Source organism: Gymnoscopelus braueri, assembly GCF_963280865.1.
Source record: "Gymnoscopelus braueri genome assembly, chromosome: 11".
NCBI lineage: Eukaryota > Metazoa > Chordata > Actinopteri > Myctophiformes > Myctophidae > Gymnoscopelus > Gymnoscopelus braueri.
In genome coordinates, this window is record NC_137613.1 from 25687982 (window position 1) to 25754231 (window position 66250).

Consider the following 66250-nt stretch of genomic DNA (forward strand, 5'->3'; position numbering starts at 1 on the left):
AAGCTCTCTTTTACTCTTTGTAGTTCATTATATAAAGAGGTGCCTTTGATTCTGCGCTCCCTCTCTTCTCCTGTCACCCATCTCGTCTCCTTTAGAGCACTCCTCCAGATGTCACACCTTTGAAACATAGCTCCTCTATTATTTCAATAAGCTATCTTCAACCCCCTTTCCTTGCCTTTTCACAGATTCCGCTTAATTCGGTTCTATTCAAGCTTTCTCTGTAGTTCTGAACTTTGTAGAGGGTTAATCAGGAGCCCTGGCCAGAAGATAATGGCAGTGAGAGCAGAAGTGTGACAACCAGACAAAAGGTGTCTGGAAAATATGGCATTCACCGTTATACAATACATTTTACCACTTTCAACCTGGCATCTCTTGGGCATGTCATTATATGCAAAGATTTTCTATGTCGATAAAAAAAAGAAGTGAAAATAGCCAATCTAGCATAAGCTCACAATACGTTTCTATGCAACGCTTTGATGAAGTATAGGGCTTAAGTAGTTAATTCAGAGATGGCCACACATGGACACAAATATTACATAAAGCTCTGGGAGCTCAACTGATGCTTGTGAGAATGTCAGCAAAGAAAAAAGTAATTTAGGGGCTTAAAAGCTTTGGAAGCTGGAAAAAGGCAACATTTACAAAGAAGCTACAGGTGAGTCTAGGAAGTGTTACTGAAAGTCTATTTGCATGGTCCGTGGAGGGGGTTCTGGTTGCTGAGGAGGATTCCAGGGGCCAGGGGTATTGTGTCCAAGCAGGGCCGTACACAGACATGTTTGGGGGCACGGGCTCAAGCAGAAAATATGAAGGAAAAAAAAGGGGGCGCTCACCCCAACAATGTGATGCGAGGGTGCGGACTATTAGCCGACACCAACTCAGGACCCCTGGATCACTGCCCTCCACTCCCATCCCTCCTATACAGAATCAGTGTCCAGAACTCCGCCATCACACCAGTGTGCCCATGTAGGTGGTGCACCCACTTTCCTTCCTAGTTGTGTCTTGGGTTGGCTCCCACAGTGTCAATTTGCTCACCATCAGTTCCAGGCGCCTGACAGTGCCCAGCCAGCCTCTACCTTCTCTCCCTGACCCTGTCTGTGACCTTCAGGAGGCTGTCGTAGAGCTCCACATTTCTGATGTGGTCCTCCTATGTGACATCAAATGCTATTTGTACCATTCTTGTGTTGCAGCTGTTCTATGAGGGTCCATGTCTCGGCCCCTGTACTGATTCTACTGTAGCCACTAACAGCCGCCTATTAAAGTTATCTCCCATCTCAGATTTCCACACTTTCCTCATCCCGTACAAGGCATTCCAGACAAGTACCCTCTGGACCTTCAGATCAGAAGAATCAGAATAAACTTTATTGTCACATCACTGGTTTACAGGAGTAAAGCTTTTTTGCGTAAGCTCCAGCATTTTTGTTGTTTTCCAGAAAAGGACAAGAAGAGAAGGGGGGGGGGGGGGGGGGGGGGCACCAAGATATTTGAAGTCACCCCATCTCTCACTATGATGTCACTATGTTCATGACATGGGACCCGTTTTACCTTTAAAGGTTATATAGATTTACAAATGATGGTACGTACTATATACAGAAGGCAAACCTCAGGTTGGGAGACCGTTCAGCCTGGAGAAACGGACCCATTCATCCATGTGTCATTCCAAACAAAGACTAAATTCATTTTAAATTAAACTAATGACTTTGATACACCTGCAGAAAGGACACCGTGGTCTGTCACTCTGAGGGACAGAAAGACTATTATCTTGCTGTGGGGGAACACACACGTGCACACACGTGTGCGCGCACACACACACACACACACACACACACACACACACACACGATGGGGAAAATCAAGTTGGAAGGGAGTAACTCTAATTAGCGAGACATGTCTTCATGTGTTACAGCTCACAGAGAATCTGACATATTGATCACAAAGATGGGAGCTAAAAAAAGATTATGAAAAGGAATAATAAAAAATAATATCCACAAGAGCTTTTAAAAATCTTGAAAGCATTGCTTTTCCACACTATATTTTTTAATTGTGAAATAATTATAATTAAAATGGAATCATTCATGGACTGTAAATGTTTACATTCTACGTTTGAAAACAGTACAGTGGTAAAGTAACAAAACTGTGCAAAAAATATAACAAAAAACCCTGGGGAGCTGGTTTGCATCGTGGTCCATTAAACTGATGTTTGATTCATAGTTTGTCAGCCAATAGCATCATGAGGTTGGTGTCACGTGGCGTCTCGTTGCATGAGGTATTGGGTGTTGCCAAACTTGCCACTAACCATGTCAACCAATATCACCCTACTTACACTTGTGAGTCTAGCTTTTCGCATACACATCAATGCCATCAAAGGGCACGTTATTACATGCTAAATAAGTTGCATGAGTGTCTCAGTCAGGATTTCTCTTACTACTGATGAGCCAAACTACTGCATGCTGAAACAGCTAAATCAGGGCAGTGTAATATCTGACTCAGTCTCCAAATGACATAAGTCTGATATGTATTGTAGTTTTGCTAGCTTAGTGAAAATTCAAAGACTACAGTTCTGTTACATTCAAACAGCCTATTGTTGATCTAGATACATTTGTAATATTTTCACCTTTACTATGTGTAATATGGATTTGCTAAGCACCTTATGTTTGCTTGTAAATGGTTTGCCTTTATTTTTATGGACATCAACCGGTTTTAAAAGGGCCTGAAGTATGCTTTTAAGTGTTGTTGGTGGTACCTTATGAGTATGCTCTTCTGTATCAAGCCTTGTACGCATAGCTTTCCTACTTTTGTATATGGACTGTTGTCTGGAATTGATATAAGGATACCAGTCATTTATTCCATGTAGTACTATGTCTATTAACATTAAGAGTTATATGTAGTATTCTGCACGGCCTTCAACCCCACAGTGATTTTCCTAAATATATTTGACCCACTTGTTACAATGTTGAATTGCCTTGGTGTAGGCCAGGGAATACAACACAGCACAGACCTGCAAGTTCCATAATTAATACAGGTACTTTTCTATGCTCAAGTACAAATAACATTAGACAGACTACAACCTATATAGTCACAAATGCTTTCGTTTTTGATCACATTATTAGTATTTTCATTTCCTGCATGACATAATAAATGAATTGAATACCAAGGACCTCATTGGAAACAAGTCCGCAAGGACTTTTATGAACGGACCTGTTAGACAAAGTATTTTTAAATGTAACTGTGCTGTTTTACATTTTTTGCCTAATAAAATATTCAATCAATCAATGAAGGAAGCCCACTATTTTGATAATGAGCAAAACACTGTCAGTACAGAATTGTCTATTAGTCATAATGTTCTGATCTCAGGCTTGTCGTGTTACTCATAGTAAACCAATGCTTTGTGAATGTGTCACTCACATGGACACAACCGTCATTTTTTCCCCAGCGACAAATAATTGACAAAGACAAATTAAGAAACACATTGCCACCATTTGAAAAATATGCATTATATTTTTGTAGTAGAAAAAAATAGCATAGTAACAAATTACTAACAAACTGAACATATGGGGTTCCAAGGGGGTCCCCAGCAAAATTTGTAAAAAAATAGTTTAACCACTTAACATATATACATTTGAAAATAGCCGATCTACATTTTTTTAAACACAATATTCTTGAACATATAATAGCTGTCTTGATGCCCTGATGATGCAACATGTGTACATTAGGGAATTGTACAGGGTCAGCTTAGCGGTGAGGAACATATGCAGGGTACTGTCCCCAGGGGTCAGGGAAATGGTCCCTCACTGCCCACACACAGCAGCTCGGAACAGCAACGCGGTTTCTCCGACTATCTAAAGAGGAAAACACAAATTACTCAAGGTTGCAAATAATAATTAAAAAAAAAAAAGATTTTGTGCTACCATTTTCACACAAACCTAAAGAGCCATCTTGCCAAAGGATGTAGTTTCTGTAGGCAGCATCGCGGTACTCCCGGTTGTCTTCCCCAAGCTCTCTAGCTGGCTTGGTCGCCAGCAAGTCCTCCCTTTGCCGCCTATGGAGCCGTAGGGCGCCTGGATCCATGCAGTACAAATAGAATCGTGGCAGCCGACTAGTGCATGGCTCCTGACCGCAGCATATCCTCTCCTGGTCTGTGGGCAGGTCCTTACAATTCCCACATGTACACCATGGGACCGCAGGCAGTCCAGCAGATGGTAGGGGATCATTGCGGTGCTGGACCATATACAGGGCATCATAGACGATCCCTGGCTCCTTGGCAAAAACCTTCAGTGTCATGTCCCTCAACTGCTCCAGTGACATCGACTGAAGTATCTCCTGGAAAAAGCAGATGGAATAGGAAAAACAAGTCTTTCAATACAAATGAGCAAATTGCTTTCAAAGCACAATCAGAACCTACTACATCCTTGTCTTGGTTAGGGGCTGTCACTCATGAAATTTAACTTTATGATTAATTGTCACACGAATAATTGCGTTTAACAAATTAATTGTGTTTTTCGCATTCAACATTGTAACATAAATACAAATTAAATTTCTGCTTTGCTTTTAGTCACTCTTTGTAAACAAAAATTGCACAGGGCAGATATGACAAATAACTGAAATGTACCAAGAAAGGACTGACATATCTAATGACTTACTTTAAAACTTTAACAAAAATATTTATACTGTAGTTATATAGAGCACCGAAGTCCTGACGTCACTGCCAGTAGAGGGCGATTTTCCGCAGATCGGTGGCTTTACTTTTTGTGTCGATATCCTCATTGGGGAATCTTAGATCACGTCATATAAGAACTGTGTTCCAAAAATAAACACACCACCCTGGCGATTTTACTCATATGGATATGAAGTATCGACTGAAGGTGTACAAGCTCACGACGCGACTTGATGTGACGCAATGTTAGCTTGTAGATCTGCTATTTCCACTATTTTTTAACTATCCACTATCAACATGGAAACAATGTCAAGTATGGAAAATAATTGCGATTATTTCAAATAATTGCGATTAGGTGATTATGTAATAACTGTGACAGGCCTAGTCTTGGTCAAATGTGACTGTATTCATTAGTACTGAAACATGAACAAGATGTACAGACCTCTTCCTCGATCCTCTTTTGCTCCAGCAAAGCCAATGCTCTCTCATCCTCTCCATCTCCACCATGTGGAAACGCCTGGTGGCGCGAGGTTCCTCCATCTCTCCTCGTCTCTGCCTCTTCCTCCTCTGTGTGTGTCTTCTTCCTCCTCCTCCTCCTCCGTCTCGTCCTCTTCTAGGGATAGGACGAAAATCGTTAATATCGTTTATCGCGGGAAAAAATGCTCACAATAATCATATCAGATATTTTAATTTAGCGTTAATTTGTCCTTCGCCATACACTGGACCTGAGTTGGCGCTGTACTTGGACCGCTTTTTTCCTTCTACACCAAATCTTAGCTAAAAATAGCAGATCTACAAGCTCAGAGCTGTTATTTTTGGCCAATGTTCCCTCCAGAATATGGATGCTGGGAGTTATTTTGGACAGAATATCTGTGACATGAAATGTTCATATTGTCCCATCCTTACCTCTTCCTCAGCCTCTGGTCTGAGGAGCTCTGGCAGGACCTCTTGCTTTCTCTCCTCTTCCTGCATTCGCTCCATCAGGCTACAGAAATAAGGCAGAATTCTTGTGTTCACACTATGTCATGGTTAGGCTGGGGAAGTTTCCATTACAGTGCACCAGTGGCTCTCAAACTTTTTCATTATTTTAATTAATGTATTTGAAAACCAGAGAGAATGTATAGGTTATAATGCAACAGAGAATGCATAGACAAGCTAAACATTACCTAAAGCTAACTAGGCACATCCTAGGATTGTTGACATGTAAAGGCTACTGTAACGTACATTATATACTGAAACACAACCTCACAAATTAACCTAAATCTACAGCTCTGTAGCCAAGCCAATGCTTGAGCTCATGCTAATTAGCTAATGCATGTAGAAAAATTGATTAATGACTCTACCACGAAACTTCTCTCTCTAGTCTCTACACTTGTCCTGTTGTCCTCTCTCACTTCACTCGACCACAACATATGAGTGAAATAAATGATAAACCAACCTGGCAAACTCTTCAGATGAAGACCTCAGCGTGCTTCAAGATGCAGCCCAAGACAAAGAAAAAGCAAGACACGTCATTTCCAGCTTACTTCCGTATCTTTATGACGAAGGTACCCGCCTCTTTAGGCCGCAGACCAGAAGTCATGAGTATTTTCATTTCAATGGGAATTGTTTGACCATACAATTTTTTTTACCATCGTTACAATATATCGGAGAGGACTGACGAAGTAAACGTGAACAAAGAGCTTCTGAGCGATTCTTTAGACTGACTGATTGATTGATGTACTTGTATTTAGTAAGACATGAGAATCATAGTACATTGAAGTACAAAATTCACTCACGTTGTGTTTTTTAGACTGCCAAACATCCGGACACGTATGGCATTTTTCAGAGAGAAAATCAACTTTGTTATTGACCCTTTTCTGTCTCCGCAACGCACTTTCGCGAGACAGCAATCATACTCATACAAGTTGATACAACGTTCACAACCTCTGACATGAGACGGCACCGTGCCACTTTTCGCACAGAGGCAAAGCGTGGGAGATTGTATCTTGATAAAAAATAATTGAGCGTCTTTGACTTGGCTTTACGTCGAGGATAGTGCGACTGCGACATCTAGTGGCAGTGGCTGAATGTTGAATAGACATTCTAGACAGCAACTGAATTTCCAATTTTCATGTTCTGTAAATGTTGACATACGGTAGGCAATTCAGCTAGGCTGCTAAACTACAATTTGGTTTTAATAACATCAGACATACAGAGGAAAATAAACCACAGACAGTACCCCCCGGCCCCCGCCCTTTTCATTTCATTAGACAGGTGTATGCCATTTGTGTAGGGCAGGCCTATATGCTGCTTATTTCCCAATCAACATAGATTGATTCTTTAATTTTACCAAGGTCCAAGGATTATTGCCGTGAAATTATGACATTCCCAAACGAAAACAGGAAGGACTAGGGAAATTTGGGCACCATTTTTGGAGAAGAGTGGGCACCATGCATTGGAAGACTGGGCACAAGGGAAAGGTGGGCACCAATATAGAGTGGGCACCAGACCTCGGAAGACTGGTCACCTGGTGCCCACATTTCCCTAGTGCCCACTCTCCTGAGGTCTGGTGCCCCCATTTCCCTAGTGCCCACTCTTAAGGTGCCCAGTTGTTTAATGTTTTGGGCTGGCCTTCCTACCACCCAAACAATACACCTTTAAACATGTTTTCAGAAAACATGCCATCAAGAAAAGGCCTTTAAACTACCAAAACTATACACAAAAAAAAAGAGGCCCGAGTTCTGCAAGGTGTGGAGATAACGTAGTTATTATGACAATGAATTAGATAAGCCCGGAATGAGCGTAGCAAAGTCTAGTATTGACAAAGTTACAGCGTCTGGGAGCATATTACAGAACCGTAACTAGCTACTTGGCCTACTTTTTAATTTTTAAGCGGATAACATAAAAAAAGCTAATAAGTGTTTGGTTTCATAGTGAAAACAGAGCCTTACCTGAGTGATGTCATTCACAGTAGTCTAGGGATGTGGGCAGTGTTTTTCATGACAAGGTGCGTAATTAATGACTGATTGGGACAACCATTTTGGGCGGGTAGCGGGTACTCTCTTTACATTTGGTATATTTAAATAAAATGTCAGTTACCAGATGCAATTTAACACAGCCATAGCCTTGGACCAAGACTATCGTAGGTGTATTGTATAGATAAAATACAGCTAAATTATGATAGTCTTGATCCAAGGCTAACATACACACACAGCCAAAAAGTGAACAGTTGACTCGAGGGCAGGGGCATCCGTCTGCAGCAAGTTAAGTGAGTGGTGCGTGTGCAGCACCTAGTGGTAAGCAGGAGAATCACAGCCAGCCATTGTCTGGTACTGTATCACCCAGCAACTTGTAAGAAAAGGTCAACTTTATCAGGTTTTCAGTACTATCTACACCAAGTACAGTAGTACTTCCAAAAATGCATCACACTACCAGACTAACCTCACATTTGAAACACAAATGCTAAATAAAAACCCATACAGTGACTGGCAGTTTTAAAATGTTTATTAAAAAATAAAATAGAAAAAAATATACCGGTACATAAAAATGTTCAAAACAAAAGCTGGGCAGTGGAGTCCCTCCGGCCACCGCTAGCTAAGCAGCCATTTTGAGGGCTACTGCCCAGATGAATTGGCCAGGACACAGAGGGGGCTGCCACCTTTCACTAAATGGCAGCCACCAGTTTAAAATCCCTCATTGTATTGCAATGGGGGTGCGTTACATTGCATACATACGTACGCCAGAATCTCAGCGGTTCACTGTCACTCTCTTAACTGTGCTTCCCTTTCACTCACTTACACTAATGTGGATAGGTCAAAGCAATGTGTCAGAAGGTGACCAGGTATTTTGCTTTCACTTGTCCAATCACCCTACGATCAGAGAAAAAAAGTGAACAAAGGACAGCAAGCTACACAGGACCACTGAAATGTACAGACTTGTTAGTTTACCGCATGTCAGTCTCAGCTCTGCCGAATGGCAGGCAACTCGAACCTGGTCGACAAACCTCCACTAATGGTTGTTTTTTTGTTTTCATCTGTGCTGGCTCATTTATTTTTTCCAGACAGAGCTTGGGGGGATGGCAGCTTTAGGTTTCCAAACAAGCTGACACTGATCAGACATTTCATGGGACTTATGTTCTCCCAATATCTTCTGTGTGCGTGAGAAATACATGATCTAAAATGTGGAAAAGCAGTTTATGCAGTTTTTTTGCAGGCAATTAACGTCTCTGCACAGTGTTTAAGCACTCATTTGCATTGTAATACTTGATTTGGTGCGACTTTTATCAATCCATTAAATGAGAGATATCTCCAGTCTCCACCTAAGGGCCAAATTAGTCTATTCTATTAGTCTTGGGAGTCTTTAGCTTGGGAAAGGCAGCTCCACAATCTGCTTTTATGAGACTGAAGATGGAGAACGGGGCCTGGTGGAGGTTTGACCAACCAATCAAGTTACCGTGGTTTAAAGATAAAAACTAAAATAAAAATACAGAGTGTAAAGTTCAGAACTCAAGTCTCAGTAAATGTGGAGGAGTCAGAAGCCAGACACCTGTGTTCCCAGTTCCAATGGGGGCACTGCAGAGTGCAAGTCGCTCTCTGGGTGCAATGGTTCACAAGCTGCAGGGTGATGGATAAAACATTCTTTTAAAGAAAAACTGCAGCGGTTTGTTTGTGATTCTAGTTCCGTTTCTCACACGCTTCACTGAGACACACACACTACACAGACCCAAACATGAACATCCCCTATCCTTACATTGGACTGACAGATGTACAAAACCAGAATTTCAAACATATCAAGGCTTACATACAGATACATGGGGTGTTGTGATGGTCGGGAAAGGGGTCTGGGCTAGTTCACCAGTGAGTCGGCTGGCAGGTCCGCCCATCTGATGGTAGAAATGCCAAAACTCTAGTCTGACAAGTTGGTAACATTGCTCCAAGTCCCAACAAGCAGTGTTTGTCATCAAAAAAAAAAGAGCACTGAAACAGAAATATAGAGGTGACACGTTCATTAGAATAAATCCACTTGCATAGTAATAACACTGACATGTGCAGCATGTCACAGCCTCCGACAGTCCCATCTGTGAGTAATGTATGCGTGTGTTGTTAAAACTGTGCGCCCGCAAAAACGACGTACACACACCCCAAGTAAACACAAAGAAAGGCATTGCAAACAACTAGCGGAAGTACCTGGCAATCAAATATCCACAAGATTCCACAACGGAATCAAAATATAATTCCCTTTCTCTAGGGTCCTTGGTTTGGGGAAGAATCCCTCCCTCCTCTTGTCCTCTTGCTATGAAGGAGAGACCCTCATCATTAAGCACCTTAGTGTTGTTCTGCACTGATTTACAGCTACAGGCAAGAGCTGAACCTCAGGTAGTGACCTGGGACAAGACTTCCATGACCACGTCCCCCGGAAACATGGCACAAGTTCTTTTATCCCGGATCAGTGGGCTTGCGTCAACTGCCGGGTCTAACTCTTGCGCTTCAAGTTCAGGTGAGTTTTTTAAACTGTCTCTTCATCTAAAAGCCCAAGGCCTCATACATCACTTTAATACAAGGAGACAAACACACTTATGAAGACACACAAGCATACGACACGTTTGAGGAAGTTGGGCTCTCATGCTAAAAAAAAAACGAACAAAGAAAAATCCTGTGATCGGATTGCTTTCATTGTTAAAATCACCTCCAGTTTGGGACAGAATGCCAAGACAATGATGGCAGACTTTCTGCCACACCTCCCCTGACAAGGTATGTTAATAGTACAGTCTGACAGAAGGGGCGCACACACTGCAGTAGTGGTGCGACCATTCTCTGTTCACTCTGGAGTTTCTACACTAGCACGAGACCTCTCTCTTGTGGGATAAAGAAGATACATCTGCTCCGATATCCCACGGTTCATTTCAGCACTGCTCCTCCGTCCAGGCTCACCTTGGACTGTGTTTTTCAGAAGACCAAGAGAGGTGTGACAGGTGTGACTCCTCGCCACTGTCCTGTTTCCTATGACACCAAATACAACATCCGAGAGGGGTATGGGGGTGGTCCATGGGGTACATCTCAACCTCACTTTACACATTCAATACACACACAGACACACACACACTTCGCCATCCAATACACACTCTCCATAAATGCTGCCTGGAGAAGGGTTCTGTAAACTCTGCAAAATTAACAAAAAATAACTACAAAAATAAAATAAGCATATAAAAAAAAGTTTTTACATATGCACAAAAAGTTAAATAAACATTTACTGTACTTACAAAAAAGAAAAAAAATGAACACTATTGCACAAATCAAAAAACGTTTGACCTTAAGTGAGTACAATGGAAATACGTTATGAAGGTCAAGAACAGGCAGCTTGGCTGCGCGGGTTCGAGAACAGCGTAGAGACATGGTCGAGACAAGTTCACCAGAATAGGATCCTACGGGACACCAAACACGGATTTGTTGCTCCCCACCTTACAGTTAACAATCACTACCAGTCCCAAATGATAAGAACAGTGAAAAAACTAATTACAACGCAAACAAAAGAAGCGATGGTAAACTCAAAAGTGACACGAAACTGTAACAGACAAAACTCAAATCCGAGAAGGTATCCGTTGGGTGCGCCATGCTGTCAGGCAGAGTGCCGGTCTGCCCTGCTCCAGTAAACTAAATGCAAAAAAAAGGGCGTGGGGAAAAAAAAGAAGAAAAAAAACACATGCAGAGATGGACAGAATGAGTTAACGGAAAGGTGGAGACGAGGGAAGAGGAGAGAAATGCAACGGATGAAGGCCGTATTCTCACACGGAGGCAGCCTGCGAGAGATAAAGAGTGAGTTCACTGCTGGTCTCTGATAAGCCTGGGTTTATAGTATATACTTCGTCGTACGACAGTGTCGCACCTTGAGAACAGCAGATCTACAAGCTTGTACATCTGCTATTTTCAGTAATGGGCTCATCTGCGTCCGTTGTCCTCCCCCAGGATGAAGAGGTGCCGGGATGAGCAAACCGAGAGGAAGAGGGGGGGGGGATGTGGAGTGTTCTCTATCTGCTGAGGCTGACGGGCAGGCTGTCTCGCTTCCTGCGGCGCCAGGTGTTGCGGTTGTACTGCGTGTGCGTGTGGGCATGTGACGTGTGTCCGTTGCGGTTGTTGGCCAGAACGGCGCTGGCGGTGTTGACCAGAGCTGGATTGTGGAAGGCCTTCACGTTGAACTTGGCGGCTCCGTTCTGGAGGAGGAGGAGGACCGGAGAGGGAGAGACACGACAAGGAAGACATTTTTTTTAGTATGGATGACAACTACCGTGCAGACAATATTTTTGACTGGTTAGACCTATACATTGTTATACCTTTTAAGCCGGGAACGCCTCTGTATTATTTTAGTTGTTGAGTTTTATTTGTATTTATTTTTTTGAATAAGAATTTGAAGTTTTCAAAAAACTTGGTAAGGATTGAATGAATGAATGAATGAATTTAATGAATGAATTTATTTGGTGATAAAAGGAAAGAGCATATCAGCACTTCCACAACATTTAGAAGGCGTTTTTAGAATCTGCCTCAGGTCTGTGTCATTTTAGTTGTTGCTACAGTATGAATATATAACATTGTTTTATTGTCTCCGACAGGCCGAAGGCATGGCCGAGACGGTTTTGCACCCTGTCTGTCCGTCCGTCTGTGTGTGTGTGTGTCCGTCCGTCTGTGAACAGCTAATCTACGGTCCGATCGACGTGAAACTGTGTAAACAAACTCCCTGGATGTTTTTCATGTTCCATCCTGATTGCCTAACATTGGCGGCATTTAAAGTTTCCAGGAGTGGCCCGTTTTGAACAAAATGCCTCAAATCATGAACCGATTGCTGTGAAACTTTGCACGTACATTCCTACTAGGCCGAGGAACAAATGCCTCCCTTTTCACATTGTCCTGTTATAGTGCCACCAGGAGGCCAATTTTAGCAAAATAAATCTTTTATATATTACTGCTACAGATTTTGTCCAAACATCACTGAAATCGGTACACATCTATAGCCATGTGAAAAAGACGAATCTGTCCCATATTTCATTTTCCATCCAGATTGGCATCTAACGTTTGCAGGAGTGGCTTATTTTGAACAAAATGTCTAAAATCATGAACGCAGCGTCTGATTGCCGCAAAACGTTTTACACATTATCTCTATAGTCATGTGATTAAGACGGATCTGTCAGATTTTTCATATTCCATCAACATTGCTGGCCCACAATAACCTACCTGAACTGGCAGAGACCTGTGCTCCGATAAGCACTTTTTCTTGTTTGTTTTTTTAAAGAAAGAAGTTTTTCAGAAAATGTATATAAGGATTTTAAGAGGTTTTTTCCCCTGTTTTTAGAATGGGTCTCAGGTCCAAATGTTTTTTTTTGATTGATTGATTGAAATTTGTATTAGGCAAAAGAATGTAAAACAACACAGTTACATTTATAATACTTTTGTCTAAAAGGTCCGACCAAAAAAGTCCTTGCGGACTTGTTTCCGTTGGGGTCCTCTTTATATTTTTTTTACAGCATCTGACAATGTTTTTGACTTAGACAAAAACAAACAAAAGGCCTCCAGAATGAAAAATAAAATACAAAAAATATGATAAAAATCAATTAGAAAGTGATAAGACGTGTGCATGTGATTGGAGACAGATCAAATGTTTTCTATTGAATTCCTAAAGTGTGCTATTAATTCTTTGTTTGCACTCGTAACTTATTTTGAACGGTTCAGTTTTATGTAAATGTGTAAATGTTTTTTGTTGTGTACAGGGTTCCCACACATTTTTACCAATTCATTTCCAAACCTTTTTCAAAATATTTCACCTGATTTCCAGGCCTATATAGCAATCATTCAGCGCAATATTGAGCCTCTTACTCCAGTGTGCAATGCCCAAAGACAGGCAGTGTAGCAAAAATAACTCATCTGAGTTGCTCTAGTGTCTCCTTCTTACCTCTATAGAATGGTAGGCCTATCCCTTTGCGTCTAAACATGCAATAGACTGAGAGCATTCCATTCTAAATATCATGCCACATTTTTGCTAAACCACCTATCCTAGGGCATAGCGCACCAGAGTGCAAGACTCATTACGGCATTGACGCGAACGACGTAAACAGACAGTCACTCGCTCACGCTCACACGGAAACAATATTGACCGGGACCACCTCAAATCGTTTCAGTAATTTACAGAACGATTTGAGGTGGTTTCGGTCAGTACCGTTCCTGATTCAGTGTGAGAGAATGAACTGCCAGTTCAGTGAGTGACGACACAACACAGGAAATAGTACTGGATGAACAAATCCTTTTAGTGAACAGTACTGACTGACTAACTACAACGTAAAGAAGGATAATTCCCATCACTATTTGTTGTGTCACTTGATTGATTCATACTTTAGTGAGGGTGTCGCATGACAAAAAAAACGGATCTACAAGCTTACAATGCATCACACTGAAGCAGGTAATGATCTTGTAGGTCTGTTATTTTTGTCACATGACGTGCGGTATACATTAGGCTGCAATCACGCCGCCCGTTTGGTGCAAAACTTTTTAGACATGTTTTGGAACATGTTTTTGATTAACAAAATCAATAGCCCAAAACAATGCATAGCCAAATATTTTTCCAAAACACTTGGATCAATTCTAAACCTTTTTCAGGACTGGAAATCTTCCAATTTAAGAAATATTTTCACGAATTTCATGATCGTGGGAACCCTGTGTGTAAGTTGCAACATCTTGTACTGCTGCTACCCTAAACAGAGCTCCCTCGTAAAAGACACCTTGTATCCGAATGGGACTTCACCTTTGTAATATAAAGGCCAAATGAAAATAAAAACGGAACAGTGTGTTGTTGTGTGTGAGTTTTACGTGGCCATCCGGCGCCTACCTGGAGTGTGTGGCTGGAGTGGGGGCTGTGCGGAGGAGGAGGAGGAGGCTGGGGGCTGGAGGAGGGGGCGGGGGCATGTGCATGAGCTTGGGGGTGCATGTGGAAGAAGGAGGAGGGGAGTCCGGCGGTGTCTATACACACCTGTCTGCCAGGCAGGGAGTGCAGCGCCAGACCAGCAGGCAGCGACATGTGAGCCTGACGGCAGGACGGAAGGAGACACAAAGACAACAGGACGGAAGTTAGTAGGGGTGCAACAGTTAGACCTAATCGATTTAAATCGGTTATAAATAATTATTGATTTTAATAAAAAATAAAAGAAAGAAATTCTAAAATTAATTGCGAAAATAGCTGATCTACAAGCGATTTAGTCAATTATAAAATACTAGTCCATACCCGTTGGGGATATGAGCATCGTTTTTATAGACCTGCTTACTTATTCCTCTGGCAAAATGTGGCAACATTGATCCCAATCCAAAGTACAGACAGATACAAAAAAAAACCTGCTTCTCGATTAGTGGTCCATACAATAAATCGTTAAGAAAATAATCGACAGTTGTAGCCCTAGTAGTTGGTGCCATACATGCACTGTAGAGTCCAGCTAGCTTCTTGAACCCTAGCGTCCCTTTTCCGAGCATGTCATATTAAGCCAACATTTGTCAAAAATATCAGATCTACAAGGTCATAACACGTCGTGTTGTGAACTTGTAGAGGATTTCCCATAGGGGAATCTTAGATCACGTCATATAAGAACTGTGTTCCAAAATAAACAAAACCAGCCCAGCAATTTTGTCAGGTATGTGACCGTCGATTATGATGATATTAGAATACAAAAAACATTTCTCCAAACGAAGACGTTATCAAATATAACTCAAAATTAAACAGCTTTTGCTGAAACAGATTCATTGTGTCGTCATTTCAAACTGAAATCACTGTCAAAAATGTACTCAGGCTTGTCAGGAGAATAACTTCACAGATGCTAAATGGAGCAAGCACAGACATTTTCTTTGAAAACATACCAATTGGAAGAAATCAATTTGAAAGTCTATCATAATAAGCTTAGCTATAGACAACAGCTATAATTAATATATTATATAATTTCATATAGTATAATTATTATAACATAGGCCCAATATAATATATGTTGTGCCCAGGCCTTGTCCATAAGTTCCGGTGCTACAGTGCCTACCTGTGAACCTGGGGTAATGATGAATTGAGGGCCGCCCATGCCAGGCTTGTTCATGGTGAGGCCTGGAGGTAATGCCAGGCTCAGATGTTGGTACGGTCGGTACTGAGGCAGGGGAGGTGGTGCAACAGGGCATGGAGGAGGTGTGGAATCAGAGTCCTGAGACATCAGAAAGAAAGCCAAGAAAGGAAGGATTAGTAATGACAGCTTCATCTCTACAAGCACTCTTAAAGGAGGAGTTCACCCAAAAAATTACTTATTTTATATCAATTACACACCCCATGAAGCCTTGATTTCATGGATTAATTTTTGTTTTTGACAATACAAGACAATAATTTGATGACCGTGTGTATTTCCGGTAGGAGACACAAATAATCTACTTTGTGTCTCCTACCAGATACATTAGCCGGTAGGAGACGGGAATCAAATTATTAGCTTAGGAATGCGACAATAACAAAAATTAATCCATGGATTCAAGGCTATTGATAGAAAATAAGTAATTTTTGGGGTGAACTCCTCCTTTAAGCCTAATTCATACTTTCACATGCTGAAAAATGGCCAATATAAAATCCCACAACAAGTGCCGTGAGAGTTGATCTACTATTTTCCTACATTAATCATCATAATGATGGAACGACACATCTGCACTCAAAACTGTTTAACGTTTTCTCTGTCTGTGTGTTTCATTACGTTGTCTGATCCGGAGAGCGAGGACACGGAGGAGGCTGAGGAATGCTGCTGCGGACTGGAGATGGACATGGGCGAGTCAGCGCTGTGAGGGGACCCCGAGTCTCTCTGCTGCTCGTCCACCCCGACCACGCCGCCCGGCTCCTGCTGCTCCAACTCGGGATCTTTGGCGAGTGAAACTGGAAGGCAACCAGTAAGGACACATGAACAAACAGTTGCACATCGCTGCACACTGCAGGCCAGATAAATCGAGCAAACAACTACAGTTGGATTACGGTTTCATTAATATTTTATTTTGTAAATATTGAATCAGTCTTGCTCTCAAGACATTATCCCTGATATTGTTCTTTAAGTTAGCAAAGTTTTTAAAGCTGCAATCAATTATTTTAATAAAATGTTAACTCTCTCAGTGCCAAGCCCCAAGTTATCCCGAGTTTTTTCTGAATGCCCTCAGTGCCAGAACGAAAAATCCTGAGTTTAAAAAAAAACTCTGGATTTTTTGGAAAAAAATGTTCAGAACCGAAGATATAATTATCTGAAGATTTGCAGCTCCATCCACTCTTTGTTTAACTTATAACTGAAAAAGGCTGTATCTCGCTTCCTAAGCACTTTTTTTGTACTTTGAAAAAAATTATTTCATTGGCACTGAGAGAGTTAATTTGACCAATCTGTATGGCAGAGTATGTTAATACTAGCACATCTGCAGTGGCTGGAGGTGGTCGACAAGTAGATCTTCCTGAAGCTCATGCCCGTAATATTTCCCCTGGTCAAGCAGGAATTCCCTCTTCTTTGAGTGGTAGACGTTTGGTCTCTCATGCGAAACCCAGGTTTGAATCCAGGGGTAGGGCACAAGAGGATTTGCAGCTTTAAAGTTTTAGGAATCTCACCTCTGCTTTCCATGCGTGCCAGGTGCTTGCCTCCCCATTTCCTGATGATCCATTCCCGGTAGTCAATCACTTCCTGGGTCAATCGGATTATTCTCCCTAAGGTGCTGTGGGAGTTAAGTCAAGTATTGTATTAGTTTTTTGGTCAATGGGCGATACGGACAAAACCAAATATCACAATATATTTTGACCAAATGTGTATCAATATATTGTGATGCAAATATCAAAATCGTTAAATATCAGAATCTGTTACCGGATGTTTGAATGAAGTAAAAATTGCACATGGAGTTTGTGTGTCTAACCTCTCAGAGTCGTTGTTGGGGTAGGACCGTGCAAGCGGTGACACAGCATGACCCAAGACGGTGTAGGCATAGTCAAACACATGCTTGACATGCATAGCCCCATATGAACTCCTGCCTACATCGTTACCTGGACAACACACACACACAAAACGGCATATCAGCATCCTGAGCATTCATAGAGTTAGTAGGCTTTAGCTACTGTTGTCGTCTTCATTTCATCTCGTTCTTCCGTCGAGAGGTTACGTTACATGCTCGAAATATGAAACTCTGCTGTCTAAATGAAAACATGAACATTTCAGTAAAAACAAAAATTCCCATCCTGAATCTTCTGATTTGTGTTGGTGTTTGAAATTTCATTTTACGTACAAATTGGGCCAAGAAGAGTATGACTTAGTAGTTTCAAGAGGTCCCAACTGCTTATAACTCTAATTGAGATTTTGAGCATACATTTACCATCACATATCCATCTTCAAGAGGATGAGAAAACATTCTGAATTTCTTCCAAACAAATCCCAGGAATGATGAACGGTAATTCCACCAACATTATAATGTATTTATATGCTACTGACGGTTAATATGACAAACTCCTATGAATAATGCCTAATTTATATACCATCATACGATGGAGTCGTGAAAACCAAAACGCAAAACACACTTTGGCACTAAACAGCATGTACACTACACACACACACACTCACACACACCTGGTAGCAGTGGGTCCTCTATGCAGAGCATGGACGGCCGGTAGCCGTTGTTCATGGCTTTCATCATCTCCTCCTTGGAAACGTAGGCTCCTCCGTTCTTGATGCGGATGCCCGTCTTCAAGTAGTTAAAATGGCGTCCGTAGAGCTCAAAGAACTCTATGAGCAAGACCCCCAGGTTGGCCTGGTCGCTCCTGGCATCGATGCGAGGGTGTCGCTAATAGGAAGGGATGGATGGGGAGGTCAGGGTTATAGCGCACGTCACACAGGTTATGATAGTGTGCAGGACTGTGTACTAGCATTGCATTCAGGTTTTTCCCTATAAGAGGGTCTTGTCTGTATGCCTGTCGCTAATTTTGCAACCCGCTGGACCGATCCAACGGCAAATGTCTTGTGCCATGGAAGTACGTCCATGATTTAGTTTTTTGAACTGAAGTTTTATATTTAAAAAAAAAAAGGTACTTTGATTTTAACTCTTTGACTGCCAGAGTATTTTCATAAAGTACTCCCCCAGTGCCAGCGATTTTCGTGTTTTTTGTTGTTGTTATTTTGTTATTTAATTTTCATATACCGTAGTATGTCTAGCTGCGGTTTTGAACACATACGATGGTTCCACCACTAGAGAGCAGCAAATAGACACTTTCATCAGCTTGCTGACTCGCTGCCCCCCCCCCCCCCCCCCCCCAACAGAGCCAAACAGTGAAATACGTCAAACCGGATGTGACGTGTTCTCAGATTCTCCGATTGCAAAAATTTACGATGTGATACACGACGGCGATGACTGTTCGTCACCCAGACTATAGATTATAGAAGTGGACCTCTCCGTTCGTATTTTATACCGTGTGAAAAACCGTGTGTTTCCCTATTCTGGCCGAAAATGACCGTGAAAAAAAAAGAAAACCGGAAACGGAATCTGCGTCATAAAACCGGATGCAAGTGTGGGTGAAGTAAGTGGAACTCGAATCCTAGAGTGAAACATTGCAGAATAGCGCGATCAGAGATTAAACAATGAATGCGCGTCCAACGCGTCTAACGCGTCGACGGCCAACTGGACAAACTAGCAATTGACGCGTTATCGAGTCAACCGCAGTCAAAGAGTTATAATGAGTCAGTGGGGGTCAGATCGTGCTGGAACCTTTCCCAATTTTTAATGATTGCCCCCAGAATAGGAATGCCAGTGTTTAAGTTAAAATATGTAATTCTTATTAAAGAATGCACTGATATATTGCACAACTATTGCAGTGTTCCTTTTCTTCCATGAAGCACATTTGTGTGTGTGTGTGTGTGTGTGTGCGCGCGCATGTCTCCTACCTGTAGGAAGCTGATGACCATGAGGATGAGACTGTAGGAGCTGATGCCACCGGTGAAGACTTCATTCAGGTCCCTCTGCAGCAGAAACTGCTTCAGAACAAAGATGAGATAAGGCAGCACTGGATACTTCTGTGGTGCAAAGGAAGAGACGCAAAGAGAGATGGGGTGAGGATAGTGTGGAAATCTAAGTGAAAGGGAGGTCAGTTAAGTACAATTACTGGTCCTATTTATGTAACTTGTTGAGGGTCACTGAAGAGCTCTGGGGATTTTTAATGACCATGTATAGGAATCCATATGGGTCCACGTGACTGGTGGTGAGATCAAGCAATCCTAACGATCACAAGGATATGCAGAACGATCTCAGCTCCACATTCACATGTGATCTTGCTTCCAAAACAGGGTGGAGAAAAAAAAAAAAAGAGTTGTCGCTGTCGGGTGGAAACCTTTTATGTTCAAACCCGTTAACTACAATGGAACACAGATAATTCCCCCCCTTATTATTTAGTCACAGGCTCATTTCATACTTTTCATACTTAAATATTTATAAAACAGACACATTTAATCACTTTCAACCTGGCGTCTTAAGCCAACTTTTGCATGACACCGTCATATGAAGAAGTATAAAATAGGGCATTTGTTTATGAAAAATCTTAACCCATTGAGACCTGAAGCCGATTCTACATGTCTCCTAAATCCCAACAGTATTCTGAAAAACCTATATTTCTATATCAGTGGTGCTCAATCTTTTTCACGTCAAGGACGCCCAAAATTATATGTATTTGGCCGCAGACCCCGATCAAAATATTTTGTTCCAGGGACCCCCAGAAGCAAAGATTTGAGTTAAAAATGTTCGCTTTAAAAATATATATATTCAACGATTTGCACACATTTTCAAGATTTTTCAAAAATAGCAGATCTACAAGCTCGTAGCGCGGCACTCGGTGCCGCGCTACGAGCTTGTATATCTGCTATTTTTGAATAGCCAAAGTGTAAAATAATGCTTTTTAGCTCAAATCTAAAAATGACACAGTTCCAGGTCTTAATGGGTTAAAAAAGACAAAATGTGGAGATGCAAGGTTTCTGCCCGACAGCGATGAAATGTTAACTGCATTTACACAATTATTTATATCAGGAGCAATAATGTACAGTAGAATTACCCCCAGGTACGCGTACTGTATGTCACAGATGACGTGCCCTGTCAGTTAAGTGTCCTACAAGTGAAAGCTGGAATAGCTGCAATACAGCTTCTTGTGACTGCAGGGGAAGCGACCTTTATTGGCAAGACTGTGCAGGATCCCTTCAGATGGAACAACATCAACTATCATCGACCTGATCCCACGGCCGCTCAGATAGTAGTGCGTCAAGCTGTGGCATGCATGTCAGGGGGAAAACTCATGCAAATATGCACCAGACAAAAAAGGCAAAGCCTGTATTCTTGACAGCTGCCTGGAACATTAATGCACTGGAATTCGACCATTGCATTAGTCACTACAGCTGTGACTAGGGCAGAGGTGGGTCTGCCTTTAAAAAGGGAAATTCCACTCTGGGTCTGTGTTGTATTTGTAGAAAAGTTGCTTACCTACAGAGTAAAATGAGCACAGTGTCAGCTCTCTACATATCAACAGTCCAAAATAGAAGCTTATACTGTAGCTGCAACCCAGGACTTATTTTAAAGAAGAAATCCTATCCGTACGTACAGTAGATAGTTAATACAATATAACTAGTACATCTGCAGTGGTTGGAGGTCCCCTTACTCTTCCATCAAATGTAGACCCTTCCATCAAATGTAATTTGTAAAATAGTTCTTCAAAACTGAGTGAGGATAATGACCTTCAACCGGTGCTACCGCTGTTCCGTTCAGAGATCACTTTGCCAGTCATGGCTCGATTTGGTAAATGACTTTAACAACATGAAGCCTAGCTAATAGCTCACAAACAGATCAGCTATTTTCAGCGAAGAGTTTTGGTGTCGAGGGGAAAAAGAGGGGACCAAGTACAGACCCCTGTGGGACCCCGGTCAATTATGTATATAGGGTTTAAGTGATTTATAGGATAGTTGACAAGTCATGGAAAAATTAAAAATCACCTCAATGGAGTACATTGTTGACAGTTTGTCATAACAAGGTCATTAGCAGCCCAACCATAATGCTCTGAGCAAAGTCATTGGAGTCTATTCCAGGCTGATTTAGGAAATGAAACAAAGGTCTATTGGCTTTGAACACAGCAATGGCTGGTCCTTTTGAAGTAGGAATTTTCCAAATCCTTTAAAGGGGGAAGGTTGACAAATCTTGGAAGCCTGTCATAATACATCACTAATTATGCCCTCTTTTAACATGCATGGACAGATTTGCAACTTTTTCTGTTTTTAAGAAAGTGGCTTTTGTCTCCTGTTGGCATGTGCTAACAGTACTAGTGCAGGTAAATGGGGCACGACACGATTTTTCTCAAGATTGTGCGTTTCCTTCTACAGCTTAGGTCTATGCGGTCAAATTGAGCAACGAGTCACGACATGCATACATGTATACTGTAATTTATGATGGACTGGGACCAGCTCTTGGTTTGCACTGGAAAATGTTGGATAACAAAAAAAAAAGAACACTGACAGAGTGGTTTATACTAGAGACAACATGCATGTGGTTATTAGCTTCTGCGAGTCCCGAAGGAGCTTCGCATATCAAAGTTGACGGTTGCCCTTTATAAGTGTTTGGAGTATGTGCTATATAAGTGCATGGAGTATGTGCTACAATACCGTCTACATTTAGAATTCAGGATGTTGTAAGTGAAAAGAAGCTGACATGCATCCTCTACTACACCAGGCCTGCAATATATATTTTTATTTATGTCTTATTAAGTGGGCCAGATTTGAAGAAGGTACCGGTAAGTTACTGGGGGCCACAAATACTTTTCCTTAAATTGGCATCAACCTGTGATCAAACAAGATTAATACATTAATTACAGTTATACTACTTTAGGTAAATTTTCAAAAATAATTCAGTGCATCTATACTTTTTCAATTAACCATAAACAATGGCATTACGTTGACAACAGCACTTGACAACAGTAACCAATAATAGTAACAACAATAAAGGTAATAAGTCTGTGCAACAACACATTTGTACACTTCTTAAGGGGAGAAGTTGCACTGTTTGGAGTGGGAAAGAGCAGAGAAAAAAAAACTGATAGGAAAATTCATGTTTGCCTGCAAGGAACAAGTGTTTGTTTTTAGCATTCATGTGAGAGAAGCTGAATTCCTGTGTTGATCCATTCCACACTGCAATATATTCACTCCAAAAATGTTCAGAGTTGTGCCTATCAAAGATCAACTGATGCTTACATGTTGACCACTTCTACTGGAAGGGACCCTCATTCTAGGGAAATTGAGCCCTTAGGACTCAAATTGACAGAGAAAAAGGTTATAATTTCTCTTGAGTCCCAAATTTAAAGTGCATGAAAATGTCGCTCAATGGTCAAATAACAGACCTCTGCTAAAGCAGGCACATTGGCTTCTCTAGCTCAAGTTCCACAAACATGTACTTTTCCTTCCACCGTTTATGGTGGCTTTCAGTATGCACTTTTCTTTTATTCATAGCCGACACTTAAGATTTTTGCCAAATGTAAATCTGTGCTAAATGCACTGATAAATATAAATGTACTAAATGTTATTTAGTAAACTTGTTAAATGAGCTAGCTAACTGCTGGTGTTGGTAGAGCCAGATTGTGCCCAGATGTTAGTAGCTTAATTGGCTGAAACAGGTAAGAGTAATTGACGTTTAATAGGTGAGGGAACAAGAAAATTGATTCTCCTATTGGAGAATACTGAACATGGGCATATTTTCATATTAAACACCAGTTTTTTTTCTGTTATTTAATATTTCTAAATTAATGTTCACAATTAGTTAAAAGGCCATATGAATATTTCACATAAAATTATAATTTGGTGATGCCTCATTCACACAGGTTGATGCTTTTACATCGCTTTTTCATCTTCTGACAACGCTACCTTAACGTAGTCTTTGATGAAGTCTGCAGCCTTCACTCCAGTCTCCACGTTGAAACTGATGTCCACCTTGACCTCCGTCTCCTGGTCTGTCAGCTTAATGATTGGCACCTGGAAAAAAGAAATGCGAATTAGTACTTCCACAGATGTTGTTAAAGCCACTTAGATCCTATACGTAGTTGAGCGGATTCCCACAGGCTCTACTAGGCCTGCTAATGTTTTCACTCTACACTACATATCTTCAGTATTTGCTGAACATTGTAAAATAGCCGATCTACAAGCTCGTGTCACAATATGATGCATTGTGAACTTGCAGAACTGCTAGTTTCACCGAATGTTAGCCCCAGAACAGGGATGATAGGGTTCAATTGAAGTATACAAAGAGCTGGTGCTTTATTTTAAGTTGTACCCCTTGGTAACATGAAAGTGTTAACACGTTTGCACCTTATGCATACTCATGTACATACTGTATTTGCTGGTGTTATGCTATGTAGATATCTTGATTTTATTTTATGTTCTTTTTAACATGCTTATTTAATGTTTTTTTTTTCTTCTCCCTGCTCTGTTCTCTCAACCCTTTCTGGAAAACAACAAAATGGGAGAAAAAAAAAATCACACTTCTTATCGATTCCCTCTTAACGGTCCGATTCCTTAAAGATTCCTTTAGGGGGTTCCAAATGGACCCATACAGGTTTGTAATGGTTGTTGAAATTAAAAGGTTTGAGAACCACTGGCATTGTAATTGTATAGGAGACGTGAAATCCACATGCCAGCCTCTGAGAGAATGAGAAAACCATTTCCGAATGTGATGGAACCGATTCCGGTTCCGGATCACTAATGACAATCAGTGGAGCATGTACTCCACTGGCCACTACTTACTGTAGCTTTGTCTAACACTTTGATGGAGAAAGGTTCTGCCACGTTGTGTTTCCGCAGGGCTTGCTCCAGGTCTTGCAGTGGGGGCCGTTCCCACTTCCCAAACACCACCAGGTCTATGTCACTGAGGGCAAAGCAAAGTTGGGACATTAAAAACAGGGCTGGGCAATTAATTTAGAACCAATAACAGACTTAAATCTTGCTCATATAGGTCAATTGATTAATCGAGAAGCAGTTTTCTTTTTTATAACATAAATATATTTCTTATATAAACAAATCGTCAAAAACATTTGCATAGATTTTTAGCATTCGTTGTACAATGGTGGCATAAAATGAAAGTGAAACAAGCAGATCTACAAGCTCACACGTTGTGAGCTGGTAGATCTCCTAGTTTCACTTCTTTTTTTTTGATCGTTCATTAATCGTAATTGTGGTTTTAGGTCAGATCGCCAAGCCCTACATAAAAATAGTAAAATACCTTCCAGTAATTGCAGAATGTACCCTCATACTAAAGCCCGTTCTATCACACACTACAGGCCTTACCTTGTTGGAAGATAGAGACCAGTGCTGAAGCTGCCAAAAATCTTGACCTAAAATAAGCAAAGATAAAAGAAATGCCAATTTTACAAAATCAAGGCAAAACAGAGTTCATGGTTCAATTAAAAAATTAATTGGTTAAACTCCAACTGTCTAGCTTCTCTGAAAACATCTCTCGTTTTTACAATTATTTTCCTGCATGTGTATTGTGTGAATAAGACAGCTTTGGGGTTGCTGTATGGTTATTTCTTCACTTTGGTGAAGGTTGGCAACTGATTCAGATAGGCTTCAAGTCTTTATGCTAGGCCAACACGTTATGCTAACATGGAAACTGGGCCAGTGAACAACACAATAGAAGTGAAAATGATATTGAACATCAAGTCCAAGTAAGTTTATAAACAGCTATATCTCCCAAAATGTCGGTGTACTCCTCTTGAACCCCATCACACAACCTCCTTTAGGTATGTATAGGTGCTTCCACACTGCGCAATTTTGGTAAAACCGTGATTATCCACCTTGTCAGACGAGTCAGTTTGAGTTGAATTGAGTCCAGCTGTCACACTGTGTGACAACCCTCTGCCTATGGACCCTACGCCGGAGCAAGGCCTCAATTTTTTAAGTCTCTTGACTTGATAGAAGGAACCATGGGTTGGCAATCCTCTTCACCCATTAAGATCTGAGGCCGATTCTACAAATGCCTTCCAAATCAGTAGTTCTCACGCTTTCAAGATATTAAAAAAAATGCACAAAAATAGCAGATGTACATACAAGCAGTTTGCTTGTATATCTGCTATTTTTGAATAGCCAACGCAAAAATCTAAAATGACAGATGCTTTCACGGTTTTAAAGGGTTAAGGGAACAGATAATATCTACATGACATTTTTCACAAAACTACATGCACGTATTGTAGGTTAGCAGACCGAAACTCGATTCCCCGGGAGTTAACACATGAAACCGATCCAATTGCAGCAGTAATTTTTCTGGTGAAGGTAGTAGGTTCAATCTGTGCCAACACAGACAATAACCTCCCCATTATTTGTATGTTGGCCATTATTGTAGCACAAGTCACGGTTCAGACACACAACTTTGTCTTCTGCCATGTTTTGGGTTATATGGAATACCCCCCAGCACACCCCCCCCCCCCCCTTCACCCACATTTATTTCGCGAAAATCAAAATATCTATACTCTTGTGTGTGTCTTACAGTTGCAGTAGGCCACAGCTCCTTGATCACATTCTCTATCCTGTTGACCACCTCCTTCCTCATAGCCGCTTCCTCTGGCCTCGGAGACATGAACTTGTAGAAGTCCATCACCTCTTCATGGAGTCTGAGCACAGAGAAGGAATTAAGGTTATTACCACACACAAACAGACTACATTAATTTCCTAGCTCCTAAGCTTGCCCCTCTCCAAAGTCTAAATGTAACCCTTATCCAGGGCCTCAACCCAATTCAAAAGCTAACCCTAAAATTGCCCTTGAAAACTGAGTTTGTCCTTACTTTCCTTGGTTTTCCTCATGTTTCTATTCTTATGAGGAGATCAACCTTTATACAGAAGTCAAACTACGGTTTGAGCAGAAAAATAAAACAGGGATTCGAATTCATCGTCCAGAGCAACAACAGTGGTCCTGAGCGCCACTTATTTTTCATCGTTGGCATGTCTTTGCGTGTGTGGCAGCAGAGGGGCATGGGATGATGTAAACATTTATGACCAGTCAGATGCCTAAGAACAGTGGATCTCTGTTCAGCCCCCTGGCCATTCATTTATCTGGGAATGTGTCCCATGAGCAGGGAGACTGCCTGCCACCATCAATTACCAATTCATAATTAATTAATTCATTAATTCCTAATTGCCCTGGACGACATGCAGTCATTACAATGAGGCCAATGTACCACACACACACAACTATTCAGTTATTATTTTCCTAATACAAAGTGCATCATAATTGAATATTGTAGGGGATTTCAAAGCAACCCGGTTGCAAGGGCACCCTCATGTGGCACAAGATTAGATAGCTCCACATTACATTCACAGGCTAGAAATAGGAATAGAAAACTACTTAGCTTACTACTTAACAAGCACTGGCCTAGTTGAGATGAAATACACCCTTTTGTATGAGAAAGCATAATAAGCCAGTTTGAACTATTATGAAGATCTGGGAAGGAGGTTAAGCAAAACCCCTTCAGTTTCACAAAGATTCACTGCTTTCCTGACAAGCACCAAATTCTTGCACTGAAAGAAATCCCAGGTGGGTGTAAACCTCCATTACAAACATCACAAGTTCATGCAACACATTGGCACTTCCTCTCTCTCCTTTTTGTGAGTGTCTTTGTCAAAACTTGATAACTAGAGCTATTAACATGTTAAAGAGTAGACAGAGTATGACAGCTCCAATGAATAACCGTATAAATTGGTTAAATTAAAAAGGCTATACAGTAAGGCAAACTAACCACTAACCAATCAGCTAAAATCACTTGTATGCATACCATGCAATTGTCAAAGGCCAAGTTACTTTGGTAGTAACATTCACAGATGGAAGAGTGTGCCCCACACTCCTGTTCATGACAGGTATGAGCTACATGTAGTAAATGAACCATAAAACATGGCCTGGGGCACATTTCACATTATTTACAGAACCATGACAATATAGAGCTTTTAGGGTGGAACTGCATCATGTTTGAAATCAATGCTCTTTTTAGAGCAAGTGATATTTGCTGTCCTTAAGATTCAGCTTTGGAGCTAAGGTCAATTAAGCATAACATAAAATGAGTTATGGCTATATTCTCAAATGTAACTTACAAGTCTGACAACCTGGTCGATCATTTCAGCTGTACTGAATGACTCACATGATTGTCTCTCTCAATATTATACCAAGAACTGTATGAACTGTTCTGTTCCCACAAGTTAACCGTTTCATGACCTCAACCCTCTGACAAACTCATCAGCCTCATCATTAAACAATGGCAAAGGGCCGGGCAAAAATGTCCCCTAAATCAGACAAATGGGACAAAAAAAAAAGAAATCAAATGTTGTTGCAAATATGTTTTCAACTTACAAGTTCTGGTCAATTATCTTGTCATGAAACTACACTTCTGGTGTAATAAAAAAAATAAAGCATGTTTAACTTTTCACTTTACAGCAAGGGCCTCCAACATGTTCTCAAATGTCCCTAGATATGAGTCTGGTGTGAGGGAGAGGGCCTCCATCAAACTGTTCTGCACTGGTTCTGAATGTGAGGGGCCACAATACACTGTCATACTGGTTCTGAACATTATAGTATATATATCTGAAGGGGGACATTAGCTTTGTGCTCATGTTAGCCTCCTAACCTAAAGCACAGACAGTACCGGCTGAATGGAGGAATCAGTTAGCAATATTAGCTTACCAAGCCAGTTGCTAAGCTCAAACTGGGTATTTGGGGTTAGCTACTATTTTAGCCAGTCGCTTGCCAAACAAAATAGATCTACAAGCTGCCTTGTTAGCTTGTAGATCAGCTATTTTTTTCAGCAGGCAACAGTAAATTAAGCTTCACTCGTGTGCTGCTTGTACTTGACTCGCTGGACAGAAAGTAATAATTTCTGACATAAATAACTTTGAGGACATAAAAAATATGGTATTTCTAGATGCAAAATGTATCGTTGCCACTCAGGTCGACACTTTCCCCACTTAATGTTCCTTCTGTCTTGCCACACACTTCCTCTTATAAAGCTTCTCTTCTCAACATTCTGATTTTAAAAAGTACTCGCATGTTGTACTTGAGTAAAAGTATCAATACTGCAATGTAGAAATACTCTGTTACGAGTAAAAGTATTCAAAACTTACTTGAGTAAAAGTACAAAAGTATTGGTAACAAAATGTACTTTAAGTACCAATAGTACAGAGTACTCATTATGCAGAATGTCCCATTTCACAAGTTTTCAGATGTATAAAAAATCTTTTGAAAATAGCAGATATCCTTGTAGATCGGCTATTTTCAAATGGCCTGAAGTGGTTAATGTATGTTTTGTAATATTACTCGAAATCTAAAGTAACTAAAGTGTTCAAATAATTGTAGTGGAGTAAAAAAGTACAATATTTGCCTAGGAGATGTAGTGGAGTAGAAGTAAAAGTACTGAAAATTGGAAATAGTACAGTACTTGAGTACATGTACTTACTTACTTTACACCACTGCCAATTTATCTACTAAATAAAATACAATAAAATAAAAATAAATCCAACACTGAACATTTTCAGACCGATCTTCTCACCCGAGGACACCGGGGTTGTAGGTCCTGGTCTTCCAGGGGGTCCATCGGGTGGTCTGATCGTTGTAGTTGTCGTTAGTAGTGCAGTTCGCGTTGAGCAGGTAGTTCATGCCATACGTGCTCGCCTTGTTGTCGCCACTTTTCCTCCGGCCCGGGTGATGTAGGTGATGCAGGTGGTGGTGGTGGTGGTTGTGATGGTGGTGGTGGCCGTGGTTGTGATGGTTTATGACGGGTCCAGACGTGGGACTCGGAGGGTGAACCTGGTGACGCTTAATCCCACAGATCTGCTGCTGCTGCTGTGTGTAAGTGAACGCCGGGTGGTGATGATGATGGTGAAGAAGGTGATGCCCCTCTTGCTGCTGTAGCTGCTGCTGCTGGAGATAATGGTTGACATTATTGTGCATGATGCTGTCATTGAAGTTAAAGACATTGTTGGCACCTCCTCCCCCTCCGTTCTGATTCATATTATTCCCCGTGAATGCATGCTGTCCACCGCCGCCAATAGTCCTTTCTAATAATAACGAGAAGCAGCTCGGGGATGGACTGTCCGTTCCGGTGGATTCCTGGGATGAAGAGGAGGAGGAGGAGGAGGTGGAACCGCTCTTCGGGGGCATTCTGCCTCCTTGATCCCCCTCGCCGGTGGGGTGATCGGCGGCCGGCGGTGCCTCTCTGACCCCGCCGAACAGCACGGGCACGGCGGCCGTGCCCGTGCTGTGCTGTGGGGTCAGAGAGTTCCCGGGGCCGCTGGCGGCGGCGGCGGTGGGCAGCATGATCGCGGCGGTGCCGTGGTTAACGTTGCCGTTCATGATGCTGTGATGGCTGCTGCCGCTGCTGCCGTTCACACACGCAACGTTCCGGTTGCCGCCGCTGTCGCCTGACGCCGCGACATGTTTAAAAACGTCCAACGGTGCGGGATAACTGAGACATTGATTATTGCGGTGGTGCTGATGTGCCCGTCCTCCCTGAGACGTCTCCCAGACGTGCATCCACAAGGCGTTCGCAGGTCCTTTCTGTTCGGGCTGAATCCAAGCGACCCTCGGATCCATTCAACTTCTTTTTTTACCCCTCCTCGTCTGGGTAACTAAACCACCGAGCCGGTTACAACGTTACAAAACCCCGCGCGACTTCAAAGGACCGGGGGATACGACCCCTGCTGCTAGTCAACCCCGCGTTACGACACAAAAAAAAGTGTTAAAACATTAAACCGACCCGGACCACATTGATAAAGTGGCCCTTGACGCCGCTGCTGCTGCTGCTAGCTGAAAAAAATGCTAGCAGATTTCCCTACGGGAATTCAATATGGCGTATTCTCTTCAAATCGATGCGCATGTGTAGAGAGTGGGATTTTTAAAACGATGGTCGTGTGAACACACCCCCGTCCACCGCCCACTCCTCTCCTAACAGCCCACAGTCCCTCTAGCTCTCTCAGCTGGCCAATTCATTCACTGCACAATATCAATATTTGGACTTCATTTTACAAATATTTATTTGGACAACCCTATAAACCCTATAAACACGAGGTGAAAAAACGTGTTAAATTAGATTCGTGCAGCGGCAAACATATTTTATTTTATTTGTTTTATTTTTTTAATACCAAAACATGAAAATGGCAAGTGGCAGTATTAAACAGAAATTAGACACCTCAGTCCCACGCTGCAGGGGGAGGGGGGGAAATCTAGTGTTTTGTCTCTTTTCTTTCTTTTTTTTTGCAGATGGGTTCCCAGATTGCCCCTCTGCATGCATTCAACAGCATAGCTCTAGACCTAGACAGTTCCAAATTCTACAACCATGGCTGGATTTTCTCCATGCCTGAGCAGATGTGCAGCAATGATAGTGAAACCATGTCTCAACCCCTTTATCGTCAAGGACCCCCAATTTGATATGCATGTTAGGCCACAGACCCCAATTTGATAACATTTTCATCTCTTGGACCCAAATCTACACATTTATTTTTATTTGTATTGTTGGACATGGTCAAATATGGTCTGTCATTTTAATCCTTTACAGCAGGGGTCTTCAACGTTTTCAGCCCAAGGACCCCCTAGCTGAGAGAGAGATGAAGCAGGGTCCCCCTCTATATTGTATAAAATTGTGTTTCAGATTCAACTTTTTTTGTTTAAGTGGTCTGCTCTTTTTTTCCCTCTACACCGATAGCTCTTTGCCAAAAATAGCCGATCTACAAGCTCACAACGCCTCGCGCTGCTCTGAGGACTCTGAGGACCCCCTAGGGGTCCCGGACCCCCTGTTGAAGACCCCTGCTTTACAGTTTATCTATGTACTGTACTTATAGAGATAACAGTGACGCTGATCAAAATAGCCTTTCTTTATTATTGTCTCTTATTTACTGGTACAGCACATGTAATAATAATAATGGTGAAGGTTAACTATCACTCACTTAGCTGGGGACCCCCTGGAACCCCCTAATGGACCTCTGGGGGTCCCCGGACCCCACGTTGAGAACCACTAATGTACTGGGTCCTGTCTTTTCAGTTCATTCCATATTGTACGCTGCACTTCTATGATTCAGGCAGTCACGTGAGTGTCAGTTTTGTAACACACAGCAGGAGGCGTTGATCATTCCAGACAGTGTATGCAATCAACCCTGGTAACTGCCATCTTCCAGCCCATTAGTGCTGTGATGGAACCGGTGGCAGGCTGGAGCTGCACTATACTAGCCCAGCCAACAGCACCTTCTGTGATAAAGTAGAAAGAAGGACAGACCGACAGAGAGAACCCCTTGCATAATATCCACTGCTCCACCCCCCACCACTATCTCGCGTGCAGCATGTGACGGCGTCGAGGAAAACCCTCCCCAGAGCAGCCGTGTCAGCTAGGATAGCGTTCTCACTCTACACACGCACATGCGTACACCGTTCCCTCTCACCGTCACTGTCTCGCCTGTGGAAATGAAGGCTCCATCTCTTTCTTTACACTGTACGTCCTACTGTTTGAAACAAGGGCTTGCGAGTGGCCCTGCTTTAGCTAGGTTCACTTATTGAATAACATGACCGTGTCCATGGTGCAAAAGATGAGATTATAAATCTCAGGTCCTTTCTTAAATCAAAAGCAGTGTGTGTAGCTCCCAGGGTCGTTGTCTTTTGTCAGTGTTTGTGGGGATTATTACTGGACTGTTGCTGAATGATGTCTCTAACAACATCAACAGCAAGAGAGAGGAAACAGAGACAGATAGAGAGATATTCCATACTGACATGGAGGAAGTCGTGCTCGAAGGGCAGACCAAACAGCAGCAGATCATATTTAGGAATGGGAGGAGTTGGCTGGGATTGAGTGTGGCCTGAATGGTAATGAGGCTGAATTTGTTGCAACATGTTTAACCCACATTAGTGTGAGATAGCAGTTACGGTAAAATACCAACAGCAAGTTCACGTACACTGAGCATATTGTCCATGGGACATTCGGACATCAACCAGTCAGTGTCCCAAAAAGGAAATCCATCGTCGCTGCATGGCATGGAAATGAATGGCATTATAAATTCTAGAGGCCTGCCAGCTGTAGTAAATACTAGCTGTGTAATATAGTGATGCTATTACCAAGAGTGTCCATAAAGAAAGAGAGAATGTATCCAACATGCAGAATGTGACCATCTCTGTGTCTCTCTCGTACACTTCACATGCATGCATACATTACGCACAAATGGCAATCCTATAATTTATTCACAACACCATGTGTAAAACTGAAGGGAAGATTAATTATTTATCACCAGCCTAAATATTCCATTTAAAAACTAACATTTGTCCAAGTTCAAGTTTAGTCTTCGAGATATGCTGACATGACTTAAGGTTGGGAAATCATTGGGAAATATCCCCCATAGGGAGGAAGAAATTAAAGGATGAATATTCCCAGGTTCATTTTGTGCATCTAGCATGCAATCCCTGTCTTGCCCTTTGTCAGCCATACTCCCTACCCACATCAGATTATTAACAAACCATGGCTTTATTCATTTTAATATCACCCCCTGACACACTTTCTGAATTTAACCCCACACTCTCCCCTATTTATCTTTCAACATATCACCCTTTCTTTTCACCCTGCACACTGTACAGTAGCTCTCTCCACTGATTAGCCCACATTTCTTCATAAAAAACGGACAGAAGGCACGCACGCACGCACGCGCGCGCACACGCACACACACACACACACACACACACACACACACACACACACACACACACACACACACACACACACACACACACACACACACACACACACACACACAGCTCATTTCAGGCATGGATGAGTTATTGAGAGCCAATGCTTGATCTCCATTTGATTTCCCTTTTCTACTGTCCCTGCACACAGCAGTACTTCTCTGTGCTCTCTTACAGTGTGTCCCCTGTCCTCTCTCTCTCTCTCTCTGCTCCTCCCTCCCTCAGTACTAGATGTCTAGGTACGTAGAACCTCTGTTATTCATTCCATGTCTATGGACTTTAAAATGGTTGAAGGCTCCGTGCCGTAGAGGATGAAAACTACCGCAGCTGTCAGAATGGGATGAATCCAGAGGACTGATGGAAACCTCACCGGACTGTTCTGTATTCAAGTCACATATTCCTCTCTAGAGAATATGCAAATCACCAGAGCCTGTTAAAATGCTGGGAACCCTTTATTGCCGGTGCAGCACCATATAAAAGCGAAGTATTACGGGTGGGTGGTCGTTATCATATTTCCCCCTGTCTGCCAGAGCACAAAAGGCTGTCCCTGCGAACAGTTACATTCATTCCGAGGATACAGAGGTTACTTGGTCCAGTGTGAAAAGAATAGACACAATACAAATCTCCTTTTGATAGCATTCAACAGTTGCTTGCTCACAGTTCAGATGAAATCTTTTCATATAACTTATTAGGCCTGTTTTGCAATCTGATGCAGGTACATAAAAGTGCTTCTGTATTAGAAGAGGTTTGTTCTAACACATCCAGTTCATGTCAACAAACCCTTTACTGCCAAACGCAGAAACTTTTCTAGCTGCTAGAACATGTTGTGGTTCTTCAGAAGAGAAATGGTATCAAAGCTTTCCTCGATTTTGGGTAGTCCTCAAACTTTGCAAGGTACCACCTAGACAGAGAGAGGTAAAGAGAGACAGATGAAGAGAGGGAGAAACAAACAGAGAAACATTTTGTTGTGTGTTGCACAAAAAGCATATTGTGCAAAGCAGTCCATGTACTCTTTGCAAACGTGTGAACTGCGTGGGTGTATGAGACCATGTGTGCATGCAGGGTTCGATTTGGAAAAAGCAATTATATTATATATATATATATATATATATATATATATATATATATATATATATATATATGTATATACACTTCATTGTATGACAAATAGTGAAATAGTGAACATGTCACATTGTGATCTTGTAGATCTGCTATTTATTTTTGTGACAATTTTTTTTAAAGCTGAACCCTAGTGCCCCTATTCTGGGGCGAACATTCGTCAAAAATGGCAGATGTACAATCTCACAACAAGCTTGTAGATCTTTGGGGTAGAGGGAAAAAGGAGCGAACCAAGTATAGAGAGCCCTTGGAGACCACGGTCAACTAAGACTAGGGTTTAAGTGATTAAATTGCAAAATTGTGATATTATCATTATATGAAACATATCAGACAGTCTACATTGCCCAAAAGGAAATGCATGCATTTAATTCAGCCTGACCAGAAGCAGGGATAAAACATTTCCCCACGGTGATAAAAATGAATGAGTGGGGGTGGGTGGGGGTATCAAAAGCAGAGGCATGCGCATGGATCCCCCCCACCAAATTGCACCCTGTGCGTGTGCACATTTCATTGTTGTTATTCTTACTTGTGATGGGCCACAGCTCTACTGGACAGAACCACAGCGGTGAAGATGGAGAAGGCTGCACTGTGGACAGAGTAGCCAGCCAGAGCAAAGCCCGCCCACTCTGTTATCTCTCCAAAGAAGTTGGCTCCAGACACATACTCAAACACACCGCCTACAGGTGGAATGCACAGAGATTAGATCCGGTATGCCACTCATTTCTGTTACGTCAGGAAAGAATTATCTCGACATTTCATTGTGTAAGAGAATAAATGGTGGACTTTCATCAAGTGGAATTAATTTATTAGGCCAATAAATCTATAAACAGCCAATCAGTAGACCCCAATCCAGCTGTCGACAAAGTGCAAGTGGTGAAAGACAGCGTTAAAATGCATAAACATGTCTACGGTAGCTTCCTCTCACACTGACCATAGATGGTTGGTGAACATTCCCGTTTTGACAACAGGCCATGTGCACAGTAGCGCCCTAGCCTCTGTGAAAATGTCAGATTCTTGGCTGAGAAGATTCCAGACATGCCTGGAAGTTCATTTGGAGTAAACTCAGCTAAAAGCTTCCTCCACAGCCTGGCCTGCTATTTCCACAAGGCCTCGAGGCAGACAGTATCAACAGGCTCATTACAAGTTCACTGGAGGCTCAAGTTGCTAATGTCATAGTGACAGTCTGAGCAACCCTTTCTGAGAACCTTTCATTGATCTTACATTTGTTTAAAAAAAACATGGATGTGCAGAGTTTTTGTAGCCTACAAAAATTAAAAAAAAATGCGGAATAGGGTGGTTTACTTGTTTGCTTGTATTGTAAATTAAAGCTAGTGAAGTTTAATATACTGTACAAACTTGACTGAAATAGTTTTATCTATGAAAGTTGTTTACTTGTATTTATTTGTTTGCTTATAAGTTGAATATTCTCAAATAGAATCTTCAATCAAACCCACGTTTTTCAAGATTTTGCACTTATACAAAATATTGGTCAAAACACCAGGATCGGGGCCAAAAATCTGGCATCAGTTGGGCCCTACTGACAAGTTTGTCCTCTGAAAAGGCAAAAGACGAGTCCTGACATATGCTCAGGCTGCTGTCTGACATGATTAGCATCAACTGCATTGTCTTGGGAATAATCTTCTTCCTTTTTCTCTCTTGCTCTCTTATTCACTCAGGGTTGTCACAATCATGACATTTTAGTTGACGATTAATTGTCATCAAATTAATTGCAAATAATGTTTTAATTGTGTTTTTGGCATTGTCCACATTGGAACAAATAAATAAAAATTACATTTCTGTGTGCCTTTTAGGCTTTGAAAACAAAAAATCACACCCAGTGTGAAGTGAGCGGTGTTATTTAGAAACAACAGTGGTCATCACAGTGATGGAAGCTCACTTAAAAAGAAAATGATTTTTTGAAGTGCGTGGTGCTATTTATAGGTTATTATTTCACCATGCGTCTCGCTAGCCAATCAAAGCAAAGGGTCTGAATAGAGTCAGCCAATCACGGTACGGCGAAAAGGGTGTGAATAGAGTCAGCCAATCACAGTACAGGGAAAGACGAATTCCCAACAACAACTTCAACTCCTCAGATCTTGTTCCCCCTAAATTCGACAAACATGGGGAAAAATGCATTCTACTATACTGACATCAAAATGTGGAATGCCCTACCAACAAAGCAACTCACTTCAAAGGAATGGCTCACATAGTCTTGAGGTTAAACTGGGTGCAGATTCTTGACTTGATGCCCTACCAACAGCCATTAAACATCTCGGTGTCGGGGTAGCTCAGTCGGTAGAGCACTCGCCTTCTGACCACAAGGTCAAGGCAGGGGTTCAATCCCGGGCACCGCCAACTCAGCGTATGAGTATTAGGGCTTGGGTTGTAGGAAGACATGCGGTAAGTATACTGATGGTAGGTGTTGCGCTCCACCTCAGAAATCCATCTCCCAGGGGTCTAGCGCGTTGCAAAAAAGATAGACTCCTGCACTCAGGTTGCGCTCTGGCTGATACTGACAATAAGCCTCTCCGACCGACTTACTTAGTTAAACATCTCGATTCCCTATCCACACTTAAAAACTGACCTAAAACATGGCTGTCCTCAAATTATAATTGGAATTAGAATTCTATCCCCTACCAGCACTTGTTTGAGAGTCAAACAACGCACTCCCTCAGCGAGCTCTATGGAAGGAGCGGCACCCTCTGCCCCCGGCCCCTACCCTGCTTTTTTCTGTAAATATATATTTTGCTCCTAGTGTTAGTGTTAGTTCTATTAGTGTTGATACTGATATGTAACGTATTGAATGTATTGTATGAATTGAGTACAATGGACCATAATGGAAACAAGCCCTCCAGGGCTTTTTGTGTTATGCTTTTAGCATAGCTTTTTTGACTGTAGCCTACTGCCAGCTCAGTGGCCTTGAGGTTGGAATGTCCACCCTGAGATTGGGAGGTCGGGCTGGATCCCTAACCGCCCCGGGTCATACCAAAGACAAAAAAAATGGGACCCAATGCCTCCCTGCTTGTCACTCAGCATTAAGGGTTGGATTGGGGGTAAGTCCCTGCGACATGCTAGCGTCATGTCAGGGGGTGTACTTGTCCATCAAGCTGCCTCACGCTACAGAGGATAGGCTCCTGCCCTATGGGCCTCATGGCTCGGCATGGCTAACTACTGCCGTACAGTTAACAAACAGGTTAATAAAGTATTCAATGAATGAAGCAGTCAAAAATGTTATAGTGTCACAGGTTTACAGGTGTAAAAAAGTGGGTGAAATTCTTTGTCGTACAAGCTCCCATAATTGCATTTATCAAGAAAGTGAAAAAGAATAGAGAGATATAAAGAAACAGGGACAACAGGTCAGATATGTCACAAATTCCTAAAAATGAGTAGAGTAACATATATACATAAGGAGCAAGGTAAAAAACAACAACAATAACAATAGTAATAAAAATAGCAGCGGATATAGAAACATAGTCCCTTGTGCGTACGTACAGTATAGTCTCACATGCAGGTGAGACATTATTTAGCAGCAGATATCAGACATGTCAGTGTCTTCATAAGTGGCAGTGCCAGTGTAGCAGCAGTGGAGAACCCCTGCAGTCTTACAGTATATATGTTACAGGGAAATTGGCATTCCAGGGAAATTGAAAAAGGAGCGCTTGTTTTTACCACCCACCCAGGCAATTCTGTATAACCAACACTAGAGGGCAATGAATGCAAGCCACACGCATGTGTGCGCACGCGTGTGCGTGTGTGCATGCGCACACATGCACACGCACACATGTGTGTCGTCGTGGACACTAGATAGTAACCATAGACTGTTACCCATGAAAAGATCTATTCTCCCCCTATCGGTTCACAACTCGGACGGCGCTGATTCGACTAGCAGACCTTCGGCCGGTCGGCGCGGGCACTCGCGAGTGCACCTCCTCGGCCTCAAGCTCTGCTGAGTCGGCGCGCCTCCGTCATGGACAATAACTATTATCACGTGTGCGTGTGAACGCGTGTTCAGCGTTCCCCTAGCGTAGCTTCCTGGTTGCTATGTGGGGGGGAACAACAAAAGCCAGGTCGGCCTCGCATCAAAGCCCCGCCTCGCGCCTCCTCCTCCTCCTCCTCCTCACCATGTCTCGAAAAGCCCCGCCTCGCGCCGAAGCCCCGTGCCTAAAAGCGAGCGCTCCTCTTTCAATTTCCCTGGAATGTCAATTTCCCTGTGACATATACACAGAAAAAAGTTATTCTGTGTGGTAGCCGGTGTCGTCAGGACAGCCTGGCAACAGGCGGGGTCAGCACTTGTTCAACAGTCTGATGGTAGCCAGGTGGAAACTGTTCAGAAATCTGGTGGTATGACTTTGGATACATAGGTATCGCTTGCCTGGCCGTGTGAGCAGCTTGTAGCCAGGGTGGGGAGTGTCCTTGATGAGTCGCTCAGCTTCGGCTACACACCGCTTTTCGTATATTCCATGGAGGGAAAGAGGCTTAACTCCGACAATGTGCTGGGCCCTCCACACCACCCTCTGTAGGGCTTTCCGTTTGACAGCGGCGCAGTTCCCATACCAGGCGCTGAATTTCTTCGGGCGAGGGAGGCGAGGGAGGCGAGGGAGACAGGGCAGGAGTTGCTGATCCTTTTTTACCATGTGCGTGGTCTGTGTGTCCCATTTGAGTTTCTCGGAGATGTGTGCATCAAGGAACTTGAAGTCACTGTCCCTCTCCACTGCAACACCATCGATGAATATAGGGGCACAGGGCAGACATGACAAATAACTTAAAGGTAGGGTAAGTGATTTACTTTGGTTAAAATAAGTGTTAAATAGCTCTACATTCTGATAGTACTCATTGCTATAGAGTGTTTGTTAAGTAAAAGGAGTCTCCCATGTCTCTCCAGCTCTTTATTAAACAGAAAATGCATTTTCAGTGCTCTCTCCTGATTAGCTTAAATGCTGTCACCTACCTGAAAATGATTTATATTCTGTTTACTAAAGAGCTGGAGAGACCCCTGTAGCAATGATTACTATCAGAATATAATACTTTAACCTTTTAACAAAAAACTTTTTTTTTACCAAAAAATATCACTTACCCTACCTTTAAATATACAAAGCCCGGGCCGTATAATATTATTTTACTTTGCTGATCTACACATGATGTGCCCTAAATGGATGCCTCCAAAATACTCAAAGTAGGGTTCAAAGGTTCAAAGATATTAAAAGACTGTGGACAACATGGAAATAATGATGTAAATATGACATTGCTCTTAATTTCATCCAGCATTTTTTAGACCGATTCTAACATTCATGCAAAAATAATTGCAATTAGCTCAAATAATTGTGATCAGGGGATTATGTAATAATTGTAACTGGTCTACATTACATTACATTACAGTCATTTACTCATCCATGCCTGCCAACACGCGTGCACGTGGTGATGTGAGTCACTTTCACACCAGCCAAATCCTTTCACATATCAGAGTCAACACAGCCAGATCGTTTTTTATCATTCACTCGTGTATGTATCCACTGTGGGTAGACCAACCGGTGATCCTGTATTATAATGTAATTACGGTACATGGGACTGTGGTTAGATCATTGATCTAATTTGACTGCATGTACAGGTCGGTTGTCAACCCAACGATTTTCCATTTGAATTGGAAAACTGAGACCTGGGGTGTGGAGCTCAGCCTGGCCCAGATCTTGTGAAACAACAAATTGGAAACAAGAGAAGTCCAGGCAATGGACCGATAATTCAATAATGGACATTACGCAACAAGTGTGCATTCATGGGTTACGTTGTCTTTATGTAGACATTTCTGACTGCCTAATCAGGTTTGGCATGGTAAGAATGAGCAATTCTAAGCATGTTCATTAGATTCTACACTAACATGTGATATTAGTTGCAGAGTGAGTAAAAAAATGCACCCAGGGGTGCAAACCCTGCCCCAAAATCTAATGGGTGGATTATTGCCATGAAACTCACTGAATGTATTCATATTCCCACAGGTTGAGACCCCACTGATTTTGATGACCACGTGGCCTTTCTGGCAGCTCCACCTGTAGTTCCAAATGTCCATTTGCCATTGGATTTTTGACCATCATCGCTGTTGGGCAAAAACCTTGCATCTCCTTATCTTTTTCAGAATGCCCTATTTTATATTTCATCGTATAACAGTGTCACGCAAAAGCAGTGACAATAGCTGATCTAACGTCTCAACAACGAGTCACGATGCATTGTGAGCTTGTAGATAATTTTCTCAATTTTTGAAATAGTTAGAATTTTACCTATGATATGCCAAAAATAGGGACACAATGCTGAACATGGTTAAGTGTGGCTGTGGGTTTTATAAATATTAATAAAAAACTAAAAAGGATTAACAAGAGCTTGTGACTAAATAACAACTACATTGGATCGGATATCTGAACGATATCTCCAATAGGCATAAGTCATACAGATAATTAACTGAAATTCCTTCAGAAGAACTGAAAGGCTACAGCCAAAGCAATGCATTGCACAGTTACTGTAGCTTAGAAATCAGTTATTTTTGGCGAGCGACAGCGCCGCGTGATGAAGCATAAATTAGGCTTCAGAGATCTCCACTGTGGTAAAAGAAACCTTCCATGCTGACGTTTCCATTTAACAGGCTGGCTGTCTTACCTCCTGTGGTGGACAGTAACTAAATACATTTACTTGAGTACTGTACTTAAGTGCATTGTTTTTACCTTTTTTTTTGCAAGCACATGACTCTCATTCCGCTACATTTCAAATAGAAATATTGTACTTTTGACTCCACTTAGATTTCTAGGAAGGGACTCTTGGGAGTGGGACCCAAACTTATAAAAAGACATTATGAATTAATCACTTAAGCTCTACTACAAATCTAATGAATATAGCCGTAGATCTGCTATTTTCACTTTATGAAAATATAGTGGAAAATGTTTGGAAAATGTTTGGAAAATGTTTGGAAAATGTTTGGAAAATGTTTGGAAAAATGTTTGGAAAATGTTTGGAAATGTTCGAGATGTATAAGGCTTACCTCTGGGAACCTTATAACCGGTCTCCCCAGGCTTCCTCAGGTTCCTCAGGATGTGGTCAGAATAGACGTTCACCAGCCAACCAAACAGCCACAGTCCACATCCTGGAAACCAAGCAACAAAAAGTTGATTATTAGAGCACTTTACTGACCTGAAGGAAAGGCCAGTGAGATGTCGTCATTTTATGTTTTAAAGCAACGCTACTTTGTAGAGCCCGACCAATGCTGGATTGTAGGGTCTGATGCCGTGTCTGCATGTCTATTTGAGAACATTTAACTTATAAGCAAACAAAGAAATAGAAGAAGAAGAAAAAAACATAACTAACCATAACTAAAAACGTTTATATATTCAACTTCAATATATGATAAGAACATTTAACTTTAATTACACAATGAACAAGCAAACAAGTAAATATAAAATACACACATAAACTGAACTTAATTTTATTTAACCACTGAAACCCTATAACAACATTTTCCAAAATAGCCGATCCACAAGCTCATAATGCAGTGCAACGCTAAAAATCAGGATACATCAGCTGCATAATTGCCAATACCGATGTTGTCAAAAAAGTCTTATATTGGCCAATATATCGGCCAAACCGGTATATTGATCGGGCCCTACTACTTTTTTCACCGTATTCATCTGTATTTCCATTGCTGCGCTTCATCGAAGGGCACCGTCTCAGAAAGAGGAGAGGACAACACCACAGGTGACAGGTGTCACTTACCTCCAACAGTGGCGTAAAGTAACATTACACCACAGTACATTTGCTCAAGTACTGTACTTAAGTACAATGTTATTTTTACTTTACTGGAGTATTTCCAATTTTTAAAGCTTTTCCTACTCCATTACATCTCAGAGGAAAATATTGTACTTTTACTCCACTACAATTATTTGAAAACTTTAGTTACTAGTTACTTTTAGATTTGTATTATTATTAAGTAAAAGTACTTTTTTCCACCACTGACCTCCAATGAAGCAGGGGTGTGTAATCCAGTCTGCCGGGTACGCAGCATAGTGGCTCAGGTATCTGACCTGCATGTAGCCATTGTAGACACAGAAAATGAAGGCCAGGACGAAGGATGCAACGGGTGTCGCTTTACCTCCTCTGATTAAAAATGGATAGATGAGGGACCTGGGGTAAGACAAGATACAATGAGATAAGATAAACCTTTATCGATCCCCCCAGAGGGAAATTCTGGTGTCATAGCAGTATCATCAGCAGCAGCAGCAGTAAGCAAGAAATCAGGTTAGAATAAGAGACACAAACACATACCATCTTGTTTTTTTGTTTAGTAGTAGCACATTTTGTAATAAATTAAAATGTTATATAATTAAGCGGTGAGGTTCTAAGCCCTCCTGGGGTTTCTTACCTCACCGGCACAACAACTATCTGTCATCTTTCCTAGGAAAGAAGCAGTATACTATGCATATGTATATGCCATTAGGCTTTCAAGGGCTTTTTAATCCTATTTAGTTGACCTTGTATTTTAAACTGTACTTTCATGTGCTTTTCTATCTGCAAACTTCTAAATAAAGTATTCTAGCAATCAAACATATATACTGTTGTGCAAATCAAATAAATCAAATAAAATCAAATAAATCAAAAGATAAATAACAAATAAAATACAATAATGAGCCTATATTAAACATAATTTAATAGAATAGGAATACATCAGCACATGTCAGTTATCATGGCTGACAACCTTTTGAATAACAATATCATGGACATGTTGTAAGCCTATTAACATTTTTTGGTAGGTTTATAGTGAAAGCAACAACTCCAGCACACTGTCTTCAAATGCACTTTGCACACCTTTGTAGGTGTGCAAGAGACTTGCTTTTTAATGGTATGGTTTATAGTGACATTTCAATCACAATGGAATAGTCGCTCATCCTGTCACCCTTTATTTCATATAAAGGGTGACATTATATGAAATGTGTAAATTCAATCACCTACCTATGAATGTAGTGGCACAAATACATGGCTATCAATATCTGGTTGGGCATCTGTGAGGTTTTTGCGGGAGACGTCCACAGGAGCAGACACAGGGGCACCGAGAAGGCAGGCAGCTCCTGGACGAACCAGGCGAACTTGACATTGACTGGAAAGCCATACTTGCCGGTGGTATATCGGCCATAAGGGACGTTCTCGAACAGCAGGGCGAAGAACGTGCACACTGCCATGAACATCATCAAGTAAGCCATGCAGTCCAGGACATGCAGCTCCTCTTCATCAGAGGAGAACAACATAGAGAGGAGCGCGTCCATCTCAGCTGGAGACCAGAATTATCAGTCAAAAAGTCATAAATAAATACAAATACAAATGCAGAAATAGAAATACTAACAAAAATCTGCAAACTGGAGAATACTGGTAGTATAATGTAAGTGACAGTATGTGAAGAATGAATGATGTCAGTGTAACAGCACGTGAACCTGCCGCTATGTAACAACTAATGTTGCCAGATCTTGCGAGAGTAATAAGCAACCACTCTTAAAACAAGCCCGGTCACAAGAGCCCTTTAAACCTGGCTATTTTCAAAACAATCCTGAAAAAGGATTGCAACTGATTGCAAGTTGCGGCTAGTTGCATTGGTGTGGATAGATAGAGTTATATAGGCCGGGGTGGGCAGCATTTATTTCCAGAGGGCCATACTGACTTTGATAAAGTGAGTGAAGGGCCACACGTGCAATTTACAATTGAATTGAAACTTGAAACACATAGTGCTGAATTATGTTAAAACTGCATGAATTTGGTAGACCTGCCAGACTAATTTAGAATAGGTCCAAGAATTTGTTTGTTACAAAATGTAATGTACAAAATGCTTTTTTTTTTTTTACAGCTGTACTGTACTCTATCACTCTGGTGTACTCTCTGTACGAGGTTACCAATGAAAGATTGCTTATAAAAACAATCCATGTCAATGCTGTATCAACTTTTAAATGAGCCTATAAATGTCTAAATGTTATCTGATATGCACCACTCCATCAGGTCACTGATAAAACACATTGCATTGTTATAAATATGGACTCAAGGCAGACTGTTGCACTGTTACATTATAAACATAAAACATTTGAGTACATACGGATGGAGGAATGCAGGTATGTACTCAAATGGTAAATATTCATTACAATTAATTGGAGTCGAGTTAAATTAATTTGTCTCAAAATTATTAACATAACTTATGACTTGGCGGGCCGGATTGAGATGGTTAAAGGGCCGGGTCCGGGCCCCAGGCTGTATGTTGCCCATGTGTGGATTGGGCCTTAATTTGGGGGTTCTTGGCTCCTTGACATGAAAATGTTTGAGAGCCACAACAAAATTTAGGAAGCAAGCCCAAATAAGCAAACACTAAAAACAAGAAAAGGACAAAATAAACGCAACCCGTAACTACCACAATGGAAACAAGCCATTAGGACTTTTTGTGTTATTCTTTTAGCATCATTGTATAATTGTACCACTGTACTATTTTGCTAACTGTTAATAAAGTATTAGCCTCGATCTCCAGGCTTTTATTGTTTAGTGTTGCTAATAAAGTATTAAATCAAACCATTATTTACAAGCAACTTTACAGACAAACAAGCCCAAAGTCGCTTATAATGAGAGGACATGGCAACGCTACCCAGTCAGTCCCCTGCTAGGTCTACATAAACCAATCAGGTGCTCTGGGAGGAGGGTCATCGTCTCCTTTAAACCAATCGCATGTCACCGTATGTGCACCCGATGTTACTCAACATCACCTCATCACCCGATGCTAAGACTAAGAAACAATAAATTAATGTCTCCTCACCTGTGTATAAATATAGATTATAATATAGTCTCCTGCAAGTAAGAGAAACACAGCCCAGTATGGAGAACTGCATTTTGTATTTTTTTCAGGCAGATTCGGGGGCTGCCAAAAAGGGGTCCTGGCTCACATGCTTGCGCAGACTGGATGCGCGTTAAACGTAGCACGTTGTATTGAAAATATACTATCTGAAGAAGACGTTATTGAAATTTTCACACACAGTCACTCTCTCTCTCTCTAGACCAACTTTCTCAGCGACCACGGTGCGAGCTGCGTTGCTTAGATTCCAGCAGTGGTCGGTGGTCTGCACTACCAAGATGGGGAAGAGAAGCAGGCAGAGACAGAAGAACCACAACCAGAACCAGGCTGGTCGCAAAGACGGCAGAGACAACGCTGTGAGTTACACCTACCACTAGCCTAGCCTTGGATCCAGACGGTCATTGGAATATAATTATTATGACACTCCTGTATCCAGGCTAGATACTAGCTTAGCTTTGTGGGTAGCTAGCTTCACTACTTGTATTGTGCATCTGTACTTCCATGAACTGTTGTTCTCGTGTCTTACTAAACAAAGTACATCAATCAATCAATTCAGTGGTTTCTCAAACTTTTGTAATTTGAAGGACCCCCATATTAAAGTCTGAGAGTGTACAAATGCACTCTTGAGTTACAGACCTGTCAAAGTCCCCTTTAGAACCCCAACAGGGAACCCTGAGGGTCCCTTGAACCCCACTGTACACTACACTTAACAAGAATAATGTAGCTTAAGTATGACTAGCTTGACAAAACAAGCTACATCACTACATTTTCAGTGGCACATCAACAGTGCAGTTTGTCATGACTGTAATGACTAATGTCATCACCTCAAAGAGAATTCTGCATCTCCATCCATTTAGCTTTTACGCAGTTGTAGTTTATTCAATCACTCCTCAGCCACATTACATTCTTAGGTACGGATCCATTTGTACATTAACTATTTCTTAATTGTTGGAATTAAATTAACGGAGGATTTTACTGTGTACACTGTACAGTACAGCTAGTTAATCATCCCCATCACGGATCATCATCAGTCTGTTTATATTCCAAATAATTCTCCTCCATGGTTTGGTTTGTTGTGTGTTCCATCCAGGGCTGGGGCGCAGGCTATGCTGACATCGTCAAAGAGAACAAGCTGTTTGAGAGCTACTACAAGGAGCTGGGTCTGATCCCCGAGGGAGAGTTTGAACAGTTCATGGAGGCCATGAGGGAACCTCTGCCAGCCACCATCCGCATCACTGGATACAAGAGGTGATAACCATTGTTGCTGTTGCCATGTCCGCTTACTATAACAGCGACTTTGAGAGCGTTGTCACATAAACCAAGGAAGCCTTTGAATGGAAGGGAAGCCGAAGTCATTTTCTCTATAATGCAATTCCAGCCGGCAAATTCGTCGCACTCTGTGGCATACTCACACCTGAAGTCGGAGAAATAACATTGGAGTCTATGGGAGCCGGCTGGACAGCTTATAAACAAACACTATTTCTGAACGATTGAGAGTTGAGACCTTTATAAAATACTCGGCTCAGGAAAGTAAAAGAATTCATATCACACTGTTTTCTGCTGTGTTGTTTTTCGATGTGTAAAATTTTATAGAGGTATCTAAAGAGCACAAAGTATGTTTCTGAACGGCCAAAGTATCACGAGACAGTCAACCATTTCCTGTCTGGCAACCAAATCTCGCGATACCGCCGAGACAGAAACGATTATATTCCTGAACCGATAATATGACCAAAGTCGCAATCGTTGTGCTGGTCCAGCCGGCTTCATTCACTGCAATGTATTTCATCGAACTTCCGGTGCGAGGTTTGCCACCCATGAGTGTCATGGCGCATCCCGGCGTCCAGCACGTACGTCTCTTCCTTTTAAAAGCTTCCTTGACGTAAACCAGGAAGTAGTGCCTGCCTGACACAGAGACTTGCAGTACAGCAGTACCATATCGTTTTTATTTTTTAGTACACAATATGAACAACATGACCGATTCGAAACCAGGTGAGGAGGGTGATCCTTGTTGCTGCACGTACTCCCACGGGCTGGAGCGGTACCTGGCACTACATCCTCCCAGTTGGGGCTCCTTACTGGCAGGTGTGCTTGTAGGGTACAATAACAGTGACAACACACAATGTGTGGAGAGGAAATAATTGGCATAATGACTAAATTGGGAGGGGAAAAAATGGTGTAAAAAAAGTATTGACTACTATAAATTATATGGGGGGAAAATATTCTGTCAATATTGATTTATGAAACGACAGATAAGCCACTGGCATCTGTGAATGTAATCTTAACCCTTTAAGACCTGAGGCCGTGTCTAAAAAAATCGAAATCCTAATAAAAATTCGGAAAAAAATATAAAAAAAATAATTTTCACGTTTTTTTTAAAAATTGCAGATCTACAAGCTCGTAGCGCGGCACTCGGTGCCGCGCTATGAGCTTGTATATCTGCTATTTTTGAATAGCCAAAGAAATCTAAAGTGACACAGATGCGTTCCAGGTATTAATGGGTTAATTGCCGATACACTGATGGCAGTCAACAAGGCGAGTATGGACCAATAAATCAGTGGTTACCTTGATCAGCCATCTGCAGGGTAAATGTGAATATTATATTTAATTTGACAAATCCATAAGAGCAGACGCTTTGTTCCAGTCTGCAATGCTCGTAATAACCATCAACTCTCTACCGCTCTGTTCCAGCCATGCCAAAGAAATCCTCCACACTCTGAAGGAGAAATACTTCAAGGAGATCCAGGAAGTTGAGATCGAAGGCCAGAAGATAGAAGCTCCACAGCCTCTGAGCTGGTAATGTCTAACCAAATCACTTGAACCATAGCATCCCTATTCTGGGGGTAACATTGGGCGAAAATGTCAGATCTACAAGCTCACTGTGAGCTTGTAGATCAACATTTCGAAATCATTTTTTTTCCCTACATGCTCAACGCATTGTGTTGTAAGGCGCTCTGAATTTGTTGATTGGCTATCGTGCGATGAAGTAACAGACTGAGTTTAAATACCTAATACAAGCTGTGTGTGTGCGTGCCTGTGATCAGGTATCCAGACGAGCTTGCCTGGCACACCAACATGAGCCGTAAGATCCTCAGGAAGTCTCCCCTGCTGGAAAAGTTCCACCAGTACCTGGTCAGCGAGACTGAGTCGGTGAGTCACCAGACATGTGAGCCTGTTGCACGATGTGACGCATTGTGAGCTTGTAGATCTGCAATTTTCGCTGTGCGACACCAGCATGTAAATGAGGATGTAGTGTCTCAAGAGAGACGTGTTTTCCGGAGCTCTCTAGATTATCCTAGAGGAAGTGAGCGCCGGTCAATAAAGCGGATATCATGTGATTTCTAAAATCCTTTAAGCAGTGGTTCTTAATATGGGCTCCAGGGATCCCCACCCAGGGTTCCAGGGGTTCTTGATGGGGTACTAGGGGTTCCTAAGCTAAATGATTGATAGTTAATCTTAACCATTATATGTTCATGTAAATACAGTAAAAACAGTGTTTTACTGTTATCTCTATAACTAGAGTACATGGACTGTAACCGTAATCAAATTGTAGACCAATTGTAGGTCTGGGGGTCCTTGAAATTAAAAAGGTTGCAAATCACTGGTGGAAAACCTCCGGACAATATTTTGTTATTATTCATCTCAAATTCTAACGGGTTGAATTACAAACTTGTGTCTTGGGTATTGGAAGATTGCAGAGGAGATATGCTTACGAGACTATTAGGAGTTACACAAGAGTACTTACCTGGCAAGTGGAGGGTCACTGATTTGATTCCCTGCTGGGAAAAATCTTAGGTGAATGTGGAGCTCTCTCTCCTACTTAATGGAGGTGGGTTGCACTTGAGCAAGGCCATAACCCTATATACTGTACGTACGTTGTTGCCTGGATCTCTTCAAATCTCTTCACCAAAAATAGCTGATCTAGAAGCTCACAACACGTAACAATGCGACACGGTGTGAGCTTGTAGATCTGCTATTTTGCCCGAGAATAGGCACACTATAGGGTTCATGTGGTTAAAACACCAGCCACTTCAGTAGAACTGCTGAATAGAGAAAAAGTAGAAGACTGGTGTTGGTAGTAGTTGGTATCACCCAGGTTTAAATGTCTATAATTGAATGACAGTGGAGCACAACATTGCTGAGGAAATGCACATGTAGCAAATCTTCCCTGTATAAATGACTGTCAATAGACAATGTTAGTGGAAGTTAGGGTTGCACGATATTGAAGAAATATTGCAACATTTTGGCTAAACATTGCTGTTGTCAAATGAACTGCAAACATGGGGTATTCACTCTGTCATAAACAAAATGCTCAAAACATTTGAGGAAGGTGAATGCTGACACTCAAAATCTGCCCAGTGGGTCCTTAAAGAATAGTCTTACATTTATTTGAGGCATTAAAATGTATAAAAGTTCAGTTTAAATCTTTTTTGAGGTGATCTGACCATAATATTGTATGTGCAAATGAGTTTTGCCAAGTGATTAACTGAAAGATGGACTCTCCTGGCTCTTCAGGAGTATAGCCATCTAGAAGAGGGTCTGTGTGTAAAATTAGGGAATAATGCAATGCATGAGTTTGTATTTAAAGCCTTTCAAGAGCATCTGGCAGTTTGAACCCCAACTTCTGCTAGCTTCATTCTTGAGACAATAATGCATACTCAGTTAAAAAGAGTGTATCTTTCTAGGTGGCATTAAAATGTCTTAAAAAGGCTAAACTTTAACTTCCTGATACCTGCAAACAAAACTTTGAAATGTCCAGCATGCAACTTGATTTGTAGGCTAGAAATTCTGCACAGCTTTCCAACGCTTTAAGGAAGCCATCTAGTAAATTGTTCCTTCTATGAAAAATGCATAATTGCACTTTTATTCTATTTGTTGTGCTGTAATATTGTGCAGCCCCAGTGAGAGTTGAAGTAAGCAGAATAGCAGATGATGTACTTGTCTGTCTTCCTCCTTCCAGGGAAACATCAGTCGACAGGAAGCTGTCAGCATGATCCCTCCACTGCTGCTGAAGATAGAGCCTCACCATAAGGTAAAAAAAACAAGCTGATATTCTATATTCCTTGAGGATTGTTTGAAAGATTCTAGTGGTCCAGAGTTCAAAAAAGGTTGAGAACCACTGTTGTAAGTAACTGACACTAATAGTGTTTGTGCTGTAGATTCTGGACCTGTGTGCTGCTCCCGGCTCTAAGACGGCCCAGCTGATCGAGATGCTGCATTCTGACATGGACGTGCCATTCCCAGGTGAGGAACACCAACAAATTAAACTTGACGTTTAATGTCGCATCACAAGTTTACAGGTGTAAAATAGTGGTTGAAATGATTTTATTCCGTACAAGCTCCCAGCTATTTTCACTGACAAAATATAGTATAGAGAGAAACGAAGGAAAAAAAGTCATAACGGGACACAATATCAAATGCACATACGGTGCTTGCTCAAAAAAGAAATAAAAATGAGGCAGAATATCACAGTCTCTTGTGAACGTAAGAGACATCACTTAGCAGCAGATATCAAACATGTAACATTTGTTCTATTTTTAAAACAAAACCATGGGTACATCACACAGAGGACTAGGATAAAACGACAAGCTGGTTCTATAGCTGATGTTACATCTGCTAATCAATCATCTCCGAACCCGCTTCTCCTCATGGACAGACACCCATCTGTTTATGGTTTGTTTGTTTGTTTACTCTTCTCCTCCCCTGCGCTCCAGAGGGCTTTGTGATCGCCAACGATGTGGACAACAAGCGCTGCTACCTGCTGGTCCACCAGGCCAAGCGTCTGAACAGCCCGTGCATCATGGTGGTCAACCACGACGCGTCCTGCATCCCCACTCTACAGATTATGGACTCCAATGGCGAGAAGGACGTGCTCTTCTACGACCGCATCCTGTGCGACGTGCCCTGCAGGTCAGCGGAAGCTTCATAACGTACCTGGCTGGTCTCCTCTACCAGTGGTCCTTGGGGTGGGGTGGGGGTTAGTTAACATAGCGTCAGAATCATTTTAACCTCTTAGCTTTGGCTATTCAAAAATAGCAGATGCTGTATACAAGCTCATAGCGCGGCACCGAGTTTAGGGGTCCTTGGCATGAAAAAGGTTGAAAACCACTGCTCTAGCCCATTAAGACCTGAGGCCGATTCTACAACTGTCTTCTAAACAGTTCTCTGAAAAACGCATATTGCTATATCAGTGGTGCTCAAACTTTTTCATGTCAAGACCCCCAAAATGATAATGTATTTGGACGCCGACCCCCATCACAGAATATTTTGTTCCAGGGACCCCCAGAAGCAAAGATTTGAAAAAATATATATATATTCAAAGATTTGCACAAATTGTCATGAATTTTCAAAAATAGCAGATCTACAAGCTCATAGTGCGTCACGAAGAATAGCCAGAAGTATAAAATCGTCGTCTTTAATGGGCTAGGTGCTAGAGACACTGCATGTAACAGATCTCCCAGCAGAGAGGTGGAGACAAAACAAACTTTTGTTTTGTTACGTTCCGTTTGAACAAGGCAGGCAGAAGGGCATGTGAGATTCAATCTCACTTTTGTAGGATTGGTTGAGAGTGATGACAGACCATCTCAAAGTAAAGGCAAAATACACATACACTACACGCTCTCCCCTTACCCCTAGTGTATGTGCGGTTAGTTTTCTGCGGCCGTGGCAGTACTGCATTGGTTTGCCAATGCTGACTGCGTTAGACTGGCTTGCACCACTGGAGCCCGCTGCTCCTGCCAAAGACAACACGGGAAGAGAGAGGGAGAATGGTGAGACAGAGGCAGGGAGGAGAGATAACGATCAGTTAACTAGAAAAAAAGCCCCAGCTTGTGCTTTTACTCTCAAATCCCTCCAATGGTTTGGTGCAGTGGTTCCAAACTAGATACCGATACCTGGATGGGAAATGTGTCTGATACTCCTTATTTGGCAGAATCGACGAGTAAGCCAGTCTGCACCGATCCCATACAGGGGTTGACACTATCCGATAGATGGGGACACCAGGTTGAAAGTGGTTAAATTGAACAATGTTATTACTGCACTTCACAATGATGTCACATGTGGGAGTTGGCTATATTAAAGTTACAGGATAATATGAGAAGTTGGACTGATATCGCATTGACAACACGCAGGCAGAGACGGTGAATGAAAGCAAGGACTTGTTTAGAAATGGCCTGGGAAATTAAAAGTGATTTTTCTGCAACATGATTTAAAATGTGTGACTACCTCAAGGCCTTACTCAGGCCAATGCTGGTTCTGTGCTTGACTGGTGCTGTCTGCTCTGTGCTCCCACAGTGGAGATGGAACCATGAGGAAAAACATTGACGTATGGAAGAAGTGGACCACCAGTAACAGCCTGCACCTCCACGGGTTGGTAGACCATGCACCTGTCTTTGTGTGTGCATGCATGAATATAGTTACTGTCGGGCAGAAAAGGTGTAAACTTCATATATTTTTTTTTGTCAGTTAATGCCCTATGTCGTACAAATGTAGATCACCTATTTTATGAAGAAAATGATAAAGTATATTTAGCCAATGAAGTATTAACTGGAGCTTGTGACTAAATAATACATTGGATCCATTGGAATACAGGTTATATTTTCAATTTCCTGAAAAGTAACAGGTTTGGACTTCCACCCAACAGCGACTATAATACTTGTGCACCCATGAGAATCTCTCTACTTAAAGTGTTTGTGTGATCGGCCAAACTGGCTCAGCAACAGGGGAATCGTTCGTTTGCTGGCGGTGCCAATTAAAAACGACTGGCAGCAACACAAAGTACACTTAAATCGCAAATCGCTCATCTTTTAACGAGTGTTTGTCTGTGTATGCGTGCTGCGCTGCATTCTGTAGGCTGCAGCTGCGTATTGCGGTGCGCGGCGTGGAACAGCTGGCTGTGGGAGGGCGGATGGTTTACTCCACCTGTTCGCTGAACCCCATCGAGGACGAGGCCATTATAGCGGCGCTTCTGGAGAAGAGCGAGGGTAACGTACATAAAGCAACCTGCATTCTATCTACATGAAACCAAGAACACAAATGATCTGTTAAATGAAAACGGTCTATAATCACCCACTCTCCTTTGTTTTTTTTTTGGTACCCCCCCGCCTGCAGGAACCCTGGAGCTGGCCGACGCCTCCGACCTTCTCCCAGGTCTGAAATGGATGCCGGGGGTCACTTCCTGGAAGGTTAGCAGAATGCTTGTCCTTGTCATTTTGCATGCCGTTTAGAATCCCTGCCATTCAGAGGGCTTGCAGCTGCTAAGTTATTGTTTTTTTTGCTCTCCTTCTCGTACCCGCAGCTGATGACCAAGGAGGGCACCTGGTACGCGGACTGGTCCGAGGTTCCCACCCACCGGCACACGCAGATCCGTCCAACCATGTTTCCTCCCAAAGACGCAGAGAAACTAGCCGACATGCATCTGGAGAGATGGTACGCCTGATAATACACATATGTGTTTACATGCGTGCGGCCGTGCGCACACACATACACGCACACACACACCTGTACCCTGCAGGCTTTGGACCGATGCCCAGTACAACAGCACATTACCTTTTGTCTTAATTTAACTGTGGGTGCACCTGTGCACACAAACCCTATCTGCATGGATAGAAATAGACCTGGACACACGCATCTAAACACCTGTGACACCATGAGCCCTAGTTTAAAGGAAGGATGATGTCATTCCACACTGCAATTTTTAGTTAGTAGCTGATGTGCTCTATGTGCAATGTTCAATGTTGACCTGCAGAGGGAGCTGTGGCCTCACGGTTTTCACATTTTGTTGTTTATGTTCACACACTGTAGGGGTCACCATAAAACCCAGTCTGTTTGACTTTGTAGCCGTGTTTGTGTTCTCATTTGTTTGTTTGCATGCGTGCATATGTTTTATCCATCAGTATGAGGATTCTGCCTCATCACCAGAATACTGGAGGCTTCTTTGTAGCCGTACTGGTGAAGAAGGCCGCCATGCCTTGGAACAAAAGATTTCCTAAGGTAACACACACGCACACACCCGTACACACCTGTGGAATTGTGCTGTTGATGAGCCTCTAGGCGCTTCCTGTCTCAGCCTGTCTGGAGAGAGAAATGGAGCACAATTCCCACATGGGAACATGACTATTGATCCAACAGCACCAAGCATCGCTCACCTGTTCAGATTTAGTAACCACAGCTGGGACCACTGATGATCTCATCTCTCCCCCCCCCCCGTTTCTCTCATGTCTCTTTCTCTCCTCTACACTCTCTCTCTCTCTCTCTCTCTCTCTCTGTCCATTACTTTCTCTTGCCCTCTCTCTCCCGTCTCTAGATGAGGAAGCACCCCTCCTCTGGCTCAGGGGCCCTGACAGGGGGCTCCCCCGCGGGCACCACTCCCACAGATGCTTCCCCCTCTGAGGCTGCTCCTGAGGAGATGGAAGGAGGGGCGGAGGAGGAGAAGGGAGGAGAGGAGGAGGAGACCACCCCCAAAGGAGATCAGGCCCAGGAGACAGCCCCCGAGCGAGATGGAGTGTGTGGGTGAGTCGATTTGGACGTCAGGGTAAATGGAGTTAAAAGTGTGTGTGTGTGTCTTACCTCTGCGTTCTTTGTGTTCCAGGCCGCCTCCACAAAAGAAGAAGAAAGTGTTTGGTTTCAAAGAAGACCCCTTTGTGTTCCTGACTGAAGATGATCCGGTCTTTACAACGATACAGTAAGTGTGTTTTAGAGAGAGAGAGGGAGGGAGAGAAATAAATTATAGTTTTTAGCATTGTGGCCATCGTTAATCATTGTTTGTGTTTGTTTGTTTTTGCTAGGTCATTCTATAACCTCTCTCCAGACTTCCCCAAACAATGCGTTCTGACCAGAACCCACGAGGGCAAAAAGAGAAACCTGTACATGGTCTCAAAGGAGCTCCGCAATGTCTTGCTCAACAACAGCGATCGCATGAAGGTAAGTACTTGTCTGCGGCTGGTGTGTTGTGTGTGTGTGTGTGTGCGCTTGCTTGCTTGCTTGCTTGCGCACATGCATTCATAAGTTTGCGTCATTAAGGAGAAACAGATGGGACTGCCTTGCATCACAAATCCCACTGGTCGACCCCCACAGCACCTGCACAGGTGTGTGTGTGTGTGTGTGTGTGTGTGTGTGTGTTTTATGTCTCCTGTCTGTTTGAGCATCCCCCCCAGTCTACTTTCTAATGTTTTGATTGTCTTTTATGTGCATACTGTAGCTACTTACCACACAATTACACACTGGATATGGCAATTCAAACACACAGCCTTCTCTTCTTGATGCTAGGTTAGGTGTTACAATCAAAACCTATTTACAAATGTTCTGCTATGCATTTTTGGAGGCAAAAACTGCAAGCCTCAAGGCGGTTACACACCGGCGAATATGCGAATATACACAAAATTTGGACTCGTTCCGAATAATTAAAAGACGCTTTTTTCGAAACTGGTGTGGAAGCTTGCATTGACTTTATAAGGTTTTTTTTTTTTAAAACGTATTATTCGCATGAAAAAAAACGCCCCGGTGTGTAAGGACCTTTAAAGTTGTGCTGAAATTAGATTATTAGTGCCACATGCCACAAATATTTTAATGTGACAATATTATATCTATAGCCTAAAACAGTGCTTCCCAACCGAACCTTCATGTTCCCCCGGATGATGAATCCTACTGATTTTGGTGACCCAAATCCAATTTCGCCACCATCAGGCCACACATTTTTACTTGCACAGAACGCACACACAATCTCTCATATTCAAATGGGTTTAATGCCATGACTTGTGCTTAGTGGATTCATGCTCCGCAGAGGATAAACCCTACTGACATGGCCTCACCCCTATTGCCACATAAACCCTAGCGTCCCTATTCTCAGCATGTCAGCTAAGAGATTTGGTGTAGAGGGAAAAAGGAGTGGACCAAGTATAGACCGCTGATGGACCCCTTTAAACCAAGTATATCGAGTTTTAAAGGCTGCAGCATACAACCTTTTTGGCTTTGGCAGGGCTTACCGAACAAGGTTCTTGGAGGAAAAAAACATTTTATACTCGCTACGGCTCAGCTCTGAATTCTGAACATTAGACTCAAGTCTGCTCTGAGGCTGACTTACATGGGATCAAAGCTTGCGTATGTCATTAGAATGCTTTATTCTTCATGCAAAATCAATTACAATAGTGCCATACCTCAAAAAATATTTATGTGCCCAACACATATAAAAGAGAAAGAAAACGTATGTCAACGATCTGTTGCTTCTATGCATATTATAGACATGACATGATTCAAATTTTTATTTCTTTTCAGTTGACTCATTTAGAGCTAAATTATTAGTTCCCTCGGCGTGTTTGCTGTTTCGCTATTGGGCTTTAAGTTTCGTGCCAACTCCATCACGCTATTAATTTATAATATTGACCACATCAGTGATCACATGAACGCAGTCTTACCTGAGAATACAGTATGGGTGAAATCTTGCTGTGTCCATTAGCCTACTCAATTTCTAATACAGATTCAAAGGACAGATTCCCCTCCGTAATCTAACTTCTTATTCTCGTCATTACACATGAGAGTAGGCTATTTGATATTATTTACTTTATTTACTCAGCGTGCGTTTTATTACCTGCGTGCGCTAATCTACAAGTTCTCAAGTGGGTGCTTACCGATGCGTTGTTAGCTTGTAGATCTGTCCATTTTGAAGCGTGATGATGTGTATGAACTGACGTTAGAGTTCCCGGTTGCCTTTTATGATAAATGGGGCGTAGATGATCTACACAGGAGCGCGCTCGTGACTGTTGGGCAAAAATTAGTTTCACCCGCGATATACACAAATAAAGGCTGTAAACAGCGTTTGGTGAATCCCACGTGAGATTGTGCTTATCGAAAATACGCACCCCTTTAGTCACTTTATTTAGGCACTATTTATGAACAGCTTAGTTTATCAGGCCCATTGTGTACAGTGCTGCAATGGTGGTCATACCACCTGGATCTCCGTTGTTTATTTTCATCAACCTCCGACGTGCTTTGACATAATTCTTCTCTGAGTTCTGGCGACAGACACCGTAGACAAAGTGTCTGCTATCTCTCTCCATTAATTGCATCTGGTTGTTTGTCGTCACTCAGAAAGGGATTATCCTCTGCCAACCATTCTTCAAAACTGTCCATGGAACGTTGCTGACAGGTTGTGGAAATAAAACAATATAAATAACGAGAGCAGGTAGAAACTCTTGGAGATGCATGAACTGCTGAACCGAATGTTAGCAAGGCTCTGCCGAAGTTCTTATGACAACATGTTGTCCTTGTTGACCTGCTGAGGCCAAAATTAAGGCACAGTTATTTTTAAAATGTAACTTGAAAATGTTAATTGAAAATGTTTTGTGTGTTGCTAAGGTGATCAACACAGGTGTGAAGGTGTTGTCTCGTAATAGCGATGGAGAGGAGTTTGGCTGTGCCTTCAGATTGGCTCAGGAGGTAAGGCACACACTTGCATACACACACACATTTAGGACAGTCCCTATTTTACCTTTCAATTTGATTGTTATCCACACTGTTAGGGAAACTTAGTATGAGAACTCACTGCCTATGATGCTGCTACTGACTGCATTGTTATATATGTATGTTACAATAAACACCTTGAACCTTGATGTACTTTGGGCCAGTGGTTCCCAAACTTTTTAGCTTGAGACCCAAAAGAGAAATTTGATGTCTCCCGCGACCCAGCTAGTGAAAATAACAGATCTTTTTTTTTTTTACATTTATTTATTTATTAAATTATTTTTGAAACATTTTGGGAGTTAAATTCATGTTTTTTTATTTTTTATTTTATTTTTGAAAATCTTTTAAAATAATTATTAAAAACAAAATGTAGGAAACAAAATCATGGGATATTTACTTGCGACCCATAAAAATGGGTAGGTCCATACTTGTCATAGTTGTCCTCTGTGTCTCTCCAGGGACTCTACACTCTTTATCTGTCCCTGTACATTCACCCTGTCCTCTTGTGTCCCTGCAGGGTATCTACACGCTGTACCCATACATTCGCTCCAGGCTGATCACAGTGTCAGTGGAGGACATCAAAGTTCTGCTGACCCAGGAGAACCCCTTCCTCAGTAAACTGCAGGAGGATTCTCATACTCAGGCCAAGAAAATTGGTACACCACCATTATTAACCTATAAAGCCTGAATTATACTTCATTGTATTGCGGTGTCACTTGCCAAAAATACAGTAGCTTTAATATATCTGCTGTTTTCAGTGCAACAGCTTTGTACAACAGAGTATTCTTTTAGGCATAAACTTCAAAGACTAAATGCCTTGCCTATTTTGACCAAATCAGTCTTAACCGCAACATAATTTAAACATGAAAGTAAGACTTATTATTAGCCATCTTATTCCCTTTACTTGCGTAACTTTTGACAGATGACAGATTCAGCTGTTGGCTAAATCTGTCTTGTGAGATTACCAAAAAAAAGGTCTTTCATAGCCAGACATTCACAGATCGCCGCCTACCAATACATATCAGGAAATATAAATTCACCCCGAAACGTGGACTAGTGGTTGGTTCTGGTATTGTCCCAATCTGGTGTCTAGTATTCACCGGTTCTGTTTCCACAGGTATGGGCAGCATCGTGTTGAGGTACCAGCCAAACAAAGAGTAAGTATTGTAATTATCATAGTGTTGGTGTCTTAATAACTGATTCTGCACCGACGTTCAGTGTTGATTACTTTGTCCCGTGGCCTTATCTCTTTGTCTGTCTTTCTCTCAGTGACCCCTCAGCGCCCCAGTGCGCCATAGAGCTGTGCGGCTGGAGGGGCAAGACGTCCATCCGTGCCTTCGTCCCTCGCAACGAGAGGTACCACTACCTCCGCATGCTGGGTGTGGAGGTCTTCAGAGACAAGCAGGGACAGGGACGGGGCTGGAGGGATGGAGGGAAGGAGGGAGGGAAGGAGGAGCAGAAGGAAGAAGGAGAGACTACGGAACAAGGAGGCATTGAACAACGGGCCGAGTCGGACACGGAGAAGGACAATTAAGACGTGGGTTCTGCCGAACCAAAGGCCATTGGAGACTAGTTAGTGTTAAGAGGCTTTCAAAGGAACAGGACAAGACGGCTGTAAATGCTGGAGCTGTGTTGACCAGGCAGGGGCAATACCAAACCATTATGAGAGAGAGAGAAGTTAGGGGTGTTCTCCAAGTGAGTCTGTGCTTTCCACTGCCGTTAACAGACAGAGCACCCGCCTAAAATGAGCACATGGATACTTCCATGCTGGTTCGGTTTTGGAATGACCCCAGGAGGCGATATTATTAAAGTGGCTTGTTTTATTTTCTACTGATGTTCTTTTATTTCTGTTTTAATTTAAACCGGATTATTACGCTGTCAAAATGGCCAAACAATGTTCTGTTTGTATCATACACGGTTGAAGAGGTTTCTATTAGCTACCATCTCATTTTCTATACCTGTAATCCAGTACGGAAGCTTGATTAAAAAGTGTTGCATACTTTTAACGGTCTCACTTGTCAGGTCATTTAACTCTTCCTATTGAAAGAGGCATTTCAGCAGTAGTAGCAAAGGTCGTCGGGATCGGGAGTTCATACATACATGCTACCAGCCTAGGTGCCCAGACGGTCGCGGCCGAATATATTTATTTTTAAAGTGAATTTGTTTTACACAAATCTTTGCTTCTGGGTGTCCCTGGAACAAAATATTTTGAGATGCGGGGTCTGCGGCCAAATACTTATAATTCTGGGGGTGACATGAAAGAGTTTTGAGCACCACTCATATAGCAACATACGTTTTTCAGAAAACTATTAGGATTTAGAAGACATTTGTCGAATTGGCCTCAGGTCTTAATGGGTTAATATTATCACATATACATTGTTCCTCAGTCATCTGTGAGAGACTGAGTAGTCTAGAGCTCCTGCTCTTTGAGCAGAAAGGAGCCAGTTGAGGTGGTTAGGGCATCTATATGCCTTCTGGAAGCCTCCCCAGGGAGGTTTTCCAGGGAGGCCACGGGGCAGACTGAGGACCAGGTATATAGAGGATTGTATCTCCACGCTGGCCAGGGAATGCCTCTGGATCCCCCAGTCAGAGCTGGCTAATGTGACCAGAGAAAGGGAAGTCTAGGGTTCTCTGCTGAAACTGCCTCCATGACCCAACTTGGCATAAGCGGTTGAAGATCAAGATGGATAGACCGTGTTCTGCATCTATTTGGCTAAGTTAACTGTTCTCAAATATACATAAAGCGAGTCGCTGTGACAGTGTTCTGCAGTCTTTGTCAAATAACACCAGACATAAAATGTACATTAGAAAAATACTAGAGAATGTATCTACAGTCGTAAACACAATTATTGAGTGACAGGCGATTAGTGAGTGGACCAATGTACAGCAGTAAAATGTAGAGACTGACATGGCCATCTAGTGGCCGCAGTGAGTAACAGAACGGGTTATGTTCAAAAGTGCAGCAGATAGGTCTGATATACATAAAGTAGTTATGTAGGTAGAAATGTACAGACATATGTGGCAGGACTCAGTACCTGATCAGCAGCAGCCTGATGATGGCCTGGCTGTGGAAACTGAACTCAGTCTGTTGGTTCAGCATTTGATGTTGCGGTATCACCTGCCTCACAAGCAGCATGAACAGATTGTGGCTGGGGTGGTGAGTGTCTCTGATGATCCGCTTAGCCTTGGCTATGCACCGTTTGGGGTATATGCCGCTGAGCCGTCCGTACTGTAGCGCTCTTATCTGTGGTCGAGGATGTGGGAGCTACATGCTGGGATACAGAAGACGATGTTTCTCGTGCCAAAAAAAAGTTCAAAGCCTTTTTTCTAATGGCCAGATTTTGTAATGCTCCCTTTTTCATGTCCAGAAAGGTAATGCCCCCCGTTTGACAAAAAAAAAAATGAACTGGAGAGAATCTTAGTGAAAATTGACTAGTCTATTTGAGCAAATGTAATGGGATCATTATGGTTCACCGGTGCCTTCTGGTGTAAAATACATTATCTTTTCAAAATGTTATATCTTAATTTATTGCACAATTTTCCTACAGAGCAAAATCTAAAATATTTTCTCTTGAGAAAATATAGTTAAAGACCCCCTTTCCATGGATCTTTGAGGCCCAGTCTTGACACCACTTAAAATACTAATATTAATCTCTGTCTTAAAACCTATACTTTGTTGGCCAGAGTCCTTCGGGGCTTTATGCTAGTAGTGACCCTTCTGGTTTCGCTTTACATAAAATATCTTTGCGGGAAATAGCTGATAGCTCTGATCTACAAGCTCACAAGCTTGTAGATCAGCTATATTTTTCCCTGAATGGTCGTCCCAGAATAGGGAGGCTAGGTTCAAGTGGTTACTCATTGAGTCCCTCAGGGCTCTAGACTATACTGTCTTTTCTGTATTAGCTCTTTTTCATTCATTTGTTTATTTGGACAGGACAATGCATATTAATGAACGTCAAGACGTAAATACACCGGATTTAGCAAAGATGCTAGTTTTCATCCGCAGTCCTCACAAAGAAACAGACATACAAACAGAGGGATACATTTTCAGGAATACATAACATTACATTGGGAAACATTACATTGGGAGACAGTGAATACATTGGGGACATTATAGACAGACAAACATTGAATACATTAAATATCTTGGCTGAAAATATCCGATCATCAAGCTCACAACGTGTCGCAGCGTGTTGATCTGCTATTTTCTGCGAAAGTCTTCCCCACAATAAGGATACTAGGGTTCAAGTGGTTAAAAGCTATCCTCAGGATTGTACTGTGTGCATATACTTATAGGCTACCGGTACACAGTTATTCCAGCATGCAGGTGGTTCTGGTTGGATCTCTGCAGTTGGACGGATGTCTCTCCGCTCCTGTTTATTACCCAGCCCAGCTTCCATGACGACAGCTGTCATGACAACCAGCCCCCTCACCGCCGCTTCCCTGGCAGAAGTGCAGAGGGACCAAGAGAGAGAATCCTCTCTTCTTCCACTCTTCCATTTTTTTTTTTTAAATGAAAGAGTGAAACACACACACACACACACACACACACACACACACACACACAATTTCTCTAGTGCAGTGGTTCTCAATTTGGGGTCCCCAGTACAAATGTCAAATAAATGTCATATCAAAAACAGATGAACCACTTTCACTATTTGAAAATAGCCCATCTACAAGCTCAGACACGCTCTGAGCTGGTAGATCTTCAACAAATCTTGTATGGGGGACCCCGGCACAAAATATTTTGAGATGGGGGGGGGGGACTGCGGCAGTGTGACCAAACATATCAATTTGGGGGACCTTGACATGGAAAGGTTTGAGAACCACTGCTTTGCTCTGTGCATTTTTCCATTCGTCCTCTGTTGTCCCGCTTCCCTGGCTTTGACGTGTGACCTCCTCTGAAGAGGTCTGGCCTGTCTCCCTCCGTCCGGTCTGATGACACACACATCATCCAAACAGTCCTGTTGAAAGAGGACAGAATGGAAGCCATGGAAACAGACATGAACTGCTGGATTCACCGCTTGGTTCACACGGGCAGGACCGCCAGGCCAGGGGGCCCAAATGGACCCCCTACTGGTGAACTTTAGTTCCATTTGGACATTTAGTTCCATCTCAACCAGTGGTTTACACAGCAACAGGATAGGACTGTGGGTTGTGTGTGTAGGAAAGGGACGGAGACTAGACAAAATGATGAAAATATACTTGTGTGTGTGCTGCTGCTGCTGCTGGTGGGGATGGAAAAGAAAAGTACCTCAGGTAGTAAATGGATAAGGGCCATTGATGTAAGTTTCTGAGAGAGCAAAACTTGTTGCAAAGACACAGGCCTGTCTGTGTGTGTCTGCCTTGTCTCTGAACTTAAGCCTCTGTGAGTGTGTACGCGTACGCATTTATGTGTGCGCGTGTGTGTGTGTGTGTGTGTGTGTGTGTGTGTGTGTGAGAGAGTGTGAGTGTCGTGTGGGCATGCTTCCATCAGTGTGAGTGATGCCCAGTGCCTTTTAGCTCCAGCGTTTGCTGCCAACTCACTAATACTAGTAATGACATCCTCTCCAGACAGGGACACATAACTCTGCACAACCCCCCTCACATCCCTCCCTCCATTCTTCCTCTCACTCTCTCTCTCCTTCCTTCCTTCCTTTCTTCCATAATGCAATTATCTCTTACTGTATCTATTCATCTAGAGTATGATGTCCATTTTGTGTTTTGTTTTATTTAAACATATAGGCTTCGGCCTATATACACACATACACTATCTCTCTATTCAGCTTTTTTCTTTGAATGCACAAACCACTTCGACTTGGCATCCCTATTTTGGGAATGTCACAATAAGCCGAAAATCTTCTGGCATTTTCACATTGTTTCAACAATATCAACACGTGAGCTTGTAGATTAGCCACAGTTGACACAGTCATACGATTAAGTATAAAAATAGGTGCTTTTATATGCTTAAAGGCAGTTCCTTTTTATTCCAGTTCTTTTCTTTCCCGCCATATTAATTCATTTACTCCTTTTCCATTTTGATTTATATGTTCGTGGCTGGCAGGACGTCCTGAGAGCTCGCATGCTCTCCATAGCTTCACATCCAAGATGTTCCCAAACTGTCATCTCAATTTAAGCCACTGCCCGCAAGCTCCTCCTTATACGCACATTTGAAAAATGCTGTATATAGGACATGCTCTAATATGTTCCTTTGATGCATTAGGAGATCTGTATTTGGAAGTAGAACCCGCACACTGAGGTGTAGCTTAATTCAGAATTCTTTATGGATCAGATCTAAATTAGGCTATACCTCTATAGCAGTGATATTCAACTGACGGCCCGCGGGCCACATCCGGCCCCAGCAGAACTTTCATTTGGCCCCTGGAAAACATTCCATATTCCAGTGTAATAATAAATCCAATAAAAAAATATTATTGGATGGTTGGTTGTACAGGATGACCATTTTGAATGTTTTTCATAACCGTTAATCAAAACTTGTTAATGGTTAATCAACCATTAATGGTTAATCAACCATGAATCAACCGATAAGAACAAAATGTATACTAGTGTATAAAAATGTATATAAAAATCACCCATAAGAAAATCACTTGGATCAAAATGTTTCAAGCAGCTCACGTCATACGTACTTAAGAAAATACCTTTTCATGGTACAAAGAAACAAAACAGCCAGAAATGTTGTTTACTCATTATTTCAGAATTATGTAGCTTTCAAGTAGTTCAGCTTGACATTACACTATGTCATTACAGTATGATTCATTCATCCTCAATAGCGTCCTGAGCTGAATGATGGTCTGAACTGATCATTAGATAATTATTAGAGCTTGTGCCCTTATCAGTCGGATGCTCAAAAACATTTTAAAAATAACCTTCACCTTGCCAGCCTGGTTCCACTTTTCTTCGCACAAAGACACTTCCTTGTCAGGGACACACTGACATATCTACTTCCTATTTTCTCAATATCCCAATCAAAGCCTTTGCACTATAAAGGACTGGCACAGAAAAAAAGAAAAAAGAAAAGATCCTTTCAAACATCAAAATGCATTAATGCAATATGAAGCAGGCCCCAATAAGTTACCATAATGGACATAATATGTCCACTGTTGTGTCCTATATAGCAGTGGTTCCCAAACTGGGAGTTGGGACATTTTGGAGGGTCCCCAGATGATTAGCTTAATGTGCAACATTATTTTCTCACTCAGCAGTAAACAAACCAACATACAGTATAAGTGTATATAGATATCTGCACATTTCTAAAGTTACACTTTAATTACTTTTAAGACCTTTTTAATACCAAATTGTCAAATATTACGTAAGAAAGAGACAAATATTGTGAAAATAGCCGATCTACAAGCTCACAACGCCTCGCACACGTCATCTGTGGAACCGAGTCAAACTAAATCAATCAACTCAACTCCTACAATTCCAAGTGCTTGTCAATGTGGGGGGGTCCCCAGTTCAAATATGATTGTTTTTGGGGGTTCACGGCCTGAAAAGTTTGTGAATCCTTGGTATAGCACACACAACAAACGGTTAACCACAAACATGGTCTTGTGGCCCCTGACTTCAAGTCATTTTACAATTGTGGCCCCCTGCCTAATCTAGTTGAATACCCCTGCTCTATAGGCTATAGCTACTAGAAAATTCATTTCTTCTGCACCAGCACTCGATGTAGTAAATTATCCACTACATTATGGTATCTTTAACATATTTTACATTTACATACATACATCTCTATGTAAGTCACCTGAAAGGGGGAGGGGAGGTTAAACCATTCAAACCCTACTTAGTTGACCGGGTTCCCCCAAGGGTCTGTATTAGCCTGGGGGCGAAAATAGACAGTTCATAAAATATTGCAACACGATTTTTATTAATTTGTCGGGTCCAAAATTATTGTTTTTGTTTATTTCTGTAAGCTGACAGCAGCCATTATCCATTGCATCTGCTTTAGTTGGGGACGGTACTTTTTTGCCTAAAGAGACGATTGGAGGCAGCAACATGTTACAATGCTGCAAACTGCATGAGTGCTGCCTTATAGGCATAATTCAGGGAAATAAGGAACCTTATAATTGCCTAAATGTTGTCTATCGCACCTTTATGCCTGATTTATAAGATGGTGTCCTGAACCAAAAATTGCAGATCTTTTTTTTTTTACTCTAAATTTTTATCCCACGATTTTTGTAACCCATTTTTTTCACCCAGTGCCAATTATCTAAGTAATCCTGGTCGCTACACTCCCTCTGCCAGCCTAGGACGAGCCTAGAGCCGAGCTCATGCCTCCTTCAATGCATGAGAGCTAGCAAGCGCTTCTTGTCACCTGACAGGGGGAGGTTCCCTGGTTAGACGTAGCATGTGGAAGGAACACGTTATTCCAACCAGTTCCTTTCCCCTCCATCAGGCGCCCCGGCTGACCAGGGGGAGGCAGTATAGAGACCAGGATTA

General features: G+C 42.1%; 4 protein-coding genes across 8 annotated transcripts; 1 reads left to right on the forward strand and 3 right to left on the reverse strand.

Annotated features, from left to right (window-relative positions):
• Positions 1–3639: 3639 nt before the first annotated feature.
• LOC308094756 (uncharacterized protein) lies at positions 3640–6139 on the reverse strand. 3 transcript variants are annotated; one of them, XM_080441572.1, is made up of 5 exons: positions 6087–6139; positions 5555–5633; positions 5091–5258; positions 3918–4314; positions 3640–3833 (listed from the first exon to the last, which is right to left on the reverse strand). In XM_080441572.1, exons 2-5 carry the CDS (start codon positions 5627–5629, stop codon positions 3727–3729), a joined length of 747 nt encoding a protein of 248 aa, XP_080297698.1. In that variant the 5' UTR covers positions 5630–5633; positions 6087–6139; the 3' UTR covers positions 3640–3726. The 3 variants fall into 3 exon arrangements, with proteins under 3 accessions (XP_080297698.1, XP_080297697.1, XP_080297699.1); XM_080441571.1 differs by having other exon boundaries at positions 5091–5261; positions 6087–6134; XM_080441573.1 differs by having other exon boundaries at positions 3660–3829; positions 5091–5261; positions 6087–6134.
• Positions 6140–8116: 1977 nt separating this feature from the next.
• On the reverse strand, positions 8117–30648 carry tent4a (terminal nucleotidyltransferase 4A). Of its 2 annotated transcripts, none has more exons than XM_080443246.1 (13): positions 29222–30648; positions 26179–26302; positions 24981–25027; positions 24441–24561; positions 23565–23672; positions 19566–19694; positions 18258–18471; positions 17554–17680; positions 17255–17358; positions 16371–16546; positions 15684–15839; positions 14639–14692; positions 8117–11837 (listed from the first exon to the last, which is right to left on the reverse strand). In XM_080443246.1, exons 1-13 carry the CDS (start codon positions 30262–30264, stop codon positions 11655–11657), a joined length of 2586 nt encoding a protein of 861 aa, XP_080299372.1. In that variant the 5' UTR covers positions 30265–30648; the 3' UTR covers positions 8117–11654. The 2 variants fall into 2 exon arrangements, with proteins under 2 accessions (XP_080299372.1, XP_080299371.1); XM_080443245.1 differs by having other exon boundaries at positions 14498–14692.
• A 3175-nt stretch (positions 30649–33823) lies between these two features.
• On the reverse strand, positions 33824–43969 carry srd5a1 (steroid-5-alpha-reductase, alpha polypeptide 1 (3-oxo-5 alpha-steroid delta 4-dehydrogenase alpha 1)). 2 transcript variants are annotated; one of them, XM_080441447.1, is made up of 5 exons: positions 43492–43969; positions 42500–42666; positions 41531–41632; positions 35036–35186; positions 33824–34291 (listed from the first exon to the last, which is right to left on the reverse strand). In XM_080441447.1, exons 1-5 carry the CDS (start codon positions 43800–43802, stop codon positions 34225–34227), a joined length of 798 nt encoding a protein of 265 aa, XP_080297573.1. In that variant the 5' UTR covers positions 43803–43969; the 3' UTR covers positions 33824–34224. The 2 variants fall into 2 exon arrangements, with proteins under 2 accessions (XP_080297573.1, XP_080297572.1); XM_080441446.1 differs by lacking the exons at positions 33824–34291; positions 35036–35186 and adding an exon at positions 38742–39220.
• A 1519-nt stretch (positions 43970–45488) lies between these two features.
• Positions 45489–59817, forward strand: nsun2 (NOP2/Sun RNA methyltransferase 2). Its single transcript, XM_080441434.1, has 19 exons — positions 45489–45714; positions 46449–46606; positions 48047–48151; positions 48400–48505; positions 50316–50387; positions 50515–50599; positions 51070–51265; positions 52649–52723; positions 53207–53337; positions 53465–53538; positions 53652–53782; positions 54250–54346; positions 54660–54865; positions 54945–55037; positions 55141–55276; positions 57707–57787; positions 58329–58467; positions 58929–58968; positions 59081–59817. Exons 1-19 carry the CDS (start codon positions 45637–45639, stop codon positions 59343–59345), a joined length of 2268 nt encoding a protein of 755 aa, XP_080297560.1. The 5' UTR covers positions 45489–45636; the 3' UTR covers positions 59346–59817.
• The last annotated feature ends 6433 nt before the right edge of the window (positions 59818–66250 follow it).

What these genes read in the sequence shown, in the direction of transcription:
- nsun2 (XM_080441434.1), top strand. Translation starts at nt 45,637, where the DNA reads ATGGGGAAGAGAAGCAGGCAGAGACAGAAGAACCACAACCAGAACCAG. An exon ending in CGCATCACTGGATACAAGAG is followed by an intron (nt 46,607 to 48,046) that starts GTGATAACCATT and finishes GCTCTGTTCCAG; the next exon opens with CCATGCCAAAGAAATCCTCC. An exon ending in AACAGCCTGCACCTCCACGG is followed by an intron (nt 52,724 to 53,206) that starts GTTGGTAGACCA and finishes TGCATTCTGTAG; the next exon opens with GCTGCAGCTGCGTATTGCGG.
- srd5a1 (XM_080441446.1), bottom strand. Translation starts at nt 43,802, where the DNA reads ATGGACGCGCTCCTCTCTATGTTGTTCTCCTCTGATGAAGAGGAGCTG. An exon ending in TTGTGCCACTACATTCATAG is followed by an intron (nt 42,667 to 43,491) that starts GTAGGTGATTGA and finishes GTCTTACCCCAG; the next exon opens with GTCCCTCATCTATCCATTTT. An exon ending in CGGTTATAAGGTTCCCAGAG is followed by an intron (nt 39,221 to 41,530) that starts GTAAGCCTTATA and finishes ATGGTGTTGCAG; the next exon opens with TGGAGAGGGACAGTGACTTC.
- LOC308094756 (XM_080441571.1), bottom strand. Translation starts at nt 5,629, where the DNA reads ATGGAGCGAATGCAGGAAGAGGAGAGAAAGCAAGAGGTCCTGCCAGAG. An exon ending in GACCAGAGGCTGAGGAAGAG is followed by an intron (nt 5,262 to 5,554) that starts GTAAGGATGGGA and finishes TCCTATCCCTAG; the next exon opens with AAGAGGACGAGACGGAGGAG. An exon ending in AAAAGAGGATCGAGGAAGAG is followed by an intron (nt 4,315 to 5,090) that starts GTCTGTACATCT and finishes TGCTTTTTCCAG; the next exon opens with GAGATACTTCAGTCGATGTC.
- tent4a (XM_080443245.1), bottom strand. Translation starts at nt 30,264, where the DNA reads ATGGATCCGAGGGTCGCTTGGATTCAGCCCGAACAGAAAGGACCTGCG. An exon ending in TCATCAAAGACTACGTTAAG is followed by an intron (nt 19,695 to 23,564) that starts GTAGCGTTGTCA and finishes TTTGCACCACAG; the next exon opens with AAGTATCCAGTGCTGCCTTA. An exon ending in TGGTCATCAGCTTCCTACAG is followed by an intron (nt 18,472 to 19,565) that starts GTAGGAGACATG and finishes CCTTCCTATTAG; the next exon opens with CGACACCCTCGCATCGATGC.